The 72,089-nt window shown below is 43.2% G+C and overlaps 2 protein-coding genes across 2 annotated transcripts in view; one reads left to right on the forward strand and one right to left on the reverse strand.

The window, feature by feature from the left end:
* Window positions 1-12,741: 12,741 nt before the first annotated feature.
* On the reverse strand, window positions 12,742-57,720 carry ppef2a (protein phosphatase with EF-hand domain 2a; the record flags this gene model as incomplete). The annotated part of the gene is made up of 15 exons (XM_084307294.1): window positions 57,601-57,720; window positions 57,330-57,384; window positions 56,370-56,545; window positions 54,702-54,816; window positions 53,111-53,157; window positions 52,732-52,898; window positions 52,473-52,509; window positions 50,901-51,050; window positions 49,634-49,972; window positions 30,191-30,376; window positions 27,112-27,254; window positions 24,345-24,451; window positions 23,186-23,349; window positions 16,528-16,615; window positions 12,742-12,995 (listed from the first exon to the last, which is right to left on the reverse strand). The coding sequence occupies exons 1-15, from the start codon at window positions 57,667-57,669 to the stop codon at window positions 12,742-12,744; spliced, it is 2,097 nt and encodes a 698-aa protein (XP_084163420.1). The 5' UTR covers window positions 57,670-57,720.
* Window positions 57,721-67,908: 10,188 nt separating this feature from the next.
* LOC311223127 (uncharacterized protein YwnB-like) overlaps window positions 67,909-72,089 on the forward strand; it is a gene marked incomplete at both ends in the record, with an annotated part of 12,426 nt that continues 8,245 nt past the window's right edge. The window contains 4 exon segments of the mRNA XM_084307877.1: window positions 67,909-67,933; window positions 67,936-68,039; window positions 68,850-69,051; window positions 69,866-70,030. Of these exon segments, the coding sequence (XP_084164003.1) occupies window positions 67,909-67,933; window positions 67,936-68,039; window positions 68,850-69,051; window positions 69,866-70,030 (496 nt within the window).

The raw sequence follows: 72,089 nt of genomic DNA on the forward strand, positions 1-72,089 counted from the left end.
CAACAAGGTGTGAGCGAGACAGCCTGTTGTTGTTCAAACTCAACAGCAGCAGCAGCAGCAACATTATGTATTTGGGATGTCTCCAACCCCGTTGGCCCCCAGAACCTGCTCCCAATGGCTCAAGGTGGTATCCACATGCAGACATCCTCTATCATACCCACTGCGACTCAACCCCAGCCTGTAGCCTATTGCCTATACCCTCCGCAGCAGCTGCAGCAACTCCCCCTGGGAAGTCAACCCATAGCCAGTCCTCCGGACCCAGACCCAGACAGAGTACTATCAACAGCACCAGCCTCCTTCTGCAACCAGGCCTCTGCCCTGTGCCCACCTGTGCACAAGTTGTGCCTGCTGTAGCAGTGAGCTCTAGTGTGCCCACTACTGTGCCCACTACTGTGCCCAGTGCCTCCAGTGCAGTCGTGCCAAACTTGACCTCTTCCACTTCGCCTCTGGGTCAGCAGCCTCCAATGCCCCACAACAGGGACCTGGGGGCGCTGGGCCTCCCAAACAGCTGGATTTGGACAGTTGGAGGCTGGGTGTAGAAGGACGTTGGAGTGATTAACTGGACAAGAAGCTAAAGGTAACTGTCAGAGCAGCCAGCAGGGCGATATACAGTAGGTAGCCTACATTTCGGGTTTCATCACTAGTATAAAATGGTGGTTATTTGAATTTGAGAGCTGTAGAGCCATTTTGAGTCGTTCTCCTATTCATTGTAAATAGGATTGGTTGCACATCTTGAAGGTGTCCCAGATCAGCCTTGGTTCTGTGGTTTCTAGTAATGTTGTATGTTCATGTTTATTTTCATAGATCAAACTATCAGGAATTGCATTTCATTTAATAATAATAATAATAATAATAATAATAATAATAATAATAATAATAATAATAATAATAATAATAATAATAATAATAATAATAATAATAATAATAATAATAATAATAATAATAATAATAATAATAATAATAATAATAATAATAATAATAATAATAATAATAATAATAATAATAATAATAATAATAATAATAATAATAATAATAATAATAATAATAATAATAATAATAATAATAATAATAATAATAATAATAATAATAATAATAATAATAATAATAATAATAATAATAATAATAATAATAATAATAATAATAATAATAATAATAATAATAATAATAATAATAATAATAATAATAATAATAATAATAATAATAATAATAATAATAATAATAATAATAATAATAATAATACACTTTATTTGTATCCTTTCATACAGAAACTGCAGCTCAAAGTGCTTCACAACAGAAAAAAGACAGGCATAAAACGAGCACATAAAGTGCAGACATATAAAATCACAGTTTTTCACATTAGGATCTAACATCCCAACTGGCCAACTTGTTTATGGTTTGATTCAGTTTTAAATAGACAATAATAAAAAGAGTAAGATAAAATAGACAGAGTAAAATAGTGCAATAAAATAGCACTGCACTATTAATTGGCAATTAATTGGCCTTTTTTATGCCTTTTGTTTGCTGATGATTCACATTTTGGCTACAACTAAGAAACACTTCTTCCTGGTAATGTTTTGGTCAACACTGTCGGGCAGCAGGTTACCAGGCATCAGCTGCTTTTCCAGGCAAACCATTTCACAGACAGCAGTAGAAGCTTCGAGCTAAACGAGCTGAGCTGAACAAGCGAAACATCTTTTCAACTACTGTTGTGTTCTTTGGGTGTCAGGCTTTGAGTGTGCGTGTGACGTTATTTACCTAGAGCTAGAGGGCTGAGGCAACATGACACAACTTGCCCTCTGTCATATCCCTGGTGTATCTGTCGGTCCCCCCCCCGTCCCCCCGTCCCCGTCCCCCAAACTCACACACTGCTGGTGAATGTGGGTTAGAGAAGGGCAGCAAGATCATCAGCGAGACCTAGTTTTTAGAGAGAGCACCGAGGGTCATGCATTGTTCCCTGACCACGGGAGTCCTTACAGCACTGTTTTCCACGGGGGCCTCCTCCCTACAAGTTATAAAGCTGCTGACGCTTTATGTGAATGAACCTGGTCAAGTGGAACATGACAAAACACCATCATGTTTGATGATATGGCTGACATTAGTTTGGGTCAGCTTATAGACTTAAGATGTTTACATGTGACTTCACGTGTACACTCTAAACAAAGATAGTGCTAAATACCTAAAAGTGGCGCATAATTATATGGCACCTATTCTTCTTAAGGGTTCTATATGCCACCTTTTACAAATGGCGCTACATGATTACGAGCCAAAGAACCACTTTGGGGTACTATTTGGCACCAAAAGATGTTTGCTAAATGGTGCTATATAATAGTATATAGCACTATATGTTTTTTTTTTTTTTTGCCGGCGGGACATAATACAGTGGAAGAGTCTGTGCTTCTAAATGACACCTCTAACAGTTGAGCTCAAATTATTCAGAATTCAGTACTTTATTCTTACTGAGAAACATAATTGCCTTTTCACTTAAAAAAAAAATCTGAAAAAGCATTCATGAATATTCACAAATCAGAGGAAAAAAAATACCCATTCATGTTCATAATAATATATATGTGTGTGTGTGTGTGTGTGTGTGTGTGTGTGTGTGTGTGTGTGTGTGTGTGTGTGTGTGTGTGTGTGTGTGTGTGTGTGTGTGTGTGTGTGTGTGTGTGTGTGTGTGTGTGTGTGTGTGTGTGTGTGTGTGTGTGTGTGTGTGTGTGTGCGTGCGTGCGTGCGTGTGTGTGTGTGTGTGTGTGTGTGTGTGTGTGTGTGTGTGTGCGCGTGCGTGCGTGTGTGTGTGTGTATAATATATATATTATATTATATAGTATATATAATATATATTATATGAGTATATATAATATATATTATATGAGTATATATAATATAGTATACACTAATATATATAAATATTGAACAGCTGCTAATTTAGTTGTACTCTCATCTCTATGCCACATACAGTACAACACACTCTTAACACTTGTGGCATGATAAATCAACTCTATTCCTGAGCAAAGCAAAACATTTTAAGTTCTATAATTCAGTGGCAACTCCCTTGCGTGTGTGTGTGTTGGCACTATTGCATGTGAGTGGATGTGAGCTTAGATATGTGCAGCATAGCACTATGCAATCATTCATGTCATCTAACAATAAAGGACATAATCTCTGTCTGCGTGTGTGTGTGTGTGTGTGTGGTCGACGCGTGTCTGTCCTCATATGACTGTCTCTGTCTGCGTGTGTGTGTGTGTCTGTCCTCATATGACTGTCTCTGTCTGCGTGTGTGTGCGTGTCTGTCCTCATATGACTGTCTCTGTCTGCGTGTGTGTGTGTGCGTGTCTGTCCTCATATGAGTGTGTGTGTGCGTGTCTGTCCTCATATGAGTGTGTATGTGTGCATGTCTGTCCTCATATGAGTGTGTGTGTCTGTCCTCATGAGTGTGTGTGTGTGTCTGTCCTCATATGAGTGTGTGTGTCTGTCCTCATGAGTGTGTGTCTGTCATATGAGTGTGTGTGTGCATGTCTGTCCTCATATGAGTGTGTGTGTGTGTGTGTCTGTCCTCATGAGTGTGTGTGCGTGTCTGTCCTCATATGAGTGTGTGTGTGTGTGTGTGTGTGTGTGTCTGTCCTCATATGAGTGTGTGTGCTTGTCTGTCCTCATATGAGTGTGTGTGTGAGTGTCTGTCCTCATATGAGTGTGTGTGTGCGTGTCTGTCATCATGAGTGTGTGTGTGAGTGTCTGTCCTCATATGAGTGTGTGTGTGCGTGTCTGTCCTCATATGAGTGTGTGTGTGTGTCTGTCCTCAGCTGACCCCAGCGGAAGGGGGTCTGGCTGAGGACCCAGTGAATGTTGTGCATACCTCAAAAACGGTTCAACAAATGTTATGCATACCTCAAAAAACGTTCAACAAATGTTATGCATACCTCAAAAACTGTTCAACAAATGTTATGCATACCTCAAAAACGGTCCAACAAATGTTATGCATACCTCAAAAACTGTTCAACAAATGTTATGCATACCAGCATACCTCAAAAACTGTTCATCCGATTGACTTCACACTTGACGGTATTGGTATTGCTAAGGGCCCAAGGGTTGGTGTAATTTGGCCAGATGGTGGTGCTATAACAATGTACCGTACTTTTCGGACTATAAGCCGCGGCTTTTTCCCCCATTTTTCGACCCTGCGGCTTATATAACGGTGCGGCTTATATGCGACTCGACGTGACCAAACCCGAAAATGTAAAAATCTAAATATTGCTTTTTTGACTGCATTGACATGTTATTTATCTGTTCCCTTATTTTCTAAACTTAATACAACTTGTAAATGAGTTAATTCTTGTTATTTGTCCGACAGTATTGTGTCCCAATGCTAATTACATATGGTAATTAAACATTAAAACACCTGCGGTTTATAGTCCAGTGCGGCTTATATATGTACACATCATTCAATTTAGCTGCTGCGGCTTATAGTCAGGTGCAGCTTATAGTGCGAAAAGTACGGTACTTGACATTTTGGCATGTCATTTATGGGAAAAGGTTGTTTTGTCCAGGAGGCAGTGGCGGACTGGCCATCGGGACGTTCGGGACGAATCCCGATGGGCCGGGACCAAAGTGGGCTGGCCCAAAAAAAAAAAAAAAAAAATTATACTTTTTTTTTTTTTTTTTTTCTTTTTTTTTACTTTTTTACTTTTTTTTTTTTTGGGCCAGTGTGTGGGCCAGTGTGTGGGCCACTAATGTGGGCCGATGTGTGGGCCAGTGTGTGGGCCAGTGTGTGGGCCAGTGTATGAGTCGGTGTGTGGGCCACTAATGTGGGCCAGTGTGTGGGCCGGTGTGTGGGCCAGTGTGTGAGTCGGTGTGTGGGCCACTAATGTGGGCCAGTGTGTGGGCCAGTGTGTGGGCCGGTGTGTGGGCCAGTATGTGGGCCGGTGTGTGGGCCGGTGTGTGGGCCAGTGTGTGAGTTGGTGTGTGGGCCACTAATGTGGGCCAGTGTGTGGGCCGGTGTGTGGGCCAGTATGTGGGCCGGTGTGTGGGCCGGTGTGTGGGCCAGTATGTGGGCCAGTGTGTGGGCCGGTGTGTGGGCCAGTGTGTGGGCCAGTGTGTGGGCCACTAATGTGGGCCGGTGTGTGGGCCGGTGTAGTGTGTGGGCCGGTGTAGTGTGTGGGCCAGTGTGTGGGCCATATGTGGGCCGGTGTGTGGGCCAGTGTGTGGGCCGGCAATAAAACAATAAACAAGTTGCATAAACTAAATCAGATTAAAAATGATAACAGTTCTGGTTTGCCTTAAGATGCAGTTTAAGATGGGTCTTGAACATGGAATATGTAACGAAATGGCACCTTACAGTCCCCTCTACTGATGGCCCTGGTGGTAATGCCAGTGTCTGCTTTCTGTTGGATGAACTCATTCAATGGGGGAGGGGCAAGTCCATGCAGAACCTTGTACATGAAGCAAGTATATTTGAAAACTTGGAAATTCTCGAAAATTAGCATGTTATGTTTTTCTAAAACATTACAGTGATGAAATGAAATTGGTTTCCTATCAAATACTTTTATGGCTTTTTTGTAGAGTAATTATATTGGTGTAAGAGTAGTGACATATAAAAGAGACCAGTTGATAAAACAGTAGGCCTACTCGATGTGTGATAAAATCATTGAATGCAGAAACATCCTTGCAGCATTAACTGGCAGGCAGGGCCTGATCTGCCTGAAGTTTTCGATGTTAAACTTGACTGTTTGTCACTTTCTTCACATGACTTTTTGAAGGTCAATGTAGAGTCCAATGTGACCCCAAGATACTTGAATTAATGTACAATGTCCAGCTCTGCCTCTCCCAGAAACACATTAGAGTGAGTGACCTCTACTGGTGACTTTGTGAACATCATACACACTGTTTTCTTGGTGTTAAGTGAAAGACATGCTTTTGTTAGCCAGTCTTGAATGAGACATGAGACATCAGTTTCCTCCCAACCGCGAGTAGGCCTAGAAGCGCAGAAATGGAGAATGCAAAAAAAGAAAGGGTGGAGCTGAAAAAGCTAGAATTAAAAAACTAAAATTGCTAGTAAAAGACGCAGAACAATGTTCTAAAATTACAGACATGTTTACCCGCTGCTGCTGCTAATGATGATGAAGTTCAAGTGGAAGGAACCAACAGTAACATGACAGGTGCATGCAGTAGCCTAGTGCATATTCTACTGTTGGTGTCTGCCGGTTCATGAGGGCTAGCTAGCCTATACTAGCTCTTGCAGTGATTTCAGTCATTCTATTACAAGACAATGTGCTTTCCGTATTCCTGATTCCTTACAGCACGTGGACGTAAATAGTTGTGACTCGTGATGTTTTTTCTCTGACTAAAAGTTTAGTTAGCAATGTTAGGACTAGTGCCCACCACAGCATCAGAAGCTAAAGTGCTAACCTAGAGAGCCAATCAGAACCTAGGACGGGCTGCAAATTAATCGGCTACTAATATTATAATAGTAAATACTAAAATAAAATACTATTATGTTCCCTTCCAAATTTTCATGTTGATATAATATTGGTAATCTAATTGATTGAATTGATTAGTTGCCATTTTACATGCTTAAATAAGATGTACCTTAGAATTCCCAACTGTTAGCCATGTTCTCGATCTGTATATGATTAGTCTCATCTACATGTTTGTAAATAACCACAGCTAACTAGCTTAAGCTAACAACTAGGTCAACTACTACCCCGTAGTTAAACATATGTGATTGCATATAACAGCTAACTGCTACAGCTAAGTTGGTAGTTAGCCTATTCCATTAATGTTGAATGTATTTATGAAGGTTGTTGATGGTGGTTGGCGCTGATTAGCAGACATGATTCCGTCAGTCTGCCACAGGGCAGCTGTGTTTGCTGATGCTACTCACAACCACCAGTAGTGTATGACTGTGTGAGTGTGAATGCTTGATGGTTTCTGTGAAGCGCTTTGTGGAACAATGCTGATATACAGTTAAGAATGAGTAATTCGCTTTTGGTTTTTAAGAAAAATTTGTAAAGCTATTTTTGAAAACTACAGGGGTGAATAATACTGTTTTCTTTTGCTATTTTCTTTTAGAATACTGTTTTGGAGTCTTAATTTAATTTTTTTTTTTTTTATCCACTTTTTCTCCCATTTTCTACATTTTCTCCCATCCCAATTTCGTATCATCCAATTCAACCCTCCCCTGTCACGAACGCTGTTTCTTGCCTCCCACAAGCCGGCTGCAATGTGGACTAAGTCATACATAGCACAAGTCCCCTCCGGTACGTCCCCTCCGGTACTTGAGGTAACAGCAGTCGCATCTTTTCACCTGCGCAGCTCGATCTCTCAGTGGCGAGGAGTAACGCGTGGGAGGCTCACGCTGCCCCCGACACTTCCTGATTCTACTGCGCAGGCACACCAACCGACCTGTAGGAGTCGCTGTCCACAACGCCCAATCCCCACCCATCAGTTTCCCACCCCCTAATACGGCCAATGTGTATTAGTATGAACGACCAGCTAAACTGAAAGCAATGTGGAGCGCTGGGCTCGAACAGGCGAGCCCAGCGTCTCCAGTATTTGTGGCGAGCGCCTTGCCCACTACGCCACGTAGCCGCCAATTTTTTAAATATTTGTTAAGAATATAGGACAGGCATATATAAGCATTATGCTTCAGTCTGTACCTTTTCAGTCACTGTAAAATCAAATATTGTTAAATGATGGGGTATATTGTATTGTGTGAGATGATGACTGAATAAACTACTACTACTACTACTACTACTACTTTGGGTGTTTTCAAAAGGCTGAAAAACGCTGTATGAATTCAAGCCATTATTATTGATTGCTGATGTTCTTCTTATGCAGTTGACTCTGAGGAAAGAGAGAGCGCCCAATCCAGCACAGCTGACCCTGAGGGGAGAGAGAGCGCCCAGTCCAGCACAGCTGACCCTGAGGGGAGAGAGAGAGCCCAGTCCAGACAGACAGACAGACAGACAGACAGACACACAGAGAGAGAGACAGAGAGAGAGAGACACAGAGAGAGAGACACACAGTGAGAGGGAGAGGACACACAGAGAGAGAGACACACACACACACAGAGAGACACATACATAGAGAGAGAGAGAGAGAGAGAGAGAGAGAGGAGAGAGAGAGAGAGAGAGAGAGAGAGAGAGAGAGAGAGAGAGAGAGAGAGAGAGAGAGAGAGAGAGAGAGAGAGAGAGAGAGAGAGAGAGAGAGAGAGAGAGAGAGAGAGAGAGAGATGAGAGAGAGAGAGAGAGAGAGAGAGAGAGAGAGAGAGAAAACAGGCTCTTGGAATGGGTGTCTGGGAGGAAGTGGGGGGTCTTTCAATGTTGATTAAACGGCAAGCAACTAATGTCATGAGTGCCAAATTAAAGGACAATAAATCCAATCTAACTGAAATTGTGTAGCACAGACCTTTCTATTAGGGATGCTCGATATTGGCTTTTTTACCGATACCGATATACCGATATTGTCCAACTCTTAATTTCCGATACCGATATCAACCGATATCAACCGATACCGATATATGCAGGGTTTCCCGCCCCAAGAAATGGAATAATTTCAGGTAATTAACATTACATATCTCTTGTTGTGGAATTAACACAACATTATGCATACTTTTGACAATAAATAAAATCAGAATTGGTTCTTACTTGCTTGCCTGGGTAAATAAAGGTTATAGAAATGTAAATAAAATATTATTTCTTTAAAACCGATACCGATATTTTTCGATATCACATTTTAATGCCGATATCGGCCGATAATATCGGTAGGCCGATATTATCGGACATCCCTACTTTCTATGGATCAAAACCTCAATATTATTATGGTGTAGTTAATACTTCATGTATCCTTAATCCCTAGGCTAATGAGGCACTAAGATGTTAGTAAAAAAAACATATGCCAATGACGGGTGTGTCTGTGTGTGTGTGTGTGTGCACTGTGCATGAGTGCACATCTAGGGGCGGTGTGTAGATTTGGTCTCCCTGATGTTGACTCCTTAGCCACAGCCTTGGGTTGTTTAATACTGGACAAGTGTTTCATAACGCCCGTTGTGTGGGCCGGTTTCGGGGCCGGTGCGTGGGCAGGTGCGTGGGCCGGTGTGTGGGCTGGTGCGTCTGAATGTCCCGGGCTGAATTTGTGTCCCAGTCCGCCACTGCCAGGAGGGATGGGAATGATGGGAACAGGGAAATGAGGGCATAGTGCAAGCAGCACTTCCGGGGGCCAAGCAATTGGCCAGTTCCAAACGGGTACTGCACTAGTTGTGAAGAAGAGCTTGATTTAAAATGCACATGATTTAATGGTCACCTGTTTCAAAAGCATTCATCTGAATGAAAACGCGAGCATGTCTATGTTCCCCGGTCCTATGTTCCCCGCTTTGATTGATTGATTGATTGAAAATTTTAGACCACCAGCCCTGATTCCAAACTCTAACCTTAACCAGTTCGAAAGAGGGCCTAAGCCTAACCGTTCGAAACAAGGCGGACATTAATAATTAATAAAATAATAAAAATTTATAAAATGTTCAATCTATTAATCAATCAAAGCGGGGAACATAGAACCCGAGGAACATAGGACCCGGGGAACATGGGGATGATCCCATGAAAACCACCATGCTTTCACTATAGAAGCTTTGGGAGATGGTGTGTGTTGACTGGCCTGGAACAGTCTACCGCAGACTACAGTTTTGGAGCTGGGGGGGGGGGGGGGGGGGGGATTACAATGATAGTCCCTACTAGAGTTTGAAGTATTCAGATTAAGAAGCCTAAATATGTTCAAAAGTATTGGCATTTATAATGTCATTCAGGTGATTCAGCAAGCAATGAATTAGCTTCATCAATTCATTAGCTGTGCTTTTTGGGGCCAGGAACACCATGTAGGCCTACAAACTTTTTTACTCTTGGGTGTGGGGGGGGGGGGGGGTAGCCAGGCAGGGAAGGAAATCATACATTTAAAACGTGTTGTGTTGTTACACTGACCAAAACACTGTTCACACACAAAGGAAGAAAGAGGTGTTAATAATCCAAATTAGATTCAGACTAGTTTCTTTGCAAAAAAAATTAAACATGTTCTACAGATTCAATGAAGTTGTATGAAATAATATGACCCCTTTAACTCAAGGTGTGGTGGGTGGCTTTTCTTCTACTTAGTTTGGTTTGCATTCATTCATCAGTTCTAGAGAGCAACAGGCTGAGACTAGCTTGGTAGATGTGCGACAGCCTCAGATGGTGACGGCGTGTCTCTGCCCCCTGGTGGTGATTGTGGAAGCAGACCATCCATTCCTCTCCACCAACAACATCCACAATTCGGGTTTCAAGGCCATATAATATAATAGGCCTAGCAATGGCTACGAATTGTGGGGTCAGCTGTGTTTAATCACTGAATGTGCTACAGTTCACAGCCTATCATGACACCTGTGTTCCCTCAACTTGACAGTTGGTGTGAAAACTACACTTGTAAACACTGTGCATGTACACCCAAATATCAGATCACACCATAGCAAATGATTCATTTAATTAAATACTTTTATTATTCAGTTATAAGAACAAGCTTGTTTTTTTATGTTTGCCATATATATATATTGACCTGTTGGGTGAATAGTAGTTCTAGTACATTCAAACAAATGAACATTTAGCTCGCAGTTCTCACACAAAAATGCACTCGACCTCACAATAGGAGTGTGATACTCTAAAACATTACTCTTAAACATTTGCATGCTTAGCATGTTACAAAAAATATATATGTACTATTAACTTATATCCATTGTATTGAAAATGTTTAATATGGATGTTAAATAGCATTGAAAATATATTGATGTAGGCTCATAACATGTTATGTTGGAAAATAAGAAGACATATCTAACAAGGTGAGCTTCAATTTCCAAAATGGCTGCCGGTAACCACTGGTAGTTATGAAGATGTAATGAAGATAATGAAGGTAATGAAGATGCCTAAATGCGCAGTGGTAGAGCAGGTACAACACCAAAAAAGCACAATACTGTTCCACTGTGACTTGTTTACAAGATCCAGTAATAAGACACCAGATTACTATGTTTTTGTTGATATATTTCTCATATATCAACACATAGCAACCGTTGTTTTGCACATAGCAATCGTTGTCTCTTCTATTCTTTAGTCTTATTCTAAACATTCAGTGAAAGACCTCTATTTTCTCATCAAAATCATCCAAAAATGAACAACATTATTTTCATACAGTGATTGGTCTGGGATGTAGAACAACCTTTGGAAGTAGCCATGTGTCATGAGTGAAATATGCACAAGTTCTCTGCTCTGAACAAAATGAGGGCCAGTATCTTATCCCATACTACAAACAAAAAGATACGTTGCGCCATTCAGTTGGCAGTTGGCATTGACACAATACATAATCAGCGCTTCGCTATAATACACTGTTCTATCTCTAAGGCACCAGCAACATTTAGTTGCAATAAATGTAATCAATTGTGTGTGCGTGTGTCATAGTTCAACGTTTTAATGAGCTAACACTTAGAATATAGAATGACACAATGCTCAGTGATTCCCCCTCAGGAGAACATCAAGGTTATCAAGTTCAAACTGTCAACTGAGTATTCCCCTCTCAACTCACTTGACCTCTGACCTCTAATCCCATCCAATTTAAACGGCTGTCACTTGATGGCGTCTACGTCCAAATGGGCGTCATTAAAACAGCTTGTGTTGGAAACCACTCCCACCATCACCACCATCACCCCATCTGGATGGTGAAGAGTCAAAGTATAGTGTATCGGTCTGCAGAGGTCCTCCCCCTCGTGTCAACGGTGGATTACTGACTGGGGCACCACGCCCCCGGGCCCCAGGCCAACAGAAGGCCCCAAATGATTGGTGGTACCGTGTTCACACGTATGTCAATTTGCGATATCTTTCAATCTGAATATATGCCCTTGCAGGCACAATTTCAATTGATAACTGGAAGGGGGCCTTTAGAATGTGCTTGTGTAGCAGAGTATTCCTGCCTGAAGCCTAGTAAGCCTATATCCCTTGGTCAGTGGGAATTCCCCTTTGTCTGACCAGTACATGTTTGGTATCCTATGTGGGGGACCACGTAGTTGGAATCCAGGTGGGTAACACTTGTCAAAGGGACCCTTGGCAGGCTAATCTGTCCCTGCCTCTGGTATTGGGGTCTCAGGGACCCTTGGCAGGCTAATCTGTCCCTGCCTCTGGTAATATGTTGGGATTTCAAGGACCCTTGGTGGGATAGTCCATCCATGCCCCTGGTCATATGTTGGGCTCTCAGGGACCCTTGACTAGTGTGTCCATGCCCCTGGTCATATGTTGGGCTCTCAGGGACCTTTGACTAGTGTGTCCATGCCCCTGGTCATATGTTGGGGTCTCAGGGACCTTTGACTAGTGTGTCCATGCCCCTGGTCATATTGTTGGGGTCTCAGGGACCTTTGACTAGTGTGTCCATGCCCCTGGTCATATTGTTGGGGTCTCAGGGACCTTTGACTAGTGTGTCCATGCCCCTGGTCATATTGTTGGGGTCGCAGGGACCCTTGGCTAGTGTGTCCATGCCCCTGGTCATATTGTTGGGGTCTCAGGGACCCTTGGCTAGTGTGTCCATGCCCCTGGTCATATTGTTGGGGTCGCAGGGACCCTTGGCTAATGTGTCCATGCCCCATGTCATATGTTGGGGTCTCACGGACCCTTGGCTAGTGTGTCCATGCCCCATGTCATATGTTGGGGTCTCAAGGACCCTTGGCTAGTGTGTCCATGCCCCTGGTCATATGTTGGGGTCTGTGTCCAGCTTGGTGAGGTCGGTGGTGGTGCCCACAAACATGCTGCGGCCCCGGTCCATGTGACTCTGCTTCTCCGTGAGGCGGAAGGCCTCCATGAACTCTTCGATGTCGATGTTGCCGTCCCGGTTGGTGTCGATGGTGACAGCCAGGTCGGAGATGGCCTCGTTCGTGATCTCCATCTTCAGGTAGACGCTCAGCAGCTTCCACGTCTGCCGGAAGTCCTCCATGGTGATGAAGCCTGGGAAGAGAGCGAGGAGGGATGAGGTAAAAAAAAAAGTAAAAAAAGGAGGCATGGGGAGGAGAAGAAAATTAAAGAAAAGAGAAGGAGGCAGGGATGGAGGGGAGGGGGAGCAGGGACTGCTGCCAGTGCCAGACATCCAACTACTAGGAACTTGGAAGCTGACTCCCACCTAAAAGGTCAAGGACAATATATGCATACCGCACCTTATAGACTGTATACTTCATGGGAGCATATATTTAGCATTTAGCATTTTTATATTATATATTAGATTAGATTTAGATTATTAGATTATATATTGAATATATTTAGCATTTAACATTTTAGATTTATTTTTTTATTTGTTATTATATATTAAAATATATTTAGATTATTAGATTATATATTGTAACTATATTTATTGTAGGGCAAATGTAACTGAGAGGGCATACATACCCTCATCTCGCACCTTGTTGCCCATACGCACCAGGGGCGGATTTAGGATTGTAGGAGATCCGGGGCTTAGCCCAGATGGGCCCCCTTTTTTTTATTTTTATTTTTTTATTTTTAATTTTTAATTTTTTTTTTATTATTATTATTATTTTTTTTGTTTTTGTTTGGGCAGGCAATGGGTGGTTTGGAGGGGGCCAGGCACGACCCCCTCCACGACAGATTTTTTTTTAATTTAATGAACCTGTACGTGCAATTTCCTGCAATATAGAGCCTTCAATCTTGACCAATAAAGCTGCTCTTTTCACTATAAAACTCAGTTAACCATAACGTAGTTATGGTTAGATTTATATATTGGGGGGGGGGATATATCATATTTTTCATATAATCAAAAAGTGGTGGAGCAAGATCATACCTTTGCTCCCCCAAGTTCAATAGTGGGAGAGCAGAGATGCTCCGAATGCTCTTATGGCCAGGCGTCTATGATTCACTGATACAAAGTAAAATAGTGCAGTGCAATAAAATAGTTAGTAAAATAGAATAAAATAATGCAATAGTGCATTGCAATAAAATAGTTATCATCGTATTTAATCGGGAGGCCGGTAAGGAGTGCATTACAGTAGTCGAGTTGGCTTGAGATAAAGGCATGGATCTGGTTTTCAGCGTCCTTTTGATTTATAAATGGCCGTACTTTAGCTATGTTTCTAAGGTGGAAGAATTAAGTTTTTGTCAACTTGTTGATTGTGATTTAAAGCTTAGGTCTGAGTCTACCATAACACCAAGACTTAACTCACTCAAATACAGTTAGCAGCTGGATAGACCACAGATGGAAATTAGCTTCTGCTAAATCTGGTGCAAACATATTTTCATGTAACAATGATGAATTGAAAAAAAAAAAAAAAAAATCTTCGGGATTCGGGGCTTTTCGGAATACATCCGGGGCTTGAGCCCAGGTAGCCACCCCCTAGCTCCGCCCCTGATACGCACATGTCCAGTTAATTATATTGTCTATTGTTTACACTGCCTTTTTATTCTATTTTTACTTCTCCACTGTACTATAATTCTGTGACCTGTACCTGTATGTCTTCTACTACCTGTACCTCCCTTCCCCCTCCCCGAGTCCCCCATGCTGCTATGATGCCTTAATTTCCCAAAGGGGATCAATAAAGGAATATCTTATCTTATCTTATCAATATGGAAAATGGGGGAGGGAGGCAAGGGAGAGGAGACAGTAGAGGGTGGGGGGTGGGGGGACAGGAACCAGGAAAAGGAGAGGGACATTTTGGAGGAAAAGGAGCAGAACAGGAGATATTAGGACGAAGGAAAGATAAGAGGAGGATGCAATGAAGAAAGGAATATTAGGTTGATGTCGTATGAGGGGGGAAGGGAGGGAGGATCAGAGCAGGAGTAGGGCCCACTAGATCAGTGGGCTAATTCCCCTCTTAACTATAGGAGGAGGAGTCAACCAACTGCCACCTGCTTTGGACTCCATGACACGTTACAGGCTTAAAGGGAAACACCACCCGGATTAAGAATTCCAATGTGTTCTTTCCATCCATGGCCGCCCAATCAATATTTGTGAACATGAGCTACACTCCAGAGACGAGATAAGTAAGAATAGGGGGCTGATTTTATGGACCCAACATTTTTCTTTTTTATCCAAATGATCTTTATTCTATAGTAGTGTTCTCAGTTCTGAAACAGAACATGTACCTGTACTCACTCAGCACATTTCCCTGGTTGCTCTCAGTGTCACCTTTACCGTCTTTCCCAATTCTGTGTCTATGGAGCAGCTCCAGACAGTATATTTGATGACATCACAAATTCAACTTTTGACACACTAGTTTGGGGATTTTGGAGAGAGATGTTGATGTTTACTAATATTTTGTGACCGTTTTAGACCATAGGAATAACATGTATGAATTGTGAAATTGGGTGTAGTAGCCCCTGTGTGGCTGCTATTAAGCATCTCTGGCCCCGTCCCACCCAATACCTCCGCTGAGCGAAGCATTTACCTCATAACTGTTTTTTTTTTATCCACTTTTTCTCCTTATTTTTCCATTTTTCTCCCATCCCAATTTCGTATAGCCAATTCTCCCCTCCCCTGTCTTGAACGTCGCTAGACTATGCCCCCCACTGGTCGGTTGTAGTGAGGATAGAAGCCTTGCATCACGTGTCCCCTCCGGTACACGAGGAGGCAGCCTGTCGCATCTTTTCACCAGACAGCGCGGACTCTCAGTGGCGAGGAGTAACGCGTGGGAGCCCCCGATACTTCCTGTCTCTGCTGTGCAGGCGTCACCCAACCGACCTGTAGGGGTCGCTGTCCACAACGTCCAATCCCCACCCATCGACTTCCACCCGCTACCTCTGCCAATTGAGATAGTATGACGACTGGCCCAAGCCGCAGGCAATGCTGACACCGGGATTCGAGACCGGAGTCTCTTGCATTGGTGACGAGCGCAATCTCCGCCACGCCACCCAGCTGCACAGCATTTAACTCATTAATGAATGAAACAATGTCAAGTTAACCAGAGTCAATTAATAAAGTGATTTATTTATTTATCTATTTTTATGCATTTATTGGGGCTGTTCTCTACTAAATAAATTCTTAATTGACAAATTGTGATTTTGTAGACTAATCAATTTGTTGATTTAATCGACAAATCCATAAAGTTGTATTTCCCGCACACAATCATGCAGACGGGAGGTGCTCATCATTCTCCAGGAAATTACTCATTCAGCTGTAATAAAAAAAATAAAAAAAAAACATAAAAAGCAACTAATCTGCGAACAAAGTCTTTGTCGACTACGACCAAATCGACTAAAAGGAGGCAGCCATTTCAATATGTTTTATATTATTATTCCCCTTTGGGAATCTTTCTTTTCTCATGTCGAAATGAGACACACATATTTCACCAGAGAGGTTTCCAGACGTCCAGCCGCTCTCCCTCCCCCTTCATCCACGGCAGCTTGGAGTTCAGTGAGTTCACTTAGACACGTTGGTTGTCACGGGTGACGGGAACCTCCTGTTGTGGCTCAGTCTCTCTAACCACCTGTGGGTGCACCCTGGCTGTCACCCATGTAGCAATAACGGTTCTGTTACCTGAGTTGTCCATGTCCACGATCCTGAAGATGGTCTCCAGGGTGGAGCGGTGACGGTACAGGGTCTCAAGCAAACTCTGCTCAATGTGCTGCACAGGGGGGGAACAATAAGAACATTATGACCAAGAAGTTGATCAGTAATGGAAAAGGTTCGAGTTACATATAAACACAGTCAGTTACAAATAATACATAGTGAATGAGTTTGGCTCGTGTCTTAAAGGAACACGCCGACATTATGGGAAATGCACTTTACCGTCTTCTCCAGAGTCAGACAAGAAAGCTAGCCTACTGTAGCTTAGCACAAATTAATGGAAGTGGATACGGACCGCTACGGACCCGCCGAAAGCCGGAAAGCTTTGTTTCTACTGAATGCACAGAGAGGAAATTGGTATCCATCTTCTTGTCTGACTCTGGAAAAGTCTGTAATCGCATGTTGGCGTGTTCCTTTAAGTACTCTTATTGTTTAATAGCCTTCCTTTGAGCTCTTATTTGGCATGTTCTTAAAGGGGCAGTTCACCCAAAATAAAAACATATTTTCCCCCTTATCCTATCTATCTATCCTATGGAGTTCCATCTATCCATCATTTGGTGTGATTTGCCTAGCTTTGAAGATATCTGCTGTGGAGATGTCTGCCAATGCTCCAATACAAGTGAGCAGAATGGAACTCTGTTTGAGTCGCTAAAAGGGCCAAAAAAAGAAGTACATCCCCATTCATTATGGGTAGTTCGTCGAAAATAGTTCCTACATGAAACTGCTCACAACAAGGTTAGTGGATTATCTTGAGTAACCGGGTCATGATATCTGGAAAGAGACATTGCTTTTGAGTTTAAATTATTGGTAACACTTTATAATAACACTCAGTTATAAGACCTTTATAAGGTATTTGTAGATAATGAACTAATCACGAACAAACCATTTATATACATTCGTAAATTATTATTAAATCATTTATAACTATATTTGTATAACATTTACAAATTAGTTCTACATTATTTATAACTCATTATCAACATTGTTTGTACTTGATTTGTTCATCATTAAATAATGTTGTTTAATGTGTAGTAACACATTTGTAGATGCTTTGAAAAATGGATATGAAAAAACTACTATACTGTACCTCCATTTATTTGTTCATGTTCAACAAATGATTTGTTAAGACATTCATAAAACATCTATAAATCATTTGCAGATGCTATTGTGTGCCCTACTCTAGAGTGAAGCCTATTCATCATTAACAAATGTCTAATAGTTTGTTTATTTGTGGACTTTTATGAATACACACAAAGCAATTACCAGACTTGTCTTTTCAAATGATTTGTTAAGACATTCATAAAACATCTATAAATCATTTGCAGATGCTATTGTGTGCCCTAATCTGAAGTGAAGCCTATTCCTCATTAACAAATGTCTAATACAGTTTTGTTTAATTTTTCATCACCTGTTACAAATGTTGTAGACAGCTTTCGGATCCACCCTTCTTTGTGACATCAAACAGTGACAGAATTACATGGCACTACGGGGTACTACATGGCTCTACATGGTACTGCGTGGCACTACATGGCACTACATGGCACTGCGGGGTACTACATGGTACTACAGGGTACTACAGGGCACTACAGGGTTACATGGCACTACGGGGTACTACATGGCACTACAGGGTACTACATGTCTGCTCTTTTGCAGCACCACAAACATGGGAACTCTCTAACTCTTCCCCCCTCCCCCCCTTCCCTCCCCACCTCCCTCCCCCATCCCTCCCCCCTTCCCTCCCCCCCTCCCTCCCCCATCTCTCTGAGTGCCCGTCTCCTGGCGCTGACTAAGGTGATGGATGCCTCGGGGTCTTGGCCAAGATTGTAGTGACTGCTCTACATGCACCTCCGAGGCCTTGGATCAGTTATTTACCGTCGTCTGTCCGTGGTCCTGTCAACTGATTAACAGCATTAACAGACTGTTAACAGATTAACAGTCAACGCGGTTTCATTGCTGGGTTAAGTACTTCTATTCTATTCACATAATATGCTTACTTCATATATCTACTCCATTCACATATATGCTTACCACTTGTATCTATTGCTATGTCCGCCCACTACAATCACATGAGCTGTCTAACGCCTGTCCCGTCTCCCTGTCCCCCTATGACTTGCTGTCCTGGAGTGCTGACCGGAGTGTCGGACATCCCGTGATGAAGGCCGGGAGGTTGCGACCCCCTCTGCGTGCCCCCCTGTCTCCGGAGGTCTCGTAGTGGTGACCGGAGTGCCGGACGTCCCGCGATGATGTCGGGGAGTTCGCGACCCTCTCTGCACCGCCCCCTTTCTCCCTGTCTCCGGCTGTCCCTGAGCAATGACCGGAGTGTTGAATGTCCCGTGACTAAGACGGGGAGGACGTGACCCTCTTTGCGCCGCCCCTGTGCCTCAAATAGATCCGCTATCAGCTCTATCTTTAATCTTTCAAAATGTTCAGTTGCTATCGCTATTTGCTTTATCTTTAATCTTTCAAAATGTTTAGTTGCTATTGCATGCACTCATCTGTGTTTCACTACACACATGAGTGCATGCTTACCAACTGTCCGTCTGCAACACTACTATCACCAACATCTAAGAAGGGAGATCCCCCCTTGAATGGCCCTTCTAAGGTTTCTCTCCTCCACACTGCCTGTGGAGCTTTTTTTCCCTATTGTTAGGTTTTAGTGAGTTTTTCCTTACCTTCACGTGGGGTATGTCTGGGAGTGCTTGCATTCTTTAATTTTTAATTTTAATTTTTTGCATTCATCTAAAAATGTTTGGACCTTATGGTGTTCTTGTTCTGTTCTTGACTTATTGTTATGTTTTCTTCTTGACTTGTTTAAAGAAGACCTGTACGGCCCATGGGGACATTAACGTGTGTTGTCGGGCCTTATAAATAAATTTGATTTGATTTGATTTGAATTAGGACTATAGATAAATGCAATTTTATTAACATATAAAATACATGCATAACATATAGTGTAACGTGTGTGCTCAGTATATTGCGGTATGTGATGATGACACAAGGGTAATAATTATTTGTATTTTCAGGCTTTATTGGCGCCTATACATCCTGAAAATACAAATAATTATTACCCTTGTGTCATCATCACATACTGCAATATACTGAGCACACATTAGGAACAAACACATAATTCAAATGTACGTTAGCGCCCACCACATCAAGTACGTCTACACAACATATAAGAGTTGTAGGTCGGAAATGATGGAATAGATTTACCAACAAAAAAGGTGTTTAGCCTGCTCATATCTTAAAAGCGTGGGGCAGCACCAATAACTTGGCTCTGCTAATGAATCGTGCTTCAATTCAACAGACGGCAACACACACGCAGTCAAGTCTCACTCACGTGATACTTCCTCTACATACTCTGTCAATACCTGGCCAGGGTACTCCTGGGTCCTAGTGCCCCCATGTTACACTATATGTTATGCTAGAATTTCTAGCATGCAAACGGATTATTTTAATGAACTGGAAAGAACGCAAACCGAACTGCTTCAGTTTGGAGAACTGGCGCAAGGACTTCATGGACTTGCTATCGATGGAACAGGCTGCTCTGTCTCTTCAAGAGAGTGATAGGCCCGATGGCCTTCAAGGTCCCCTGAACTTTATTAGATCACTGTGTACTGAACCTTTGTAACTCTCTGCAACCCCCCTCCCCCCCCCTCGCCCCTTGTTGTTATTATTATTATTATTATTATTATTATTATTATTATTATTATTATTATTATTATTATTATTATTATTATTATTATTATTATTATTATTATTATTATTATTATTATTATTATTATTATTATTATTATTATTATTATTATTATTATTATTATTATTATTATTATTATTATTATTATTATTATTATTATTATTATTATTATTATTATTATTATTATTATTATTATAATTTCTTGTCTTGTCATGTATGTATTGTCTTGTTTGTGAAAAATAAAAACTCTAAATATAAAAAAAAACACTATATGTTATGCATGTATTTTATATGTTAATAAAATTGCATTTATCTATAGTCCTAATTCTGTCACTGTTTGATGACACAAAGAAGGGTGTATCCGAAAGCTGTCTACAACATTTATAACAGGTTATGAAAAAGTAAACAAATAATTAACTGTATTAGACATTTGTTAATGATGAATAGGCTTTACTTCAGATTAGGGCACACAATAGCATCTGCAAATGATTTATAGATGTTTTATGAATGTCTTAACAAATCATTTGTTAAACATGAAAAGACAAGTCTGGTAATTGCTTCGTGTGTATTCATAAAAGTCCACAAATAAACAAACTATTAGACATTTGTTAATGATGAATAGGCTTCACTTTAGATTAGGGCACCTAATAGCATCTGCAAATGATTTATAGATGTTTTATGAATGTCTTAACAAATAATTTGTTGAACATGAACAAATAAATGGAGGTACAGTATAGTAGTTTTTTCATATTCATTTTTCAAAGCATCTACAAATGTGTTATTACACATTAAACAACATTATTTAATGATGAACAAATCAAGTACAAACAATGTTGATAATGAGTTATAAATAATGTAGAACTAATTTGTAAATGTTATACAAATATAGTTATAAATGATTTAATAATAATCTATGAATGTATATAAATGATTTGTTCATGATTAGTTCATTATCTACAAATACCTTATAAAGTATCTATAAAGTATAGAGTGTTATTATAAAGTGTTACCAAATTCTTTTATATATTTGTTTTTACTTTGAGCGCCACAAGCAGAGCTCCATTGTACTGGAGTGACAGCAGACATCTCTATGGCAGATATCTCTACAGCAGACATCTCTATGGCAGATATCTCTACAGAAGACATCTCTACAGCAGACATCTCTACAGCAGATATCTCTACAGCAGACATCTCTACAACAGATATCTCTACGGCAGATATCTCTACAGCAGACATCTCTACAGCAGATATCTCTACGGCAGATATCTCTACAGCAGACATCTCTACGGCAGACATCTCTACAGCAGACATCGCTACAGCAGATATCTCTACGGCAGATATCTCTACAGCAGACATCTCTACAGCAGACGTCTCTACAGCAGACGTCTCTACAGCAGACATCTCTACAGCAGACGTCTCTACAGCAGACGTCTCTACAGCAGACATCTCTACAGCAGACATCTCTACAGCAGACGTCTCTACAGCAGACATCTCTACAGCAGACATCTCTACAGCAGATGTCTCTACAGCAGACGTCTCTACAGCAGACGTCTCTACAGCAGACATCTCTACGGCAGACATCTCTATGGCAGACATCTCTACAGCAGACATCTCTATGGCAGACATCTCTATGGCAGACATCTCTACAGCAGATATCTCTACAGCAAATATATCCAAAACTAGGCAAATCACACCAAAATTATGTGGATGGATAAATAGCACTGCGGGTAAGGTGGGGGAAATACGTTTTTAGTTCAAAATAAATAAATATCCAAAGCGCTTTTTGCAGAGGCAAACATGCAAGGTGCCAACCTGCTCATCGGGAGCAATTAGGGGTTAAGTGTCTTGCTCAAGGACACTTCTACACGCTGCCCAGGAGGAGCGGGAATCGAACCGGAAACCTCCGGATTACCAGGCGACTGCTCTACTGTTCACCTCACTGGTGAACTGCCCCTTTAAAGTTGCAATCGAGTAAGATACATTTTGTTTTGATGACATCAGTCGATGATAAATCATCTTTGCTGTGGTGATTTTGTTTAGCAGAGTGTCACGATCCTAGGCCCGGTCCTGGCTGGACTGGGCAGGATGGTAACATTGGGCAGTGCCCTCCACCTAACATTGGGCAATGCCCTCCACCCAACATTGGCTCTCTGCCTAACATTGGCTCTCTGCCTCCTAGGGACCTAAGCCCTATGGTACGGGCTGCTATCACAGTTTGGTTGCACATTGTGGATTTGATTTGTAATGTTCTGTTGTCCTGGGCCACCCCTGTCTATGTGTGATGTCACCCCCCTGTTGTGTTGTTGTGTGTCATTGCCGTGGTGTCTAGTTGTGTTTAGTTTGTCATTGCTTTATTGTCTGGGTTGTGTGGTGATTCTGTGTTGGCCAGATGTTCTTGATTGTTAATTGGTTTGGGTATTTAGGTTCTGTCTGTCCTCACTTCCTTGTGGCTTCATTGTCTCATGTTCCTTCAAGTCCTCAGTGTTACCCTTCTCGTCGTTCTCCTGTGTGCCCCCGAGCCTTGCTGTTTGTAGATGCGCTTGTGAGTAGATTAGTCTTTTGTTTTGTTATTGTTTATTTTCCGTGTTTTTGTCGTGTTCAGTAAAGTCTGTTTACACGTATCCTGCCGTCTCTGCCTCCTCCATTCCGTTCCCTTGCTGCAAACTGTGTTCTACCTACCCCCTCGTAACAGCAGAGTAGTTCTGCTAGTTTTATTCATCAATTAAATTTAAATGTTAATTAAATTATATTATATTATATTATTATATTATATGATCCTCATTCCAAACTATCAAAAATCCTACAGATTGCATCTTTAAATTCATCCAAAATAAGCCTATTTATCAGACACTACAACGCCCACTGTGACCATGCAAAGCTTCTGCTCCTTTAAGATTCTGACTTTGCTAAAGTACACTGATGTTTAATTACATCCATGCTGGGCTCGTTGATCAGTTCACTAAACCACTCCTCGTAGTGTATCATGCCCTCCACCGTCTTGCAGGTATTCAGCTGGAAACGCAGCATCCTCCAGGGCAGGCCCAGATGCATCACACTTTCTACCGCCGACGCCCAGTTGGTCTGACTCACCAGACCTAAGAAAGAAGAAGAAGAAGTCTTTATTGATCATGCAGTGACACACACATGCGATGGGCGGCACACACACACATGCAATTTCTGTTGGGTCGCCGATGCGATTGAGTCTCTGCACTTGACCCATCCCATCGTCCTTCCCCCCAAGGGCAGCCGGGAGCAGATAGGAGCTGCGGCGTGGGACCGCACCCCGGGGACCAATCTAAGTGCTCCTGTCCATCTTCGTCAGGGACGCAACAGCGTTAGCGATCTGTTGTGCATGTTTTTCCATTGGGTTTATCTTATCAGGAGGGGAAACCCTTGCGAGCACGGGGAGAACATGCAAACTCCACACAGAAAGGCCCGGGAGATACCCCACCTGGGTACCTGACAATGCGGAAACCTGGTCGGAATCGAACCCTGGACCTTCTAGCTGTGAGGCGGCAGTGTTAACCACTACACCACCGTGCCGCTAATGTGTGCACCTGATGTGAGCAGCCTGATCGATTCAGGCCAACTTGTTTTCAATTGATAGGCAAGGTTCCATAAATAATTTCTATAACTCCAGACTCCAGTTAGTGAAACAGCCAATGATTTCTAGGATCAAGAAATAATAGCTTGGGTCAAATTGTTCTCTTTTGTTGAAAGGGGGTTTATAAAAATCGTAAATGGCTGCATTTATATAGCAAAGCTCTTTACAATTTGTCACATTTGACCCATTCACTCACACATTCACACACCGACGGCGGAGGCAACCATGCAAGGTGCCAACCTGCTCATCGGGAGCAGTTAGGGGTTAAGTGCTTGCTCAAGGACACTTCGACACGCTGCTCGGGAGGAGTGGGAATCGAACCGGGAACCTCCGGATTACCAGACGACTGCTCTACCTCCTGAGCCACTGTCACCCCCCCGGGTTATAATTGAGTTCAACATAAAGTACAAAAAGGGTGAGCTCACGTTTCTTATTTTTTTGGCAATATCTGAACCTGAATTTGATGGTGAAATGTACACTTCACACCTGTGTTGTCTTTGTCGTACTCATTGAAGGCACAGATGAGGTCTGACTTGTGCGCAAACAACTCCTCCCGAAGAGCCTTGAGGGCTGAATGCTCCGTCTTCCCCACACTGTTGACAAGGCAGAAGAGATATGACATGTTATGATACCCGGATTTACTGTAAACTCATCCAGAATATAAGAATGCTACACCAATGTACAAATGGAGACGAAGGGACATTTATGCACATGTATTGGGACTGCCCACCAGTTAAGGCATTCTGGAAAGATGTGACCCATCAATTATCAAAACTCGTATCTTGGAATATACCAGTACACCCCTCTGTATTACTATTGAATGATGTTTTTGAGTTTGCAGTAAATCCACAGCTAAAGAGATTGGTTTTATCGGGTATCACAGTAGCTAAAAAACTGATCGCATCACGCTGGTTTCAACCGGAAAAAATGTGCCGGAAGGTTTGGTTTCTTACATATCTCGATGTGATTTATCAAGAAATATCTACAGCAAGAATTCTGGGTCTCAACGAATCCAAAATGTCAATGTGGTTAGAAGTGGTGGAGAGAATAAAAGCTAGCTTATAATGGTAGTGTCTGGTTAGGAGTGAGGGATAATGGAGGTACTATCCAAGGAGGGGTCCAGGATGGGGGGGTTCGAGCTGGAGCATATGTGTGTAGGGTTTTAGAAAATAGGTATTAGGGGTATATCCTGTATAAGGCATTTGTATAATTGGTAATTTCGTTGGATATACACTGTATACGGTAAAATATTATTATAGACTTTTTTTTGTTTTCTGTTTCTGTACTTGCATGTCATTTTAGCCACCTTGATTGTTAGTTTCATTATGCATTGTGTGTTGAGTACTGACTTTTAATAATTTTTGTTTTGCAATAATAAAAAAAAAAAAAAAAAAAAATGCTACATCAAAGACCACTACTACAGCGCTCTCTCCCTCGCTCTCTCAAGGCAGATAGTGTCATGGTTTCTTCTTCATTTCGTCTTCCTGTGAGGGGACGCCTGAATGCCGTCTACAACAGAACTGCATTTCCGCGTCTCTGATTGGCCAGGTCATTTCTGGTCATGTGACATGTACGCCCAATCGTGGGACCGCACGTTTCTACACTGGTTAGGCTTAGGCGCTCGTTCGAAGTTGGTTAAGGTTAGAGTTTGTCTTAGAGCATGGCGATAGAACGCCTGCCCTGATTCCGACGGTTAAGCTTAGGCACTCTTTCGAAGTTGGTTAAGGTTAGAGTTTTTCTTAGAGCATGGTGATAGAACGGCAGGTAGTTTGCAGGCTGTTAGACCCGGAAATAGGCGCAGAACTTGCTGTCCCACGATTGGCGCACATGTCACATGACCTGGCCAATCAGAGCGCAAAACTCGAACGTGGAAATGCAGTTCCGTCGTCGAAGGCATACACGCGTGAGGGACAGCTATCTATTTCGTCTTCCTGTGAGGGACAGCTATCTATTTCGTCTTCCTGTGAGGGACAGCTGTCTATCACTGGCCTCTGTGGTTAATTGCCCCTTGGGAGGGCAGGTGTGTGGGCTTGATTGCACCTGATTCAGTGGCGTCTATACTTTCCGTAGCCGCATTTCTGCAGGACGCTCTCTGATTGGCCGACGTCAGTTTCTACACTGGTTAGGCTTAGGCACTCTTTCGAAGTTGGTTAAGGTTAGAGTTTGTCTTAGAGCATGGCGATAGAACGCCAGGTAGTTTGCAGGCTGTTCGACGCGGAAATGGGCAAAGACACAGCTCGTCACGCGATTGGGCAAACATGTCAGTGGCCAATCAGAGAGCGTCAGTCAGTGGCCAATCAGAGAGCGTCCTGCAGAAATGCGGCTACGGAAAGTATAGACACGATTCAGTGCAGCTGTGCCTAATGGTAGCTGAGTCTATTTAAGTTTGAATCTCGCAGGGTCAGATGCTTTCTCATTTCCTTTTGTGTTGGCTATCCTTCCGACCAGGCTTTTTTATTCAAGTGTAGTGCTTATCTCTGCCCTATTCAGCATTTAGCCTTTCTCTGTAGCCATTCTGGTTTTAGGCTACTGGCTTATTTAGCACTTTATTTTCTAGTAGCTGAGCCTTTTTATGACAGTTTTCTTTAGTTTCCTTTTGAACTGTCATTAGTCCACTACTACACATAAACACCCTTAGTGGAGATTTATTGTTATTTAAGTTATTTGTATGAACTCCGTTGCCTTTGTGGCTTATTTCAGTTTTTCTATAATACCTCTTTATTGAGGGTTGTCCTGTTTTTTGGACTTGATTTATTTTCTTAAAATAATCATTTTGAGGCTTCCACCTGTAAAGGTTGTTTTTTGTTTGTTTACTTTTCCCTCTTCTCCTTAACCCTTTCACTGCCACACAACAGAAGGTTAACCTTCTGTAGTGTAGCAGTGAAAGGGTTAACCTGCTGTGTGAAAGGGTTAACCGTTTGGTAGTGCGGCAGTGAAAGGGTTAATGTCTGCTTAGCAGTTTAGTGGTTATTCGTTATACGAATTAGAGTCCCTATTATGTGCTTGTGACTCAAACACCCACAGCCCTCACAGATAGGGCAGTATTCCTGTATACTTCCACGAACACTGCTATATTTTCTTTGCTATCCAACAAAACTTCATGTCTACAGGTTCTAATATCTCAACTTCCAAGGTATTGTAATACAGTTGTATCGTGTCTAATGTTATATGTAAAGCAAAATATGAAGACTTTTGCATAGATATGACATAATTTACATGATCTGTGTTAATATTGTCCATGAGCGTTTGTTACCTCTGTCTTACAGTGAGCTCTCTGATCATGCTGCTAGCCTGGTACTGAATTAGATAAGGCACGAGGTCTGGTCCCAGCTTTACGTATGCACCCCTGTTGCTGCCGACTGCATAGTAGTTGGAGGCGGAAAACAGGGTAAGTACCTAAATGAAAGAAAACAAAGAAAATACTTTTAAGTAGAAAAGCTAAGGACTGTGACAATGCCACATTTCAATAACTTGTCAGCCGAATCCCAACCAATCTTTCACTGTCGACTAAAGACACACAAACTTCTTCAATCAATATCTGAAATAATTTCTTATTTTTTTTAAACCACTAACCTTCTTACTGTCCTATACTACCATGCACTCCTCCTACTATACTAATATGTCTCATGTCTATACACTCAATACTGCAGCACCCAAGTTTCAGCACTGTTTGATGATCATTGTTACTCAGCTGAAAGACTTGTACCCTTCCTGCTGACTTGTCGTACAGAACTTTTAAGTCGCTTTGGATAAAAGCGTCAGCTAAATTACAACATTTTTATGTATTTGATACAAAAATTTCTCAAACTGTGTCTCATTGCAGCAGCAGACATCATCCAAGTGTCATTCTTGTTCACAGTCAAAATCATTACATAATAGTGAATTAATATCACCTCACACTATGACACTGTTATTATGACTCCTGTCTCAGCCCCAGATCACATATAAAGTAGAAGTGCCACAATGACATCTGTAGTATCAGGACAGTCAATCCAGCTCATATGAACTCATTATGCAAATAGGCAAATGGAGCTGTTCCGATACCAATGCTTTAACTAGAACGGTGCGCTCAGTAGTAGAGCACAAATCACCAGGCGGCAGCCACACATTTCTTCTCAGTCTCTATCACAGAGCAAGCAAACAAACACCTACAGGAAAGAAAAAAGGCCCAATATTTAACAAATGTAGAGACCATCTATAACCATTAACCCTGTAAAGCCTAGTGTTGCACCCACGAGACACTGGGCATGTTTTGCAAAACATGAAATATCTTTGGAACCGTTTATGATAAAGACTTTCTTTAAATCGTATCTGAATCGGGAGATTCTTTTCTCTCTGATAAAATTGTATGTGTATCTCTTCATCACCCACAGACTGACTGGCAGTGTGTGGGAATACAGACTAGAATCTTGAAATATCTAGATTGGTCGTTTTCCCTTCCAAATGCAGACTGCATCTAATTCGTTGTTACACTATTACATTATAACACACTATAACACTATTATACTATTACATTATTACACACCATTACATTATAACACTATTACATTATTACACACTATTATACTATTACATACTATTACTGTACACCATTACACTATTACACTATGACACACTATTACAGAATTACTCTATTACACACTATTACACAAATACACTATTACACTATTACACACCATTGGACACTATTACACACTATTACATTATTACACTATTACATACTATTACTGTACACCATTACACCATTACACTATTACACACTATTACACAAATACACTATTACACCATTACACACCATTACACACTATTACACACTATTACATTATTACACACTATTACACTATTACATACTATTACACTACTATTACAAGCACAGGGGTGTGGTTAACCTAGTGACAGGTGAACGTAGTAGTCTGCATGATATTCTCACATATTGAATACTGCTTCACAAACTGGTCATTTGCTGGTGTCACTGTCATGAAACACATCGAACAGCTTTATCATAGAGCCATCAAGGTATTTGCAAGGAAACCATTGGCATACCACCATTGCAATATTTTGAAACAATATAGCTTTTTGAGGTTTGAAAATTTCAAAGTCTTAAAAAGCTCTTGTTTCATCTACAAATGCCTACATGGACTAGCTCCCCCTCCTGTACAGGAATTCATCTACAAACAAAGAAACACTGGACTCTGCACCAGGTCAGACACCAGAGGTGACTGCATGGTCCAAAGTAGACTGACCACGTTTGGCCAAAACGTCCTGTCCATAAAAGGCAGTCAAACATGGAACAGTCTCCCCATTTCCATCCTTGCTTCTTTTAGAGGGCAACAAAAAAAATGGCTGAAGTCCAACCAGTCATGTGAACACATGTGACATGCTGTTATGTATTTGTAAATTTTTTTACTGTTTTTATGTGTCCTGTTTTTATGTATTTGTACATTTCTTACTGTTTCTATGGGTCCTGTTTTTATGTTTGGGGACAACGGATGGAAATTAGCCTCGTGCTAAATCCGGCAATTTTTACACTCCACAGTGTTCATTAATTTTGCATTGTCCCGTCCAAATAAACGAATAAAATAAAAAATAAAATAAAATGTACTGAGTTCATTGGCTTTATTACAATGAACTACATTTTATTTAGTTTATAAATCCACATTTAAAAAACAAGTGACACAATGTGTAGGCCAATATTAGACATGAGGGACTGTAAACTGGGAAGTATTTCTGGATCAGTTCTGGTTTTGGCCAATCCACCTAATAATGTACTCTGTTCTTGTATTGGTTCTGTGGTCAGTTCAACTGGTTTCCGTAGCACCTCTATAGACCTGTTCCGAACAGCTGTTCGCTGTATACGTCAGACTCAGTGTGCGCGCACATCCCCGGAGCAGAAAGAACGTAATCCTGGTCAGAACAACGGGGCAGACTACAATATATTTGCATTTGTTAGCCATGCATTGCTAGCGATCTAAAGAATCAATCTATGCCAAAGCTAGATATGTAAAAGGTGAAAGACTCACACTCACAGCCATGCTGATTTGGCTAAATGACATCCAGCCGTTTTCGTTTTAAACAACTTTTAGTCAGGGGAGTGCCATGGTTTCTCCATAGAGCCCAGTCGTATTCTTTTAGCGCAGCAGTTCGCGGCAACTTAGTCACATGACATGACTCAGTTGGTATTGCTGATTGGCTCGAACACGGTATGTTTGTAAACAGCGAACAGGTCTATAACAGGCCTACCTGGAGAGGAGCAGGGGTCAGCATGGCATTATGCCAGCCACACTCTCCCATCTGTCCTTTTGTCAACCCTCAGTCCACCTCTCCATGCTCACCCTGCGGTTGTGGCAGAACTCGTAACCCTCCTGTTTACACTCATGGGAGCGAATGATGAGCTGCAGGTTGTGTCTGTTGAGGAAGTCCTCTGTGACGTCGGGACCCCAGTAGCAGCCACCGCCCCTCACCTCGTTGGGCACGCAGCCGTCCTGGGACATGGGGTCGCTCCACAGCAGGTCCAAGATCTGGTGGCAGAGAGCAGAAGAGAGAAGGATGAGATTCAGTGTCAGGACAACTCACGTATATTATGGTTTCAATCATTTGTTCAATAGATGACATGGGAATAGAATGTCCATTTGGTTTTGGCAATGAATGGATCTGCTTTTATGTACTCCCTGTGCACATATCTGCATCATCAAACACGGGGTACATACATCTCCTAATGTATCCTATAATTATAATTAATTATACATCTCATGCATGTGTTATACATCTCATGTATGTGTTATACATCTCATGTATGTGTTATACATCCCATGTATGTGCTATACCTCTCCCCTATCAAACATGGAGCACATACCTCTCCCCTATCAAACATGGAGCACATACATCTCCCCTATCAAACATGGAGCACATACATCTCCCCTATCAAACATGGAGCACATACATCTCCCCTATCAAACATGGAGCACATACCTCTCCCCTATCAAACATGGAGCACATACATCTCCCCTATCAAACATGGAGCACATACATCTCCCCTATCAAACATGGAGCACATACATCTCCCCTATCAAACATGGGGCACATACCTCCTAAAGTACATAGAATATATACCTGCATATAATCCTTCTATATACCTATTTATACACCCGCATATAACCCATAACTCTGTATGATAGAATGTACAATAATGCTGTATATAATTTGTCCACATCTGTCTGTACATACCTGTATTTAACCTTTGTTACATATCCAATCCAATCCAATCCAACTTTATTTATAAATCGCTTTAACAGCGACAGGGGCACAAAGTGCTGTACAGAGGAAGCATATTAAAAACTATAAGCAGCACTAAAAAAATATATAAAAAAATAAAAATAAAAACAAGAGTACCAAAAAAAAGAGAGAACATTTAAAAAAAAAAAAAGGTAAATATAGGCAGCAATATAAATTAAAATAGATCAGAGTACTTAAAAAAATATTTAAAAGCAAAGGACACAGTAACAAAACGATACAACAATAACACAGTAAGACAATAAGATCATAAAATCAACAAGCTACATGGTGTCGAAAGCCAGAGAGAAAAGGTGGGTCTTAAGGAGGCCTTTGAAACGGGGCAGTGATGAGGCCTGCCTAATCTGCAGTGGCAGCTCGTTCCACATTTTGGGGGCGACAACGGAGAAGGCATGTTCCCCCCTGAGCTTATGCCTAGTTGTAGGCACTACAAGGAGCAGCTGATCAGCTGACCTGAGAGAGCGAGAAGGTGTATAGACCTGCAACAGCTCAGAGAGGTAGGGTGGGGCAAGGTCATGAAGAGCTTTAAAATAAATAGCAAATTAAATAATTTTAAAATGAATCCTAAAGTGCACGGGGAGCCAGTGGAGTGAGGATAAAATCGGTGAGATGTGGTCATATTTACGAGTGCCAGTTAAAAGACGTGCAGCGGCGTTCTGCACCATTTGAAGGCGAGCCACTGAGGATCCACTCACCCCTATATAAAGTGCATTGCAGTAATCCAGCCTAGTCGTCACAAATGCATGGATTACTGCTTCAAAATGCTGCGCCTGTAGGATGGGCTTAATTTTGGCCAGCTGCCTCAACTGGAAAAATCTCTATTTGACCACGGCCTTGATCTGGCTGTCAAATTTAAGGTCTGGGTCGATTTTTACACCTAAGTTCTTTACTATTGGTTTGACATGTTGTGCCAGCGAACCCAGATCTAGCAGTGAGGTCACAGAGGGGCCACCAAAAACCATGACCTCCGTCTTTTTGGCATTAAAATAAAAAAAATTCAATGCCATCCAGGATTTAATGTCATCGAGACATTTGGTCAGCGGCTCTATGGAAAAGGAGCCAGACTTTTTTAGTGGCATATAAATCTGGCTGTCATCAGCGAAAAGGAATGCCGTGCTTTCTGAGGATGGAACCAAGGGGCAATAAATAAATAGAGAACAGGACGGCGCCAAGTATCGAGCCCTGGGGTACACCATACAATAGGGGGGCAGTAGAGGACACAGAGTCCTCGAGCTTGACACAAAAAGATCGATCTGCCAGGTAGGACATGAACCATTTAAGGGCTATGCCTCTGATGCCCACCCACTGTTCAAGGCGGGCAATTAAAATGTCATGGTCCACCGTGTCAAAAGCTAAAAGGACCAGGACAACACAGTCACTGGAATCAGTAGCTAAAAAGATGTCATTAAAAACTCTTAAAAGTGCAGACTCAGTGCTGTGCAGGGATTTAAAACCAGATTGGAAAACCTCGAGAATATTGTGCTCGTTTAAAAAATTCATTAGCTGAGTATAGACAATTTTCTCGAGGATCTTTGATAAAAATGGCAGTTTAGAGATGGGCCTAAAATTCGACATGGCTGCAGGATCAAGCCCAGGCTTCTTTTTTTTTAAACTTTGACCAGTCAGCTGGTTCTTTTTAGCGTTTATCGCTTTTTCATCGCATTCATACTTGGTCAAGTTCGACCGACAGAAGCAGGCTGAAAGGGTTCAGATGGGGGGGAAGACACTCTGGGAAAGGCACGGCTGCCGTCCGGGATTCGACCGCGCTCAGCCCCAGATCCGTGACGAGCACGGTTGTCCACGGCGCTGAAATAGCACTCGCGGTACGTGGTGAGCTACTGGAGCTCCCTAGCCCAGGCTTCTTGATCAGGGGCTGCACAACCGCATGTTTAAAAAGTGCCGGGACCACACCAGAGGACAGGCTGCTATTTATAATGTTGAGTACAGTAGGCCCAACAGCTGGGAAGACTTCCTTAAAGAGTCGAGGTGGAACAGCATCATCTGGGGAGCCCGATGGCTTCATTTTGCCAATGACCTCCTGTAAGGAAGACAGCGTCATGGGCACAAATGTGTTAAATACAGCGGGGCTGAGGACAAAAACGGAGGGGTCATGAGCAGGAGGTGAAATAAAAGCCCTAATGGAGGAGACCTTATCAATAAAGAAGTTAAGGAAACCTTCATAGGCAGCACGAGAGGCCTCTACACAGGTAGTCAGTGGTGCATTCAGTACATCATTGATGGTCTTAAACAAGACACTGGGCTTATGGCAGTTTGACATGATAATGTCAGCAAAATATGTTGTCCTAGCCTCCCGTACAATATTCTGGAAGTGATGCCAGCAGTCTCTTAGCGTGTGAAGAGATACATGCAGTTTGTATCTACATATCTGTAGATACTATATATATATCTGTACATATCCCTTACCTACTCTAGTTATGCTGCTGGCCAGTATGACTTACTACCATAGTGTATTTTTACCTGTATCACTGTACATAATAATACTACAACTCTATACATCTGATTAGCACTATTACTCAGTACGTACAAATCTTTATATTTTATAGACCATTTAATCACCTGTACATTACATATAAATTCCTTTCTTGAAGAAAACAACATCTTAGAAGAATTTCAGTCGGGATTCAGAAAATATCATAGCACTGAAACTGCCCTCACCAAAATAATCAGTGACCTCAGGCTAAACTCTGACGAGAATAAGATCTCCATCCTTATCCTGCTAGATCTCAGTGCAGCATTTGATACAATCGATCACGATATTCTAATCGATCGTCTTGAAAACCATGTCGGTTTCTCAGAACATGTGCTAGGCTGGTTTAAAACATACATCAGAGGGAGGAAATTCTATGTCAAACTAGGAGATCACATGTCTGATATATACGATAACAACTATGGAGTTGCACAAGGGAGTTGCTTAGGTCCTTTACTCTTCTCCCTTTACATGTTACCGCTGGGTGATATCATCAGAGAACATAATGTAGATTTCCATAGCTATGCGGATGATACACAACTGTACATATCTGCTGAACCAAATGATACAGCGATTAGCTCCATTACAGACTGCTTACTGGCAATAAATAAATGGATGAGTAAGAACTTCCTGAAACTAAACGAGAACAAAACTGAAATTCTAATTATCGGCCCCAAAACTAAAAAAGAAACATTAATAAAGAACCTGGGAGGACTAACCCCTTGGATAAAATCTGAGGTCACTAGTCTCTGGGTTATCATAGATTCAGAACTGAACTTCAATTCTCATATTAGCAAAGTGACGAAAACATCGTTCTTCCATCTCAGAAATATAGCAAAAGTACGACCATTTATTAATCAGAACGATGCTGAGAAGCTAATTCATGCATTCATATCTAGCCGGTTAGACTACTGTAATGCACTTTTCACAGGTCTCCCTAAGAAAACCACAGAGAGGCTTCAGCTAATCCAAAACTCTGCAGCCCGACTGCTAACTAGAACCAAAAGGAGAGAGCACATTAGTCCAGTCTTAGCTGCTTTACACTGGCTTCCTGTAACATTTAGAATTGACTTTAAGGTCCTTCTCCTTACATACAAAGCTCTAAATGGACAGGGACCTAGCTACATCGCCAACACTCTAATAAATTACACACCAGCAAGAACACTGCGATCATCAGCTGCTGGACTACTAGAGGCTCCCAGAAACAGTCAAAAGAGGATCGGTAATGCAGCCTTTATCAACTATGCCCCAAAACTGTGGAACAAACTACCCCAAAACATCAGAGAAGCCAACTCGCTAGACATCTTTAAAAGACAGCTTTCTTTTAAAGGTATTTCACTGTGGGGTAATGCAGGCAAATATTTGAAGATAGATATCTGCTACCACCTAGTGGCAAGGGGAAATATTATTATAGAAACATCAGGGATATCCTGACACAAATTGTACTTACCTGCACTATTCTTACCCTGCCTACTTTTATACACTGCCTATCAAATTCATGTGTCGGTTATCATACTTTTTACTTCTTACTGATGACTATTTTTTAAACTGAATCATTTAAAAAAAAATATTATTTGTATTACTGAATCAAACTGTAAACAGAGAGCCTATTGGGATGCTAGATCATAATGTGAAACACTGTGCTGGTGTATGTCAAATACCCTGTTGTATGTCCGTTCTATTTTACTGTAACCTTGCTATTTAAATTTTTTATTTTTATGCTCGCTTATGCCTGTATTTTTTACTGTTGTTGTATGTCCGTTCTATTTTATAATTTTTAGACTATTTTTAAACTTAATCATTTTAAACTATTTTATTATTTGTATTACTGAATGAAACTGTAAACAGCCTATTGGGATGCTAGATCCTAATGTGAAACACTGTGATTTACCATACCTTGCTATGCTCGCTCATGCCTGTATTTTTTACTGTTGTGAAGCACTTTGAACTGCAACCTCTGTATGAAAAGTGATATACAAATAAAGTTATTATTATTATTATTATTGTATATTACTATTGCACTTTACTGTTACATTTGTACTCTGGTTGGATGCCAAACTTCTTTTTGTTGTACTGTACTTGTGCTGTATAATGACAATACATTTGAATCGAATCGAATCTAATCTAATTGTTACAAAGGGTCAGATTAAACCGAATATATATATTTATTACTTGAGATATATTGTATAATATTTGTATATCGTCTGATATCCCTTGTATATTCGTTGTACATATACACGGAATATCCCTTTACCTAGGTACAGGCCAGACCATAATATTCGTTCTCCTATTGGACAGCGACCCCCTAGGCGCCAACGGCCATACCCCCAATGTCTAGTTCAAAGCCACCGCTAAGACATGTCTCAACATGCCCAGGTTTGCGCAGTAATACGAGACAGAACTGAGGTTGGCACTAGATTATTCACCTTACGTATAAATACGTCGCAGGTGGATACAGCAGTTAGTTAACCCAACAAGTTGAAGCCTTCACCACGATACAACGTGCTGTGAAGTGGGCCCTTTTTGCCCCTAAATAGAGCCTTGAGAACCGCGTGCGAATTGATAGCTAAAGTGTCAGAGTTTAACGCTGTATCGTCGAGTTCGACTTATTCTATTATAAAGTAATAGTCTATTATGTATAGTGTATCGTGCGGCTACCGTTCTACAGTGACCAGCATTACCACCGGTTCGTCGTACCGAGCTAGTGTACTTATCCAGGCTGGGCGGCCTAACCTTGTGCTGCCATCCGAGGAGTCCTAGACGAGAACCGTGTGGATATGTACACTGGATAACCTACACCGACGAATGCAGAGCCTGTTCCGGCTGGATTATATTGCTTTGGTACTGTGGCTGCTGGAGCAGAGAACCGTCTACCCCACTGCTGTGTGGGATCTACCCTGTGAGGAGCATCGTCGAGCCCGCCTCTAGGACCCACCGAGGCTGGCTAGCTTTCATCCATGCTGCAATGCATACCGGAGTATAGCTGTTGCTTTGTCTAAGGACCAAGGGATTATTGCACCGTCTCCTGTACCTGGAGTCTCTTTATTCCTCGTTGATCCAGACTTTTGCTCCCGACAATTCCTCTCCCCTGCTGGCTTACAACCGGAGGGAACCCCCTTAGTATCTCCAGCTGACCTACGAGTGTGCCTTATATAATTCTTATGCTACAGGTGGTATTAATTATACCCATCGTAATATGCTCATGGACTTACGCTCTTGACCTATTTAAGTGTTCTTCGCCATATAAGCACAACCCATAATTCTCAATACTGTAATCTACTATTACTGCTCTTCTAATAAATACTTCTAAATATGACTTTCTTTGTTAAGCCGTGTTATTGTGTGGGTGTTCACCATATATACAGTGTACTGTATGGCCAGTAATTAAAGTACATAACTAAGTAGTGGTTTAATGATACCATACTCTCAATACAGTCAGGGAATTGTACCCCTCAGTTACAATTGGTCCTTCGAGCCGGATGAATATCAGTGTAATATCTAAATATAATATTGATATTAACCATGGCCAGCGGTGAACACTCCACAAACGGCTCTCCTAAGCTAGAACGCCCGCAGCGCAGACGTCAGCCACCTCCTTACCTAGAGGAATACGCTGCCAGTCTAATACCTAGCTTTATACAGACGTTAAATGCGGGAAAAGCAGATAGTAAAAGCATGTCAAACCCTAACGACCAGGCGACCTTGCCAGTAGAGACCCTAGTGGGTTCTAACGTAACTGACCAAGCTCACAGGGGGGACCAGGAGGGACATGACATGACTATACCCCCCGACAACGTCAACGGGACGGTCCCCGGAGAGCTCCAGGATAAAGAAAGCGCTCCAGGGACGGAACCCGACCCACTACCAGAAGAGAAGCGCGCCCAGGAGATAGACCTCCTCGGAGCGCGACAGGAGAACGGATCTCCAACGACCACTGTCAGAAGCCGATCACCTCCATCAGTGTCTTCCCCCAGCGAGGCGGACAAGATGCTGGCGCAGGCATTCATCGCCACCCTGGCAGCCTCCACCGAACGCGATCGACTACAAGCACAGACGCTTAGCGAGCGCGAACATTCTTCCATGGAACAAGAGCGCCTCCGGGCGCAACAGCTAAGTGAGCGCGAACACTCTACCATGGAAAGAGAACGCCTGCAGGCTCAACAACTGAGTGAGCGCGAACAATCTGCAGACCAAAGAGAGCGCCTTCACGCGCAACTCCAAGCGCAAGCCCTTAGTGAACGCGAACACTCTGCGACCCAGCGAGAGCGCTTCCAGGCGCAGCAAAGGAGTGAAGACGACCGCATACGCCTGGAGACCAGACGCCTCCAGACGGAAGAGAATATTGAAAGAGACCGCGCCGATGCCCAGCGCGCCGCCGCCGATTTACAGCACGACGCCGCCAATGCACAGCGCGACGCAGCCCAAGCCCAGCTCGAAGCAGAGCGCGACCTCGCTCACATCAAGCGCGAAGCCGAGCGCGACCGACTACAATCGCAGATAATGGAGCAATTGATTGCCAGGGCGACAACCCCTCTCTCCGCACGGAGCTCCAGGGCATCGTCAAGACAAGGGTTTAGGGCACCTTCCCCTACCCGACCAAGCGACCCGGAGCCCGGCCAACAGAAAGAGCCTATCCACGTCTCCGAACCCCCTCCCCGACCGGTCCATGCGAGACCCAGCAACCGGGAAGAACCGGCCTATGCCGCCGAGAGACTGAATAGACGATTGCAAGATCTAGAAGACCTAGCAGAGGAAGAGGAAGAGGAAGAGGAGGAAAGTCAAGCCCACCAGCAGCATCGTACTCCACAGGACCAGGAGGTCCAGTACAGCCCAGACTTTACCCCCGAGGCCCTGCGTTACAGACCCCCGACTCAACTCAAGGGTGAGTTTGACGCACCGCCAGCCCCGAGGAACAGCACCTGGGTACCCGGGCTTTGGTACCCACCAAGTACCAGCCCACGACGACACGTACGGGGAGACTCGCCCAGGAGGCCTCTCCCCCAACGCTCACCGATGTGCCAGCCATCCATGGCATCGTACCTTGGCACACCGACGTTCCCGGATTTTACACACGAGGACAGAGCACAGTACACGGAACTACAGATGTGCTTAGAGACTATGATGTCCGATGTCCCCGATGAGACGTACAAATATGCTATTCTCCTCAAGCACCTGAAGGTGCCCAGAGCGCATAATATAGCGCTGGCATATTCCAACTCAAGTACCCCATACACCGCGGCTCTAGTAGCCCTCGACCAACGTTATGGACGCATATGGGACTACGTGATACAAGAGATAAGGAATATTGACCGTCTCCCCCCAGCCACAGACAATCGCTCATTGGATGACCTCTCTATCAAGGTACAATCCCTGGTAGGGATGCTGGGGGCACAAAAGGAAAAGGGTAGACACGAACTGTACGCTAACTCTAATGTAGAAAGGATATTAGAGAAGCTTCCTCCCGCCCGACAAGAGCGCTTCAGGCGGCAAAGAGACCACCGTGATCCCAACGGTCCCGAGCCATCCCTCCTAGACCTGGCCGACTTCCTCGCGAGAGAAGTCAGCAGCCTACGACTGGATACGTTCGTGCGGAGTGGACCAAGCCCCAGAGATGGACCTCGGAGATCCAACGATAACCGCAGGCTGGTGACTGTCATGCACCAAGCCGAATCAGTACCGCGGAACAAGAACCACAGCACCCCCTCGACGAAAGAGAAGTGGAAGATTGTATGCCAGTACTGCGAGAAAGAACATTGGCTGTCACAATGTGACACTTTCAAGAAGATGACCGCCGACGAGGTGAGTCAATGGATAAAGTCCAACCGCCGCTGTTACCGCTGTGCGCGCAGCCATATGGCAGCCGAGTGCCGCTTGAAGAAGAGGTGCAGCCGGTGTGACGGAGCCCACTTGGACGTCTTACATGACAGCAACAGGAAGAAACCCGCACCCCCAAGCAGCACCAGAGTAAGCGTCATGTATATTGACCCCGCCAGCAGTGGGGGCTCCCGGGTGTTCTTGAAGGTGGTCCGAGTGACATTAAGCTACGAGGACAAGGTCATGGACACTTACGCCGTCCTTGACGACGGGTCAGAAAAGACTCTCCTCCTCGCATCCGCTGCAGCCCAGCTGGGTCTGCGGGGGAGCGAAGAAACGATGACGATTCGTACTATAAGAAGAGACCTGAAGACAATAAAGGGTGAGAATGTCTCCTTTACTATCGCAGCAAGCGGGCAGCCAGAGAGGCGGTATAGGATCACTAACGCTTTCACCAGCCAAGACATAGGCCTGTCGCGGTACACCTACCCCATCTCCAAGCTGATGGAAAAATACGTGCACCTGCGTCAACTACCTATACCGCTCATCGACGGCGCCACCCCGACCCTGCTCATAGGATCCGACCACGCACACCTCATCGTCCCGACGGACCGGGTCCACATTGGGCCCAGAGGCTGTCCAGCAGCAGTCGAGACCCGCCTAGGATGGACACTACAAGACCCCCTCTCCAGGTCTCCCAACCGACCAGCAGCCACTCGCTGCCTTCACTCCAGAGTGACAGAAGAAGACACCACCCTCTTACAGCACGTCGAGAGGCTATGGACACTAGAGACAATGCCCTTTAAGAACGAAAAGAAACACATTCGTTCCAAGGAAGACATTTATGCCATAGCCCTCCTCGAGCAGGGGACAAAGAGAGTCAAAGTCAATGGAGTGATGAGATACGCAACTCCACTCCTGAGGCGAGAGGGTATGCCTACCTTCCACGCCTCAAAAGAAGCGACGGAGCGATATCTACTGAACACCGAGCGGCGCCTAGCCAGAGACCCCGCTCAAGCCACTGTGTACCGCGCTGAGATTGACAAGCTAATCACAGCGGGACACATAAAGAGAATTGACATTCAAGAGACCGATCAGACGACCGAATCATGGTACGTGCCCCACCACAAGGTCCACCACAACGGCAAGGATCGTATTGTGTTTAACTGCAGCTACCAGATCGGATCACAAAATCTGAATAAAGAGCTCTTGCCCGGCCCAACACTCGGCCCCTCTCTACTAGGCGTGTTGCTACGTTTCCGCCAGAACAAGGTGGCCATCAGCGGCGACATCAAAGGGATGTTCCTGCAGGTGCGACTAGTGGAAGAGGACAAGCCCCTGCTGCGGTTCTTATGGAGAGAGAGGATCGGGAATGAGCAACCATCCATCTATCAATGGGAAGTCCTCCCTTTCGGAACCACATGCAGCCCATGCTGTGCTACGTTCGCACTGCAAAAACATGTCGCAGAGGACCCAGCAGCTGACGAGGAGGTCCGACAAAGTGTAGAGAAGAGTTTCTACGTGGACAACTGTCTGCAAAGCGTCTCGACGCCAGAAGAGGCCGAGGCCCTCCTACTCAAGCTCCGCGCCTCCCTGATCAAAGGCGGCTTTGATCTCCGGCAGTGGGCCAGCAGCGACCCTCAAGTACTGCGCAGCCTCTCCCCAGAGGACAAGGCAGCAAGCAGCGAGACCTGGATGGCGACCATCCCAGGTGAAGCCCAAGAAATGACATTAGGACTAGTCTGGCGCTTCAAAACAGACTTGCTCCATTATAGACACACACCCCTGACCAAGGAGCAGGGAAGGTCGATTTCACTACCGACCACCAGACGGAGTGTATACAGAACACTCGCCAGACAATATGACCCGTTGGGATGTATTCTACCTTACACCACCAGGGCAAAGATGATTGTACGAGAGCTGTGGGACAAGGACCAGGGCTGGGACGACCCCATACCCGACCACCTTGCTTCCACATGGAGAGAGTGGGAAACAGAACTCAGCTCGCTCCCAGGTGTCAACATACGCCGCAGCTACTTCCCACCCACAGTGCGGCTGGAGACGTGTCAGATGGACCTGCACGTCTTCAGCGACGCCTCCGAAGTAGCCTACGGTTCGGTGGCCTACTTGCGGGCCCGAGAGGAGGGAGGAGAAATACATACCGCCTTCATCCTGGCTCGTTCAAGAATAGCCCCCCGCAAGCAACAATCGATCCCGCGTCTAGAGCTCTGCGCAGCCCTAGTAGGAGCGCAACTCGCCACGTTAATCCAACGTGAACTCACCATCCCGGTGCAAAGAACAATCCTGTGGTCAGACTCCATGACCGTACTCACATGGATCCAGTCCGATTCGTGTAGATACAAGGTCTTCGTGGGAGTCAGAATCACAGAGATCCAAGATTTAACAGAATCAGCATGCTGGAGGTACGTGGACACAAAACAGAACCCAGCAGACGTCATCACACTGGGAATGTCCCTGGATGACCTCACACGTCACAATCTCTATAGTGACGGTCCCGAGTTCCTCAAGCTCCCGGAAGAAGAGTGGCCTAAATCCACCCCACGGGAGGCTAGTCAAGAGGAGGCAGAGATGAAGAAATCTATGTTCTGTGGGTTGACGCACACACCAGTCCCCACAGATCCCAACATAGACGACTGCCCTACCCTTGAGAGTGCGCAGTTAAAGACATTCCTGTGGCACCACCCTGAGGTTCCCTCCACTACTGACATTAATGCAGCTAATTACGAAGAAGCAGAACTCCTTCTGCTACAGCGAGCCCAAAGAGACTCGTTCCCCGACGAGCTAGACTGTCTGCAGGGATCAAAGCCAGTCCCGTCAGACAGCAGACTGCTCCACTTGGCCCCCGAGCGCGACGCCCATAATCTCATCAGAGTGGGTGGTCGTCTGAGAAGGGCCCCAGACTTAACGGATGACATCAAGTTCCCGATAGTTCTCAACAGCCGACACAAGGTCACAGAGCTCATCATAAAGAAATACGACGAGGACGTGCACCACGCCGGGGCAGAGAGAGTCTTCGCTGAGATCAGACGTCGCTATTGGATACTGCAAGGAAGAGAAGCAGTACGACGCTTCCAGCGGACCTGTCTAGACTGTCGCAAGTGGCGAGCACAGCCCAGTATACCCAGGATGGCTGACCTACCCCCCTGTCGCCTCCGACTCGGCGACAAGCCCTTTCACTCCACCGGTATGGACTGCTTCGGCCCGCTGTATGTGAAGAAAGGAAGAGGGACGGAGAAGCGGTGGGGTATTGTATTCAAATGCATGACCACCCGAGCGATACACATAGAACTCCTTCCAACCATGAGTACGGACTCATTCCTTATGGCCTTCCGGAGATTCACAGCGCGGAAAGGAAAACCGTCTATATTATTGTCTGATCACGGGACAAACTTCAAAGGCGGAGAAAGAGAGCTGAGAGAGAGCTTCCAAGCTATGGGCCCAGAACTTAAGACCCACCTCGCTCCCTCTCAGATTGATTTCCAGTTTAACCCCCCGAATGCCCCTCACTTCGGGGGAACCTGGGAACGAGAAGTACGTTCAATAAAGACAGCCCTGTACGCCGTGCTTGGGGCCCAGACCGTGGCGGAAGAAGTCCTCACGACAGTCCTTACGGAGATCGAGGGAGTATTGAACTCAAAGCCCCTCGGTTACGTCTCAAGTGATGTAGCAGATGTCGACCCAGTCACCCCCAACACTCTCTTGATGGGGCGGCTGGACCCCGCGCTCCCACAGACAGTGTACAGACCTGAGGAAGCGAACGGCCGAAGAATGTGGAGGTACAGTCAAGTATTGGCTGACAAGTTTTGGAACAGTTTCCTCCTCCACTATCTACCGTCTCTACAGACCCGCCAGAAATGGGTAAAAGAAAGAGACAATTTGACGGAGGGCACAGTCGTCATGATCATAGACCAGTCACTACCCCGAGCTATGTGGCCGGCCGGCCGCGTAAGCAAAGTGATCACTGGTGCCGACGGAAAGGTCAGAGCGGCAGAAGTGCTCGTCCAGGGACGGACATACACCCGACCCGTGGCGAGGCTGATAGAGGTGCCAAGGCTCCCTGACTCTCTTAATGACGACCATGACCCACTGACTTTGTGAATTGCCCTACTCCTCACAACGGACATTGAGTAGTGGACAAGACGGTTAATCTGTCTCTGCTTATCTAATTAGGTGCGGACTAATTAGGAGGCGGCTGTTACAAAGGGTCAGATTAAACTGAATATATATATTTATTACTTGAGATATATTGTATAATATTTGTATATCGTCTGATATCCCTTGTATATTCGTTGTACATATACACGGAATATCCCTTTACCTATGTACAGGCCAGACCATAATATTCGTTCTCCTATTGGACAGCGACCCCCTAGGCGCCAACGGCCATACCCCCAATGTCTAGTTCAAAGCCACCGCTAAGACATGTCTCAACATGCCCAGGTTTGCGCAGTAATACGAGACAGAACTGAGGTTGGCACTAGATTATTCACCTTACGTATAAATACGTCGCAGGTGGATACAGCAGTTAGTTAACCCAACAAGTTGAAGCCTTCACCACGATACAACGTGCTGTGAAGTGGGCCCTTTTTGCCCCTAAATAGAGCCTTGAGAACCGCGTGCGAATTGATAGCTAAAGTGTCAGAGTTTAACGCTGTATCGTCGAGTTCGACTTATTCTATTATAAAGTAATAGTCTATTATGTATAGTGTATCGTGCGGCTACCGTTCTACAGTGACCAGCATTACCACCGGTTCGTCGTACCGAGCTAGTGTACTTATCCAGGCTGGGCGGCCTAACCTTGTGCCGCCATCCGAGGAGTCCTAGACGAGAACCGTGTGGATATGTAGACTGGATAACCTACACCGACGAATGCAGAGCCTGTTCCGGCTGGATTGTATTGCTTTGGTACTGTGGCTGCTGGAGCAGAGAACCGTCTACCCCACTGCTGTGTGGGATCTACCCTGTGAGGAGCACCGTCGAGCCCGCCTCTAGGACCCACCGAGGCTGGCTAGCTTTCATCCATGCTGCAATGCATACCGGAGTATAGCTGTTGCTTTGTCTAAGGACCAAGGGATTATTGCACCGTCTCCTGTACCTGGAGTCTCTTTATTCCTCGTTGATCCAGACTTTTGCTCCCGACAATTCCTCTCCCCTGCTGGCTTACAACCGGAGGGAACCCCCTTAGTATCTCCAGCTGACCTACGAGTGTGCCTTATATAATTCTTATGCTACAGGTGGTATTAATTATACCCATCGTAATATGCTCATGGACTTACGCTCTTGACCTATTTAAGTGTTCTTCGCCATATAAGCGCAACCCATAATTCTCAATACTGTAATCTACTATTACTGCTCTTCTAATAAATACTTCTAAATATGACTTTCTTTGTTAAGCCGTGTTATTGTGTGGGTGTTCACCATATATACCGTGTACTGTATGGCCAGTAATTAAAGTACATAACTAAGTAGTGGTTTAATGATACCATACTCTCAATACAGTCAGGGAATTGTACCCCTCAGTTACACTAATCAATGACCCAGTTGGCAATATGTTTCTTTTGTGACTATTTGACTGATAACAGCTCAATAAATAAAGATTATAAAATCATTATAAACATTCATGGAGGTGTAACGGAAGAGGATCCTCATGTTGTTTATCTTAACCTATTTGAGAACATGTGGGGTGAAGTCCTAAAGCATGTCACAGACTCCTCCGCTCTATACATTGAAACTTAAACCACTGAGTTACAAGAGCCAGACAGGGCAAATCAGCACCATAGATACCGTTTTTTGTTGATATAGTTGATCTGAAGTTGAGACGTCAACAGTCTGTGCTCATTGGTTTTGGGAAACAAGATTGAAACGAAGCCGACAGATTAATACTGATATGGAGTATGATCTGTTGAGTCCCCTACACAATACAGTACATCTACCACTACCAGCTCTGAAGTTAGACTTGATTACAGACTCAGGCTTGAGAACGCTATTTCCATCATGACTAAGGGACTGCATTAGCACACAAGACTGTAGACAAGTTAACAGGGTCCATGGGCCGTGAGACCCGAGGGGTCCTGCCTCGTACAATCAATGTCACTCAGTGAGTGAGTGAGTGAGTGAGTGAGTGAGTGAGTGAGTGAGTGAGTGAGTGAGTGAGTCAGGTCCAATGTACCTCGGAAACGACTGTCTCAAATTTGACTGAACTTTGTTGAATGATGTATCTTGCCGTCATCACATTGTCTATGGAGGAGAGCAATTGTAGTGTCGCTCATTAAATGCAAGCCTCCATTTTACACAAAAACACCACAATGGGTGTAACAAAGGTCCAGCTATGCTAGACTTGCATAGTATTGTTTTGATTATTTGTTGTACTGACAGTTGCCAGTGAAGGATGATTCCCACAACAAATTCTCCATTTGGAGGGTGAGGTTCTTGTTCCAGGGTTTCCTGACTAATTTAACAATTCAATCCACAATTATTTCATTAACCAGGAGGAAGCCCAATCAGAAAACTTATAAAAATGACTATTCTGATTATAGGTATCACTCTCTCCGCTGTTATCTCCGCACCTACAGTATAGACAGCTTTGTAATTATGGACTAAATCATATCTCACGCACAATAGAGAGCATCCTGACTGGTAACATCACCTCCTGGTTTGGGAATGCGCACACAACCACAGCAGATTGCAGAGAGTGGCTCGAATAGCTGAACGCACAATTGGAGGTGGGCTTCCCACTCTCCAGGACATTTACACCAGGCATTAGGGCCACGGCTAAGAGAATAGTCAAAGACTCTAGCCACCCAAACAACTGCCTCTTTGCACTGCTGCGGTCAGGCAAGGTTTTAAGGACGATTTGCCCGACGCCCCTTTGGCGACCTCTAGCGGCTTGGGTGTGCATATTTTCTTATACAATATATAGCGAAAAAATCCGTTCAGCGGTTCTCGAGTTACATGCCGATATGTGAGGCGTGCGCGAAAGTCTTTAGCAGACTTTACATTTTTTTGAATACCACTCCCGACTCCCGAGGCTCTACCTCCATCAATCATTTGGCGATCTCGAAAATGATTGGACAGGGTTGTAAGCAATGAGTGTGGCTTTACAATGCTACCCGACGGCGTGTAGTCTTTTACCAACAAACTTGCAGTTCCGCATTCAGGTTCTGCGATCTGATTGGCCACTGACGTATGCTCTCTCTACGCCCAAACAGCGCGTTCCGCTAGTTCTGCCTCTAACCTCAATCGAAATAACGTATTGTTTTCATCTCTCTATATTAACGTGATTCCATCAACACAACATATCAGTGTTCTTCTTCCCCGCCAATGAAGTATTCACCCAAAGACCCAATACCGTGGCAACAACTACCGCACTACCGGTAGAATAAGTGCCGAGAACCGTGGGAAGTGATGCAAACTGTCCTGTCGTGTTTTGAACATTTATGTTGTGTTGATGGAATCACGTTAATATAGAGAGATGAAAACAATATGTTATTTCGAGGAGGCTGCAGGCTGTTAGAGGTTAGAGGCAGAACTAGCGTAACTCGCTGTTTGGGTGTAGAGAGAGCGTACGTCAGTGGCCAATCAGATCGCAGAACCCGAACGCGGAACTGCAAGTTTGTTGGTAAAAGACTACACGCTACCCGACGTGGGGATGAGCAAATCGATAGCCAAACAAATGCACTAGCCATCAATATCTTATGCCAAATGATTAGGGCCTATTACAAACAATTGTAAAATAAATAACTGTATTTATCAATTAACAAGTCAGAGTTTTTTTTTTGTTTAACCATTATTTACCCAGGGTAGGTTCGCTGAGCACAGATGCTCTTTTTCAGGAACGCCCTGCTTCACATTCACACAGTTCACATTCACACACGTCCCCAAGGACTTCAAAATTGCGAGAGTAACACCCCTGCACAAAAAGGGCAGCAAACTAGACCCAGGCAACTACCGCCCTGTTTCTATCCTTACATCCATCTCGAAAGTCATGGAAAAAATAGTATACGAACAGATCGAAAAGTACCTCGCGGAAAAAAATCTAATCTACGAATTCCAATCTGGCTTCTGAACATCCCACTCCACTGACACATGCCTTCTCTATTTGAACGACCACATCAAACAAGAGGTGGACGCGGGCAAATACTGCGGCATGGTCATGCTGGACCTACAAAAGGCCTTCGACACTGTCAATCACACCATTCTGTTTGACAAGCTAAAAGCAATAGGTTTTGATAGTTTATCAGTGAGCTGGATACAATCCTACCTGGAGGGGAGAGAACAGATGGTGGAAGTAAACGGTACCCTATCCCCCCCCCTCACAGTGAGCTGTGGTGTTCCACAAGGAAGCATACTAGGACCGCTACTATTCCTAATTTATGCAAATGACATGTCGTCAGCTTGTGACTGCAACTTGTTCCTGTTTGCGGACGACTCAGCCCTGCTGGTCTCTGACAAGAACAAGTTACAGGTTGAAAAAGCCCTCAGCTCGGAACTAGGCAAAATCTGCATATGGCTCGCCGACAACAAACTATCATTACACATGGGCAAAACAGAGTCCATACTCTTCGGTTCAAATAACAAACTCAGCAAGACCGACGGCTTCTCGGTTACAGTGGGTGACAATATTGTCACAAGGAAATTACCTACCTAGGTTCCATCCTAGAGGCTAATCTTTCCTGTGACAAAATGGCATCCAATGTAATAAAAAAAGTCAACCAACGAACTCGATTCTTGTACCGGATCTCTTCTCTGGTAAACAAGAATACCCTGAAGACTCTGGCAGGAGCACTCATTCAAGGGTACTACGACTATGCTTGCACCTCATGATACCAAAGCACCTCAAAGGCACTAAAAATCAAATTACAAACATCTCAAAACAAGCTAGTCAGACTACTGCTTGACCTGACTCCTAGAACCCACCTCACCCCGGCCCACTTTGACAACCTAGGATGGCTTAGAGTAGACGACAGAGTACAGCAACTTGCAATGGGCCTGGTCTACAAGATACACTACGCGACCAAGGTACCCATGTACATGTCAAAATACTTCCCAAAGGTCAGTGAATACCACGATCACAACACCAGAGGGAGCTCCACAAATCATGTTAAACCCAGATTCGGCTCAAACAAGGGACTAAACACGTTTCGCAATTATGCCACATCAATGTGGAACGCCCTACCCAAAGCTGTAAAGGAATGTGAATCACTACCCACTTTCAAAAACACCCTCAAAGAACACCTACGGGAGACTGCAATTCGAAACTGGCCCCTACAAATGTCTTAACCCAGTTGTACAGTAAATTACCAAGTATGGCTTTGTCAGTATTCCAATGTACAGTGTACAGTGTCCCCCCCCACCCCAACCCCCCCCCCCTCCAATGTACAGCCCCCACCCACCAACTCCACCCCACCCACCCAACCTCCTCCAATGTACAGTTTCTACGTCAAATGTATATACACTCTTTTTCTGGACACTTTTTGTATCACAAACAGTACTGTATTTGCAAATCTGATATGTCATAAATGTATAGATGTAGCAGTACTGTCTATCTGTATGTCATGTATGTCATAATATGTTATGATGAATTGAAAATGGGGGACCCTGATGTAAACAAGACAAAAGTCTTTCTCTGCATCCCCTTAACAATTGTATGTATTGAGCTGTACTGTACTGTACCCATTCTGCAATCTGTTAATAAACTTTTCAATCAATCAATCAATCAATCAATCAATCAATTCCATTCACACCTGGGAGCTGCCCAGTACAACCACAGTCTGACACCGTTGGCCACTGAGCAACTCCACTGAAGCAGTTGGGGGTTAAGTGCCTTGCTCAAGGGCACTTCAGAGGTTGGTGTTCCTGCCGGTCCCGGGGATCGAACCGGCGACCATCCGGTCACAAACCCACTTCTCTAACCTTTAGGCCACCGCTGCCCCTTAAGACCGAGTCCGAGTCGGCACCTTCCGAGTCCGAATGCAGTCAATGCTCGAGTCCAAGTCCAAGTCTGAGTCATCAGTGCTCAAGTCCAAGTCGAGTCACAAGTCCTGAAAATCAGTCCAGGACTCGAGTACTACAACACTGGCGTCAGACAATGCCTGCACTCAATGATTGTCAGCCCTACACACATGGAGGAGACGAAACCATCTCCTCCCTCCTTTCCACTCACTTGCTTCCACTCATCTACAGAACTTTTGCTGCAGTCGGTAGAGTCCTCGGAGCAGGAGTCTGTGGTCACAGGACAGTTGAGCTGCCTCTGGGATTGGCTGAAGCCCGTCTTGACGAGCAGTGCCTGGCGCCGCCGCACCTCCTGCTCCTCTTCCGTCGTTAGCTTCACCCGGGCGGAGAAGTCTCTTAGCGAGCGGTTGGGGAAGCTGTCGCGGGCAGCCATGGTTCTGGGATGGACAAGCGAGGCCCGTCGATAGTTGGCACCATCTTCAGACACCTCGGAGTCACCGCTCACATTACTGTTGTGTCTCTTCTTGGGAGGCCGCAGAGCGGAGACGTACTGAGAGGGAGCAGCGCAAAGAGGTCTTAGTCAGAAACACTCGATTTGCCCAAAAGTACAATAAACATACAGCCATTTGATGTACAAGAGTATCACAGTACATACTGATGATACTGACATACCGATCCTAAAGCTAGAAACACCAGAGAACCCTTGAATTTGTGGGGTCACCTGGATATTAAATCAGTATCCCACTCGAGGTAAACTAATTTGATACATTCACGAAATACAGTGAATACAATTAAAAAACTAATTTGTATCTGTTCTCTAGTATTTTTGTATAAAGACGAGTCAGTCAACCTTTTTATTTTTTATTTTGTTTACGTTTGGATCTCTGATTGGGCCTTTAATTTAAAGCTGTTTCATTACTGGTATTAACTTATAGGTCATAGACATTCAAACGGGGTGGAATATCTATTAATCCTCTATTGCAACATCACACTGTAGCTTAGTATTTTCCAGTCAGTCGTAGTTATTTCGCTCTTTATAGTTCATTAGTATTCCGTTGTCTCGTGCCTAACCCTGTCTGTCTTTCCTTTCCTGCAGTCCATCATCTGGCTCCACGTTCTGTTCTCTACTCCTGGATCCCGTGCATGACCTCCGCCTGCCTGACCATTCTTCGTGCCCACGCCCCAGATCGTTTGAGTACCAGATCCTGTGTATGACCCCTCGCTTGTGTGACTGCCCCGCTCCTCTTATGCCCCTTGGACTGTACGAGTATTCCCGTGGTTTATGACCGACCGCTGCTTGAACTACCCCGAACATTCTTATAATAAAGTACCTGTCTTTTGGGTTATACCAAAACGTGTCTGAATCGTCTCTGTGTTTGCATATTGGGTTCAACACGCTCAGCCGTGACGTATCTCTAGTAGTACAGGCTTTAGTCCAAACTTGATCAGTGAGTCGTCAGCAAGAGACCGTCTCCTACCCTGTGTCTGTCCACCCTGGCGATGACGCAGAGGTCCGTGCAGTCCGAGATTCCTCCGTGGAGGATCAACACCTTCTGATCGATCACCGTCGCCAAGGGCAACCAGCTGAAGATCTTCTGCAGCAGCTTCAAGATCCGCTTGCCGTGCATCTGGGGAGGAGAGGGACATGATCAGCCTTGGGGAGGAGCACAGAGAGGGACATGATCAGCCTTGGGGAGGAGCACAGAGAGGGACATGATCAGCCTTGGGGAGGAGCACAGAGAGGGACATGATCAGCCTTGGGGAGGAGCACAGAGAGGGACATGATCAGCCTTGGGGAGGAACATAGAGAGGGACATGATCAGCCTTGGGGAGGAGCACAGAGAGGGACATGATCAGCCTTGGGGAGGAGCACAGAGAGGGACATGATCAGCCTTGGGGAGGAACACAGAGAGGGACATGATCAGCCTTGGGGAGGAGCACAGAGAGGGACATGATCAGCCTTGGGGAGGAGCACAGAGAGGGACATGATCAGCCTTGGGGAGGAGCACAGAGAGGGACATGATCAGCCTTGGGGAGGAGCACAGAGAGGGACATGATCAGCCTTGGGGAGGAGCACAGAGAGGGACATGATCAGCCTTGGGCCCAAGCCTAAATATATATACGGTCACTGAGCCCAAGTTTATTTCCTTACTTCCTGTTGCAGTGATTGCTAATATCAACTGCTGACAGGAAATCAATTTGAGCCCAAGCTGTTCCCGAGCAAGACAACTGACCCTGTTCACACAAAGGCATGGGATTTGACTAACAAAATTCAATTTCATCAAGTAGGCCTATATAGACAAATAGTCAATTCAGTGGGATTTACAGCCATTTTGCTCTCATGTCATGCTCAGGTTGCGATTTCTTTCCACCATGTTCCCACCTGGAAAGAAATCCCAACCTGAGTATGACGTAAGAGCAAAATGGCTGTAAATCCCACTGAATTGACTATTTGTCTATCTACTTGATGAAAATGAATTTAGTTTGTCAAATCCCATGACTTTTTCCATAAATAACATGACATCAAGTGTAATTTCAATCACCGATACTTGTCGGCAGCCATGTTGAAATAGGCCTACTGCACTTGTGAATTCTGACAGTTATTGGGTGGATTCTGACAGATATTGAATGAGATCTGACAGTTATTGGGTGGATTATCTGACCAATGTGGGCTTTCCTACCACCACCACCACCACCGTCATCATCATCTCTCTGACTCACTGAAAGCCACAAGGTTCAGGTGCGTTCAAGTAATCTCGTTTAACAACCTCAAATCCTCTTAGCTGCAGAGTGACCCATATTGTTGCGTGGAAATGCCAGTCCCTAATACTAATGACCAGGCAGATTCGGCTGAGCCTTGATGGGAATGTGTAGGCGATGTGCTGCAGTTTATAGACGTGATTCCAAGGAGGGCTCGGTTAAAGGTTAGACCTTGGGGGCGCACTCGTTTCATAAGAAGGTTAGAGTTATTGTTGAACAGTAAACAAATTAAAAGAGGATGTCCCAAGGTATTACCCATGTGTCTCTGTCCTACATGCTAGAAAGCCTACCTTGTATTTAGTCAACACCTCCTTAGTGAAGCCGTACCTAATGCAGAAACAAAGCGCAAAAAAACAGGAGCAGTATTTAATTTTTTTTAATGAAACAGCATCATGCTAATTGTATTACAAGATAAAGACATAAAAAAACATGTCATATCACATTGCAAATATCGTTATACCATCAAAACCAAGAAAAATATCATGATAAGATATTCTGGCCATATAGCCCAGCCCTAGTTTGACTGTCCCCCAGGTCAATCACTCTCACCTCAGGTTGACGATGTGGTCCTCATGGTTTCCTCTGTTGAGGTGCATATCATTTGGATAGAGCAACAGGAAGGCAAACAGAATAAGCAGGATCTCTATAGAGCACGTGCCTCTGTCCACAAAGTCTCCATTAAACACATATGGTCTCTCCATGGATGGCATGCCATTCTACAGGATAGACGACAACAAGAGAGAGCAGTGTTGAAGACCAACTGCTTGATCCAGATGTTTTGAGTAGCCACAGGTACCTTTCTCACTCTCAGATTGATGTAGATGTATATTTATATACCTAATATATTTTGAAACTCCCCAAAACGTTATTTTGTCCCAATCTTCAAAAATGAGAAATTCAAGATTTGACGCAGAGATGACATCCTTACCTTGTAGAATACCAATAGCAGATCCTCCAGCTGTCCATGCAAATCACCTTGGATGAAATATAATGAAATTAATAAACTCATCATCACTAAGACTTGTTAAAGGAGCACGTCCCCGAAAAACAATGCTGATACATTTTGCACATAATGTCACGTCACAAATATCCCAAGAAGTTTGCCTTTGAGAACCAATGGTTCTCGAGCCGTAACGGCACATGGGGCAGGAGCCTATCTCCTGTTTCCGTAGCGTGAGGCAGCTTGATGTACAAGTACACCCCTTGGACATGACGCTAGTATGTCGCAAGGACTTCCCCCCAAACCAACCCTTGATGCTGAGTGTCAAGCAGGGAGGCTATGGGTACCATTTTTAAATAGTCTTTGGTATGACTCGGCCGGGGCTTGAACTTCCAGCCTCGCGAACTCAGGGCAGACACTCTACCCACGAGGCCACTGAGCCCAAGGCCAAGATATATTTGTGCATGGGCTGTCACAGCTTTTTTCTCCAACCATCAGACCATCGCCTGACGCCCAGTTACATTTTTGGTCTTGCCGTGGCTTTCGTCACTAGCAGCGCTACCCTCAGCGAAGCAGCGGCTCCACGTTAGACGTTCAAGTATAAAGTTAGCTTAAGCTGCACACATTCATAATTGTGTTTGACAGTTATTGAGAGTTAATGAATTTGAATATCTCCTCCTGTGACGTCATCAGAGGACACTGAATCATTGTGTTGTGTCAATTACAGCTCAATGAAATGACATAGGTAAAGATTGCAATGGGGATTGCAATTTTTTCTGTAATTAACACAACACAAGGATTCAGTGTCCTCTGATGGCAGCACGGGATACACTCTCAATAACTCAATCAAACTAAATTAATGTATGCAAAACAGTTTAGAGTCTTGAGATATATGTGAGATAAATCACAGTTGTTTTTTCGGTGGGGTGCCCCTTAAAGACATGAAGCAAGTGCACAACATTCAATATCTTTAAAAAAAGAAAAGGAGCCACGATTCTATGGGTAAATGGTAAATGGCTGCATTTATATAGCGCTTTTATCCAAAGCGCTTTACAATTTGTTCCTCACATTTTACCCATTCACTCACACATTCACACACCGATGGCAGAGGCAACCATGCAAGGTGCCAACCTGCTCATCAGGAGCAATTAGGGGTTAAGTGTCTTGCTCAAGGACACTTCGACACGCTGCCGGCCGGGAGGAGCGGGAATCGAACCGGGAACCTCCGGATTACCAGACGACTGCTCTACCTCTACCGAGCCACTGTCGCCACTGTTTCACCCTTTGTATATGTAACGGTTGTGACAAACTGACAACGTCACCTCAAACTTCGATGCCCTGAGGGAGATTCGAACACGGGTCTGTCACGCCGCGTGCAACAACACAGACCGCTATACCAAGAGGTGAATTCACTTCTTTGTACCGTGTCTATGCGTCTTTTGAGGATGTGAGAGTGAGTTTAACCCATAGCACCGCTACTCACCCCAGCCCTTCATGACTGCGCTTCACGATACCATCCGTTACATATATACCCATATACATACTGTCAATCAGTGACCACTAGTGTGAGTCAACTCACCAAGGATGGTGATCTCCTTGCTGTGGCAGGTGGAGACGCGGCTGATGTTGGGCATCTTGCGGAGCAGCTTCCAGGTGTCCAGGAGGAGCTGGAGCACGTAGCGGGAGTGCAGCTGCTGCTGGGGAACACGTCTTGGTTTAGGGAAATGGTTTTTAAGAGATTCAAAAAAATATATTTTTGGTGCTGTTTTATTGCAACACTACTATCACCGACATCTAAGGGAGGTCCCCCCCTTGAATGGCCCTTCTAAGGTTTCTCTCCTCCACATTGCCTGTGGTGCATTTTTTCCTATTGCTAGGTTTTAGTGAGTTTTTCCTTACCTTCGCGTGGGGTATGTGACGTCTGGGAGTGTTCGCATTTGTTTATTTTATTTATTTAAATTCTTTTGGACTTTATGGTGTTTTTTGTTTTGTTCTTGATTTATTGTGATGTTTCTTCTTGACTTGTTTAAAAAAGTGTGGCCCATGGGGACATTAAACGTGTGTTGTCGTCGGTCCTTACAAATAAATTTGATTTGATTTGATTTGTGCCTACTACACCCTGATTATCTGTGGTTGATAATATTGAAATGTCAGATGATCAATATATTGTTCGTGATCACTGGGTTTACGTCATCGTACTTGAGATATTGCATGCCGTCACATTAAAGGTGGAATCTGTGATGTCGTCAAACAGCGACCTCTAGGCAGAATAGACACTTTTGGTATTGCGCTTTGTTTACATTTCTTTTTTGTCTAATGTGTGGCTTGGGTTTCAGTGGATGTAGGGGAGGGGTTGCTATTGGAGGGATTCACAGTAAAATAAGTTACTTAACTTAAAAGAATATGCCAACATTTTGGGAAATTAGCTTATCGTCTTCTCCAGAGAGAGACAAGAAGATATATACCAGTTTCCTCTCTGTGCGTTCAGTAGAAAGCTATCTGGCTGTATGTTAGCCTAGCTTAGCACAATGAATGGAAGCGGACATGACCGGTTAGCCTTTGGGAGAGGTGTTAGTTGGACAATGCCTAGGCTAACTGGTCATGTCCGCTTCCATTCATTGTCTCTCTCTGGAGAAGACGGTAAGCTAATTTCCCAAAATGTTGGCGTGTTCCTTTAACTTCCACACATCAGACCAAAACAAAACAAGAACAAATTTGTAATAGATGCAACCTCAAATGTTTGTGGACCAGCCAACAGAGTGACCTATAGAGCTGCTGGTCGCAGCTAAAAGGTAAACAAAGCACAATACCAAGCAGGGCTCTTTACCTAGAGCTCGCTGTTTGACACCATTACAGATTCTACCTTTAACAGTTTACTCAAGTCACCAACCAATGCATCTTCGATGTTTGGGGGGAGCATGTTAACATACAGGAACTTTATCCATTCTCCGTTCTTGGCCTTATTGTTATCTTATGTTATAATTATATTGTTTATTTTAGAATTGTGCTTGAAATTGTACAGCCACTATGTATCACATCACAAGCACTAACAGAGAACACATATTGATAATCATATGTACATACTACTCTTTCCAATAGTCCTTGTCTAACTTGACAACATAAACATTTTGAATGGGCCCAAGTTTCTCAATCAGTACATTTTCCAGAGTGTTGAATGTGAGATACAGGATATTGACAAGATCTGAAAATCAAAAAGGAACTGTAAGGCGCATAGAGATACACCTACTCTCTTGTTCCTGAAGGCATCCACAAGGTCAGTCACTTGTTCCACAGTGAGAGGGAAGGTGAGATGAGGCCCTGAGTAGATATCTGGTATCTCAATGTTCTTGTAGCAGAAGTACCTCTCCCACTCGGCATCCCGACACACATCATGCTCTCTGAAGATGTGGGAGATCAAGTTCCCTGGTAAAGAAGACCATGGCTTCAATTTATACAAGGAATAGGCCTACCACTCGCCTTACACTAAAATAATTAATCTATGTTATTCCTGTGGTCTAGGACGGTCCACTCAAGATTTGGGAACACAAACAACAACTCTCTCCCAAAACCAGAAATCGTAGAGAACTAAGACCTGTAATGTAATCAAGATGTAAAGTTTGGAGCTAATGGCAAAGGTGACTGTTAAAGGAACACTCCAACATCATGGGAAATGTGCTTACCATCTTCTCCAGAGTTAGACAAGATAGGCACCAGTTTCCTCTCTATGAGTTCAGTAAAAAGCTATTAAGTGGACCTGCTCCAGAAATAATGAATGGGAAATGATAGTATTTAAGCTTAGCACAAATGAATTGAAGCAGATACGGACCACTAGCCTAGCCTAAAACTCCAGGAGAGATGTTTTTGGCCAACAGCTATTATAGGCTAGCTGGTCTGTATCCAATTCCATTCATTTGTGCTAAGCTTAAACACTATTGGGGACAAAATCAATCTCCCATTCATTATTTGTGGAGCAGGTCTGGCTCACATCACAGGTTTGAGTCTTAGTTGTCTTTCTATCTGTTTTTAGTCTTGAAGCCATTCATATTCATAGATATATTTATTGGACTGTAATGACAACATAGGCCTACCGGTATTTGAATTCTCAAATCGAGTGGTATTATTACCCTTTGAAAGAGGCTGACGATGATAAAAACAACATGGGAATACAAACAGCAACATTTCTTTATGAATAAAGGGGAAGTCTTACGTTCTGTGCTAGACGGTGTGAAATTGTCCATCAGGTAACCAAGGAAATTGTACAGCTGCATAGAAAAGACATGATTGTTTAATTTACAGTTTAAACCAGTGACAATTCACACAGTGGCCATTTTGCTCTTATGTCTGGCTCATGTTGGGATTGTGAATATGATCAATTACTCTTAATCTTAATTAACATAATCTTTGTAGAGTGCATGAAATAATTCTTCTTGATTCTTCTTTTCATTTCATTTGGGGGGGGGGGGGGGGGGGGGGGTCACCTTTATCTGAGCCTGTTCCCCAGAGTATTCGATGGACTGAAAGATATGCCAGGTGTATCTGCGCTTCATCTCGGTACGAGCCACATACTGACGGTACCAGCGCTGGATCAGAATAGCAGACTTTATACCTACAACAGAGAGCACAAATGTATGGGCTGCCAGAATGGGTACACTCGATAGAGATACATAGTATATGACAGGGTGTCTTCAAAAAATAAAATTAAAAAATGTAATAAAAATTTATAGCAGTGGTGGTTGGAGATTAGGGTAACTTTATATCAATTCATTTACAATTCAGTGATTTCAGGAAGTGGATTTTCTTTCAAATTAAGATTATTGAAAAACTTTGTTGGCATGAAATCATTGTATTATCCAACCTATTGACAAGAAAGTAAGAATGAATGCTGTATACCATCGGCTTCTAGTGCTTCTGAAACACCAAAAGTGTTATTACTGTTATCTGATACTTTATTATGATTATGAATGATATTATGATTATTATTTGTTTGTCTGATGTGTGGATTGGATGACCGGGAGGGGTTGCTACTGCTGGCCACACCTCAAGCTCTACCAAGAGAGGTCTGGAGAAATACATACTAAACACCAACCCACACGTCAGACCAAAACAAACATTTTAAACAAAGCACAATACCAAGCGGGGGTTCTTTTGTCTAAAGGTTGTTGTTTAGTGGAATTACAGATTCTACCTTTAAAAATTGACCTGTTCTCATTCCTATTATAGACGGTATCACTGGATCTCTGTTGCTAGGGAACCGTTTGGACCTAAATGTATTTCCTGTCAACTATTGCATTAGCTAACATTGCAAGAGGAAATAAACTTGGGTCCTATTAGAAGGTTATCACCTTGAAACCGTCTATAGGGGAAAGTTCCGCTAAATTCCACACATTCTCTAGCCATGTTCTTGCTGTGGCGGCCCACCACTGAAGAAACGCTGGTGTGTGGTGGTATACCCATATTCACAGGTATCAAAGTACAGTCTACATGTCATTCTACGACAACAATGAGTACCTCAGACAAAGAAGAAGACAAAATAACTCTGTTTTAAATATTCAGAGGAACAATGTTTTCAAACTTTATTATCTAAAGATGAGTGTTGTGTTCATTCATAGCTAACGACAGTATAGGTTGAGTACTTTCTCATGATATATCACATTGACACTCCAAGTGATTTGGATTGACTCTTTACAACTGCAAATCCGTGGGCTGCTGTGAGCCAGAAAGTCTGTGGTATTAACCCATGATCTACTTTTGTCTCTCTGCTACCTGCTAAGTGACAGAGGATAACACAACACCACAAACATTGGAAGGGAGTTACGGCTTACTTATGACAGCTACGTGCCGCAGAGCAGAAAATAGAAAGAAAATCCATTGGTTCATGAATACAACACACAAAAACACTGCAAGCAAGGCTTTGGTCATCAACAGACACCATAAGAGATGGTACGATGTAGTGATATAGTGAATCAATGAGAAGTTACCTGAGACACCATCAGCTTTTGTTGTTGATGTGGGGGCAGAGACAGAAGAACTAAGGTTAGAATACAACGGCTACATGCGTCACAAGGGGAAGGGGACAATTTTTTTTTGTTTCTTTGTTTTGTTTTGTGTTTGACGAGCATGTCACACCGTGAAACCTAAAAGTTAAGAATACTCAAAAGAATATTTAAATATTAAAGTAAGCAAACATAATTGTGTTCGGTTTGTAGTATTTTAAATTCTATTGTACTTAAAAATGATATTGCTGGTCAACCAACAATATCATTTTAAAGTCCTACATACCTAACACAATTAAGTTTTCTTACTTAAATATGTTGAGGTCATCTGTTTCCACAAAAAGGTTTTGAGTATTCTTAACTAACTAAGAAATGTCCATATAATAATAAAATTATAATAATAATTCATCTGTGTTTGGAGCCATCTCTCCAAAGCCTGACCAGTATTACCAGCGTCTCTGGTATTACCTTTTTGGGCCCGTTTGTGGAACTGGTCAGACTTGGCGACACCACATCCCATGGCTATTCCTGTTGAAAATACATACAAAGACAGTCAGTGGAACCTGTAAAGCAAAGAGCCCATTCAGGGTAGAGGAGAGTAGGAGCCACCTTGATAATCTCTTGATCTGGCAGCTCGTTCCTACCTCTCTGATTGCCTTCAATCCTATAGGAGAGACGCCGCTCTCTATGTACGGACAGGCTGTGTTTCTATGAAAGCTTACAGGTTGGAGAAACACCTCTGTAACAGGGTGATACTGGTTGTCATTTCAAATTAAAATATATTACATGATAATAATAGAAGATGGCGTCTCAAAAATGTCTGATTCAAAAAGAATGACCAAGATTAGAAGATTGACCCAAAAGAGACATTTGCATTTGCCATAGATTGTAATATACTGTATCACTCTCCACACACATCCTGTTTCACTTGGTGACCATAGAGATGTCAAACAAGCACTGATATTACTGGCAGGGAGATCTCTGAGGAAGCCTGTATTCTTACCTGGTCGCCTTGTCTATCCAGTCAACAAGTTCCCAAGTCCTTTGGCCGTCAGTGCTCTGTCTCAATGAGTATCCGACAGGCATTTGCACTGTTGCATTTTCTACCAATCCACCTGGTTTAAATCTGGATTCGGAGGCCACCAACACGATCAGGCATTCTAGATCAAATATTTGCACCACAAGAACAAGCTATTTACCATTATGATTTAATGTGTGTTGCTATTCCATATGGTAGTGCTGCTCTCCTGGTCTCAAGCTTGTTTAGTCTTTAGTCTCTTACTGTGACTGCATAATCGAGGCAGCGAGTCTCAAGTGGATTAGCCTGGCTAATGACTTGATACGGCTAGACCTTTATATAGGATGATGGCAGACAGTGCCCTGGTAAAAGCGAGTGTCCATTTTTGGTACAGCTTCTTGTTGTTGGAGTCTGAGTAGTGTGTGTGTGTGTGTGTGTGTGTGTGTGTGTGTGTGTGTGTGTGTGTGTGTGTGTGTGTGTGTGGGGGGGGGCTCACTCGAGGGCTCCTGAACTGTTGTAAGAGATCAGGCGTTCATTCAGAGTTCAGAGTTCAGAGTTCAGAGTTTTTATTTGCCACATGGAATCATACAATCAGTTTCTTCATTACACAATCATAAATATCATTCCATGGACAAAAGGAGCAGGAAGAAGAATAAATCTTATAGTTACCTGCCCCTTATTCCTAAACTAAACAAGTATTTACTTAATGGTCGGTGTACAACCTAATTTACACAAATAATAATGTATACCATTATACAAGAAACACACAATCCACAGTTAAACAAGAAATTTTTTTATAATAATAATAATAATAATAATAATAATCATTCATCAAACAGGATTTTCATATGAAAACTTACCCGCACTAGAATTCTTTCTCCCCTCCCCCCTGGTATGCAGCTGTGCCCCCGATATGACCTGTTTGGTCTACTGTGGATCAAGCAAAGATCACACCAAGGTCTTGTTGACCCGTTGTGCTGATGTTAGGCTGGAAGGAAAACACTCCACGGAACTCAGGAACTGAATTTAAAAAGTGAAAGTTTGAAAGTGTCCTTATATTCTTCGATATCATGCACTTTTTGATTTCAGATGTATGTTTTGTTTTTTATTCATCTATCCATCTATTATTTGAGGCTCAAAATAACTCTCATATGTATTTCCTTCATTTTGCCTATAAAAGGTGATTTGCCATTCCAATCTTTCAGTAGGCTACTGATCTGCTCAAAGAAAAAAGGACATACATATTACAGTACATACATAATATATAGTGCATCTATAAAAAATATATATATACCTTATAACAGGGGTCTGGGAACCTTTTTACCTTCAAGAGAATTGTTTTCCCTTTTTATCTGTTACAAATTTTGAAAGAGCCACAGCAACGTTTACATTTCGATGTATTGAAAAATAAATGTATGCAGTAATTACTAAAATCTTCTCTGTAATAGGACTACTCACGTTTGACTGCGTCACTTCCTCGCGTCAATATCCGCCGGTTTGCAAAGCAATGTATGGAGAATTCTTTAATAAACTCATATTTCGCTTAAGTTAAAACACTTTCTTGTTACAAAGATCCCCTCAATTTTATATAACAATTTATCAATAAGTCTTGACAGACACAACCATTCCACCAGACATGCTTCTGCACGAGGTTTTACACTTCCAAAAGTGAGGTCGAATGCAATGAAGCGAACTGTCATGTTCCGTGGTATGCAGGAATGGAACTCTCTTCCCAGACATGTTAAGCAGGAGAATAGTAAATGCCGTTTCAAAATCGTGGTAAAACAACATTTTCAACCAAAGAAATTGACATTCCCTAATAGATAGTGTGTACGTAAATGAAAATGTATGTGTCTGATATTTTTATCTTGTATTATGAATTTGATTAGGGTTTTTATTGTTGTTTTAATTGTCTGTATGACATGTAAATGTTGTGAGTGTATAAGGGTTTTTATTGTTGTTTTAATGGTCTGTATGTCATGTAAATGGTATGAGTGTATAAGGGTTTTTATTGTTGTTTTAATTGTCTGTATGACATGTAAATGTTGTGAGTGTATACGTCTGTAACTGTATTTTATGTGTTATGGACCCCAGGAAGAATAGCCCCAGCACTGCTGTGGCTAATGGGGATCCAAATAAACTTAAACTTAAACTTAAACAGTCATTGGTAAACAAACATAGTGCTGAAAATATACACTTTGACTGCTGTTTTTATAGTTTTTTTTATGTAGCCAAGAGAGTCTTTACTCTTGGCTACATAAAAAAAAAAAAAACGCAACACAGATATTAATCTATTTATGGCGAACAGCTTAACAGGTTAATTTATTTTATATAATTGTTATGCCCCAGCCTAGGGAAGCACGACATAACACAATAAGGACCCCTCCGACCCTTCCACAACAGATGGTTACCAGCAAAAGGTACTGTAGTGCCTTTTATTATCTGCACTAAAAGGTATACAGGTTTGTACAATAAAAATAATCACATCAAGTACATCACTAGACATAAGGGAGGGCGGCGACGGGCAGGTCGCGTCTATATTTATCCCAGCCGAAGAGTGCGTCGCGTTTCTCTGATTGGCCATGACGCCCATGTGACCGCGGCAGCGCGAGAGAGCGGCAGTGCGGAAATAGGCTGCATCCTCCACGTCAAGAAAGACAGACAGGCATTCTCTGTGACAAACCCTAACCTTAACCAACTCAGAAATAATGCCTAACCTTAACCCTAACCTTAACCAACTCCGATTGATTGATTGATTGATTGATTGAAAACTTTATTAACAGATTGCAGAATGGGTACAGTACAGTACAGCTCAATACATACAATTGTTAAGGGGATGCAGACCAGAGAAAGACTTTCGTCTTGTTTACATCAGGGTCCCCCATTTTCAATTCATCGTAACATATATGACATACATGACATACAGATAGACAGTACTGCTACATCTATACATTTATGACATACCAGATTTGCAAATACAGTACTGTTTGTGATACAAAAAGAGTCCAGAAAAAAGAGTATATACATTTGACGTAGAAACTGTACATTGGAGGAGGTTGGGTAGGTGGGGGGGGGGACTGTACATTGGAGGTGGTTGGGGGGGGGGGGGGGGGTCGGGTAGGAGGGGTGGGTGGGTGACACTGTACAACTGTACAAGCAAAACTGTACATTGGAATATTGACAAAACCATACTTGGTCATTTACTGTACACAGGAATGAGAAACAGTCTAAATGGGTTTTAACATTTTAGTTTATTTCATGCGGATATGATCTGTAATACCTGATCGGTACAATATCTACTAACCTGATCAATACAAGCCCCCCCCCCCCCCCCTCTCATGGAACAAGGAACTCTTCAATCAATCACTCTCAACAACCGCACGTCAGCGCAGACGTAACGGACGTAGAGAAACGTCAGACGTACTTCGAGATACTTCCGTACTTTCCGCTAATCAGCGCGTGTCCTGTCAGCGGCAGAAATGTCGTGTGGCTGGCGGAAGTTGCCCGTGAGAGAACATCTCCGGGGCTGCAGCTGGAGGCTACTCCCATAGATATATATAGAACACTAGATAGCTTAAGGCGGAGTCACCAGCGTCACTGAACCGCCGCCATCTTGCTCCAGTTAGCCTTGAGTGAGAGTGAGTGAGCTGCACAGACAAAAATACTCATAACTCGCTGAAATATTGACGGATTTACAAACGGGTTGGTTTGCTATAAACATCAAAGATGTAGTTATGATACTGCATACTTATTAAAAAAAAATTTAAAGATGTTTTTTTTTACAAACCGCTTGAATCATAGCCACGTTAATAATGCTTGTAATAAACCAAACCGTTTGTAAATCCGTCAATATTTCAGCGAGTTATGAGTATTTTTGTCTGTGCAGCTCACTCACTCTCACTCAAGGCTAACTGGAGCAAGATGGCGGCGGTTCAGTGACGTCGCTCTCCATTGGGCGGCAGGCCTGTTACTGTTCCGCAACTGTAAGTTACTTCCGGGGTAGGCCTGATTGGCCCCGACAGGGCCCGACAGGCACGTGACAGGCGCGGCCACGCCCCGCGGCAGCCTCAGGACGCGCAACTTTCTCTGCCGCGCGGCACGCTCCGCGGCAGCATTATGTAGATTATGTAGCAGTAATACGCCCTTTTTCACTATACAGAAATAGCTCAATTGGCAGCGCTGCATTGGTGTGGATCCTACCATCCGTTGCTGGCTAGTTCGATTCCCTTCAATTTCTTTATTTATTTATTTTTAACGTGCATTCGTTCGCCGTTAAGTTTAGGCATGTTAACTTTAAAGGGGAACTATTTTACTATTTCTTTCACTATTTGGGCACTTTTACACAATTCCTGTGAGTCTATGGAACACCTCTGTAATATATATATTTTTTTTATTCATTGTTTTGTATTTCTAATCAAGTCCTCAAAAACAGCATTTTTCTACCTCAAGATCTCGAGCTGTTTTGCAGCCGCAGCTGCAGGTGCCACCTAAACCACGGCGCAGCATGATGTTCGCCTGAACATTAACATGCAGCAGTGACTATATGACATCACATATAGGCACATTTTCAAACGACTCAGTTCAGTGAAGGTGAATATTGTGAGAGGAGAATTGGAAGAATGCGCCAATATGAGAATTTTGAGACATAGATCATATTAATATAAGTTCACATAGCTAGGAAACAATGCTAAACACTCAAAAAGGCCATTTATAAGATAGTTCCCCTTTAAGCATTGTTTGTTTAGTTTAGGCGCTGTTAAGGAGCTGGTTACGGTTAGAGTTTGTCTTAGAGAATGGCAATATTCTTTCGGAGTTGGTTATGCCTTATGGTTAAGGTTAGGCATGGTTAAGGTTAAGGTTAGGCATAGTTTCGGAGTTGCTTAAGGTTAAAGGGTTAAGTTTAGGCGCTGTTAAGGAGCTGGTTAAGGTTAGAGTTTGTCTTAGAGAATGGCAATATTCTTTCGGAGTTGGTTATGCCTTATGGTTAAGGTTAGGCATGGTTAAGGTTAAAGTTAAGGTTAGGCATAGTTTCGGAGTTGCTTAAGGTTAAAGGGTTAAGTTTAGGCGCTGTTAAGGAGCTGGTTATGGTTAGAGTTTGTCTTAGAGAATGGCAATAGACAGCCTATTTCCACGCGACAGCTCTCAGCAGCCTCGTTGCGCGTCCTGAGGCTGCCGCGGGGCGTGGCCGCGCCTGTCACGTGCCTGTCGGGGCCAATCAGGCCTACCCCGGAAGTAACTTACAGTTGCGGAACAGTAACACGCCAAGAGCTGCGGACTGGAGTAGCCATAGATATATATAGAACACTAGATAGCTTGCCCGCGCTGCCGGTATGTCCTTAAATTTAGCACTTTAGCAAGAGTTTGAGAGTCAATCATAGAAATAGTATATGGAGTCAACTGTCATGGTGAGCACGTTATTGTGAAATGTATAGAATTGGCCTTAGAAGATTTTGGTCTACCTAAAAACTGTAAGTAAGAATAAAACATAATATGGCAGTAAATCCACATAATAGACATTCTTACAATGATCTTTAGAGAATCAGACATATAACTGGGCAACTAATAATCTAACATATAATAACCTAGTTTTAAAAAACATTAACAAAATTAGTAAAGTAATGTTATCTGAAGGCAGAAACTAGATATTTTGTTTAACATTTTCTGAAGGCAGAAGTAGGCTAAATGTTTATAATCATTTTCCTATGGAATTATCCATAAAGGGAATTTAAATAATTCACATAGTTCTTTTATATACTGACTGAACTGTCCTGAAGGAAGAACACATATTTTTAAAATTGTTTGAATTGTTCAAATGGGTGACGTTATTCTTTAATTAATTAATATCAATCGAATTGCAGATAAATGTACTTGTTAAAAGGTTGAAACCACATCCAATGCTAGATTTAGGCCTACAGTACCTACAATTCCACAAGCAGGATTTCAAACGAAAGTAAATTGTATTGTATGGCTGACAAATAAAGATAAAAACACCAAAAGGAAAGAGTAAAGTAAATATCACTTTAATGTCACTGGGATGTAAAAAAGAAAAAAATATGTATATATACACACACACACACACGCACACACGCACGCACACACACACACACACTATGTAACTATGCTACTATGCACCCAAAGTTAAGCACTCAAATTCAGCACTGCTAGACTAGTAGTTGTTGACAGTTGTAATTAGAGTTATTCTTCTGCCTCAGTGCAGAACTGTTATTATTGTAAATGGCATCATCAATGCCAGAAGTTCATCGGACAACCAATGGATGTTGTGGAACATTTTGATTTTGCTCACATCAGATGTATTTGGACTGTGTGAGTGATCCATATCCTCCCCTCAGATCAAATGATCTGAATAACGCATACATGTATATTCCTTTGGATCATTTAGAATCAGATAATTTCATTGAGGTACTAGACTAGAAGTACTGGACATCGGGTGAATTCTTGGTGTTGGTTTTTCATTGAGCATCTGACTCCCTTTTGCTAATTCGCAGCTGCTTAGCAAAAATAATTTATTTGATCTGTTTTGGATTCAACAATGAAAGACACTTAGATATTTACTGAGAACTTTATATACCGTATAAGACAGTTGACATTTCTCATATCTTCGTTTGAACCTACTCAGTTATCATAATTATTTTTATATTTATTTCCTGTCTGCACATTTTCTTTCTGCATCGCTGAACGTAACTGATGATAAAAAGGTGTAGTCTCTCCTGTCTACAGTCTGGCTAGAGGTGGAGGTGGCCAGTGAGATTAGGTCAGAGGAGCAGGTTATACAGTATCTTTAGAAGTAGATTTTCAACTATACATCTACTGTGTATAGTAGTGTTGTAGTCGAGTCACTAAATCTCGAGTCAGAGTCAAGTCTCGAGTCCCCAGTGTTCGAGTCCGAGTCCAAGTCGCCAAAGAAGAGTTCGAGTCCGAGTCATCAAGGTTGAGTCCACTCCACTCTGGCAGTCAAAGAGCTGACATACAAATAAAAAGAAGTCTACATTAAACATAAATGACACAGCGGTCACCATTTCAAAGGGAGTTTATTTACTTTGTGACACAATAGCCAAACAAATGCACTATCCATCACTACTTACTTACTTACTTACTTACTTAGGCCTTTAAATTCCCAAAGGAACAGTCATAGGCCATCGACGAAGCTCCTCCATCCTCTCCGGTCTTGTGCCCTCCACCATCAATAGCCAATGCCATCAATAGCTTATGCCACATGTATATATGTATTTTCTTTTCTTTTTTATAACTTTCTTTATTGGAAGTTTTCAAAAAAGTAAACAGTACAGATAGTTATATAAATTATAAATCTTCCTTTTTTTGTAATGTTATGTATTATAATATATATACTTGGACTTGAGCACTGATGACTGGTGAAAATACATATATATATTTTCACCAGTCATCAGTGCTCAAGTCCAAGTCGAGTCACGAGTCTTGAAAATCAGTCCTGGACTCGAGTCCTACAACACTGGTGTGTGCAAACATTGCCTATTGATACTATATCAACAAATTGGTTTGATAAGTGTATGAATCACCATGTCACATGACATCATTGGGCGAGACATGTCCTGGGAAGCCATGGCTAAATGCAGTGGCCTTTTCATACCATAATAAAATTACAATTTCACACTTTGAACGAGGGCGGGAACTGCTCTACAATGTGCAACTGCAGACTTCAACCTTCAGGTCTTTGATCAACTGATAAACCTGCACTGCAGTGTTGACTGTGTGCTGTTTTCCAGAGTGGTGTTAACATGAAAATAGCTGTACTGGGAGCTGGCAGACTGGGACGTATCTGGTCAACCAGGCACTGGAGCAGGGACACACAGTCACTGCTGTGGTCAGGAACCCAGGGAAACTCACTGTGCAACATAGCAACCTAAAGGTATTGTACTGTCAGTTGCATTCAAAGTTACATGATTGATTGATTGATTGATGTTATATAGGCTTATGGCTGTTTGCGATTGATACTCAAATTTATTACATGATAATAAGGAGAAATGAAGGCAAAAGGAATCATTAAGACCTAATGTTACTAATCTTTCACAATGATGTAATTACAGTTTATTTGTTTATTTAAACGGATCCCCATTAGCTGATGCCTTAGCGGCAGCTAGTCTTCCTGGGGTCCAACAACATACATACACAAGATAACATACACCGATAGAACATAAGAAAGCATATATCACAAAGAAAATCAATCATAGAATAGAGAAAAAACATGTATCATAGAATAAAAATGTAAAACAGGAGATGAAAAACAAGAGATAAAAAACAAGAGATAAAAAACAAGAGATAAAAAACAAGAGATAAAATCCAGTTAGAACCAAATAAAACAATTTATCAGGGTGTGCATGTATTCAAGCTGTGCTGTATCATGAATTGAAAATGGGGGACCCCGATGCAAACAAGATGAAAGTCCCCCTCCGGTCCGCATCCTCCCAACAACCACGCGCACCGAGCCGCACGGTATTGTACCCACTCTGCAATCCGCCAATAACATTTTCAATCAATCAATCAATCAGACTAAATTGTATTGTGTGTGTGACCAATTGGCACAAGACATAGTGTGTACACTGAACACTGAGAATACCTAGTTATTTGAATGTGTGCAGTGGATGCAATGCTGTTTGGGAAGAGTATTTATGAAGTGAACTGTTGACCTAATTGTAAATGTGTTCCCCCTTGCTGTCAGGTGGTGGAGGCTGACATTTTCTCAGTTGAGAGTTTAATGCCTCACTTTAAAGGACAGGATGTCGTCATGTCCTGCCTGGGTTTCGCTATTTCCTTCCTGTACGGGGTGACGGGTTACACCCAGTCCATGAGGGCAGCTGTCAGTGCCATGAGAGAGGTCAAAATCAACCGGATCATCATTATGACCTCCTGGTATACTGAGCGTCTGTCTGTCTGTCTGTCTGTCTGTCTGTCTGTCTGTTGTCTGTCTGTCTGTCTGTCTGTCTGTCTGTCTGTCTGTCTGTCTGTCTGTCTGTCTGTCTGTCTGTCTGTCTGTCTGTCTGTCTGTCTATCTGTCTCTTTTAATCACAGTTGATGGTGACAGACAGGCCAATAGACAGACAGACTGTCTCTCTAACGGTCCATCTGTCGCCATCAACTATGATTGAATCTAGGTTACTGTAAAGAGTGCATATAAAAAATGTAATGAATTCAAATGAAAGGTTCTTCAAATCTTATATAGCAGAGTCAAAATGTTCCATCTAGTAGCCTATATGTTAGAGAGTAATGAAACACATGGTCATTTTGCTGCTCTAGTGGATGATATTTTCACCCTGCGGCACACTCTGCCCCATGGCGATGTCAGAGTACCTCTTTGGAGGAACTATCAAAGCCTGCCTAGGGGAAAAAAAGGTACTCTGACATCATAGATTGGGGCAGCAAGGTGAAAATATCAACCACTAGACCTGCAGAATGACCATGAGTTTCATTATTCTTAAAGAATAACTAAACACATGGTAATTTAGCTGCCTTGCCTTGCCTTGACACTCTGCCACACCCCAATCTGTGATGTCAGAGTACCTCTTTTTCCCCCCTCTAGACAGACTTTAATGGTACCTCTGACATCACATATTGGGGGCGGGGCAGCAGAGTGTGCAGCATGGTGCAAAATATCACTAGGGCAGCAAAATGATCATGTGTTTAGTTACACTTTAAGCAATATTTTAAGATTCTAACTTCTCATGTGTCTGATCTCAGCTAATTCTGGAACTCATGCATCTTACCTCGTCTGCTTCCTCCTGCTGCCACTGATCCGGAGTGTCCTCAGTAACATGTACGAGATGGAGGACTTCCTCACGAAGACCGAGGACATCGACTGGACTGTGGTTCGGCCTCCTGGTCTTAAGAACCTGTCTGCTACAGGTGAGACAGATGAGCAGTGGCCAAAAACAAACCGCATGCACAGATGTACCGTGGGGAAACTGTACATTGGAGGTGGTTGGGTGGGTGGGGTGGGGGGGGGTTGGGTAGGTGGGGTGGGGGGTAACTGTACATTGGATTATCGACGAAACCTTACTTGGTCCCAAGAAGAGGTCCTCGTGTATTATTGGGTTAGGACATTTACTGTACATTGGAGGGGGTTGGGTTCAGTGGCGTCGCGTGGGTAAAATAACAGGGGAAGCCAAAAAAAAATTATTAAAAAAAAATTATTCAATATTTTTATTAATAATTTTTTTTTTTTTTTTTAAGTCAAGCAGTCACCATGTACACTACAGTATGGCTCGGCGGCCAGTCAAACGTTATTTTTATTTATTTAACAGATTGCAGAATGGGTACAATACAGTACGGCTCAATACACATTTACGATGAATTGAAAATGGGGGACCCTGATGTAAACAAGACGAAAGTCTTTCTCTGGTCTGCATCCCCTTAACAATTGTATGTATTGAGCTGTACTGTACTGTACCCATTCTGCAATCTGTTAATAAAGTTTTCATTCATTCACACACAATTGTATAAGGGGATGCAGACCAGAGAAAGACGTTTGTCTTGTTTACATCAGGGTCATTAATACTGCTGGAGCATTGGTTAATTTTTGGTCCGATTTTTCCTTGCGCGATTTTGCGTGCCGCGTGGGAGCAAATTCGAGACACATATTCGGTTGCAAAAAGGTGTCCCATGGTCTCCTCTATGGCCGTGAATATTTTCACGCGGATCGGAATCACGGCGCGCCCGTGGGACACTTTTCCGTTTCGGCGAGTTTATTCCACGCTTTCTGTTTTCCTTTTCTAAGCATTTTAGGGGCTACATGTGAATCAGTAAAAGTTGCGGGACGCCCAGATGTTTCCACGATAGAAAGCTCGCGTGGATCCCATAATAGGCTCACTTAATACAGCGTTTTTAAAATCACGCGACATTTTCAGGGTCGCGAGCCGACCTTTTCCCCTCGTTTTCGATGATGGAAGTGATTTAGGAAAAGCTTCGGCACGCCGAGAGGTCCCCGTGGATTTAATCTCGCGAGGATCGGGGCAATATTCGGCCCGTGGGAACAGTTACGGGTTAATACATTGTTCAGAGTGCAGAGGGGAAAATATGGCACCTGCCCCGCCTCCAGGTGGAATATTATGCTGAACGTCTTCCTCCCAGCTCCGTTTTAAACTTTTAGGGTGTGGCCAGTGGCAGTCAGCTCGAATCTGATTGGCTAGGATCGGATTTGGAGTTTGGACTCACTCTATAATGCTGGAAGCCTGGAGAAAGAGACCTACCCACTGCTTCTCTCCTATACTAGCTGCAGTAGTGAGCACAGTCTGACAGTGTGTTAGAGGGAGTGAGAAGGAGAAGAGGGAGACATTAAAAAAAAAAAAAAAAAAACACAGATGCACAGATGAAAATGAATGTAAACTATATTAAAAAAAATTTATATTTTAATTTTTTTTTTTTTTCATATTTCATATTTCATAATTTGATATGAAATTTATAGGGAGGCATGGCTTCCGTTGGCTTCCACAAGGATTCGCCACTGGTTGGGTTAGGACATTTACAGGGGCCAGTTTTGGATTGCAGTCTCTCGTAGGTGCTCTTTGAGTGGTTTTGAAAGTGGGTAGTGATTCTCATTCCTTTACAGCTGTGGGTAGGGCGTTCCACATTGATGTGGCATAATTGCTAAACGTGTTTAGTCCCTTGTTTGAGCCAAATCTGGGTTTAACATGATTTGTGGAGCTCCCTCTGGTGTTGTGATCGTGGTATTCACTGACCTTTGGGAAGTATTTTGACATGTACATGGGTACCTTGGTCGTGTAGTAGTGTATCTTGTAGACCAGGCCCATTGCAAGTTGCTGTACTCTGTCGTCTACTCTAAGCCATCCTAGGTTGTCAAAGTGGGCAGGGGTGAGGTGGGTTCTAGGAGTAAGGTCAAGCAGTAGTCTGACCAGTTTGTTTTGAGATGTTTGTAATTTTGTTTTTAGCGCCTTTGAGGTGCTTT

Source organism: Notolepis coatsorum (genome assembly GCF_963971535.1).
Source record: "Notolepis coatsorum genome assembly, chromosome: 2".
Classification (NCBI taxonomy): domain Eukaryota; kingdom Metazoa; phylum Chordata; class Actinopteri; order Aulopiformes; family Paralepididae; genus Notolepis; species Notolepis coatsorum.